At 30.6% G+C, this 70,209-nt stretch overlaps 10 protein-coding genes across 10 annotated transcripts in view; 6 read left to right on the top strand and 4 right to left on the bottom strand.

Annotated features, from left to right (window-relative positions):
• Positions 1-4,594, bottom strand: part of LOC148194556 (uncharacterized) — a 4,844-nt gene extending 250 nt beyond the window's left edge. The window contains exons 1-3 of the mRNA XM_088097555.1: positions 2,187-4,594; positions 603-889; positions 1-516 (exon numbers count right to left, since the gene is read on the bottom strand). The exon at positions 1-516 is cut by the window's left edge and continues 250 nt beyond it. Coding sequence (XP_087953681.1) covers positions 253-516; positions 603-889; positions 2,187-3,678 — 2,043 coding nt within the window. The 5' untranslated portion in view covers positions 3,679-4,594 and the 3' untranslated portion in view covers positions 1-252. The remainder of the gene's footprint in view (positions 517-602; positions 890-2,186) is intronic.
• Positions 4,595-13,972: 9,378 nt separating this feature from the next.
• Positions 13,973-20,607, top strand: LOC124826941 (sodium/hydrogen exchanger 2-like). The gene is made up of 16 exons (XM_047299914.2): positions 13,973-14,312; positions 14,391-14,540; positions 14,902-15,230; positions 15,840-15,958; positions 16,730-16,827; positions 16,936-16,995; positions 17,073-17,119; positions 17,200-17,394; positions 17,535-17,581; positions 18,482-18,548; positions 18,637-18,737; positions 18,825-18,926; positions 19,183-19,321; positions 19,408-19,470; positions 19,632-19,715; positions 20,024-20,607. The coding sequence occupies exons 3-16, from the start codon at positions 15,057-15,059 to the stop codon at positions 20,354-20,356; spliced, it is 1,629 nt and encodes a 542-aa protein (XP_047155870.1). The 5' UTR covers positions 13,973-14,312; positions 14,391-14,540; positions 14,902-15,056; the 3' UTR covers positions 20,357-20,607.
• Positions 20,608-21,985: 1,378 nt separating this feature from the next.
• On the top strand, positions 21,986-24,282 carry LOC124826942 (protein CANDIDATE G PROTEIN-COUPLED RECEPTOR 2-like). Its single transcript, XM_047299915.2, has 6 exons — positions 21,986-22,462; positions 23,052-23,243; positions 23,335-23,497; positions 23,577-23,679; positions 23,785-23,866; positions 24,007-24,282. The coding sequence occupies exons 1-6, from the start codon at positions 22,196-22,198 to the stop codon at positions 24,082-24,084; spliced, it is 885 nt and encodes a 294-aa protein (XP_047155871.1). The 5' UTR covers positions 21,986-22,195; the 3' UTR covers positions 24,085-24,282.
• Positions 24,283-26,811: 2,529 nt separating this feature from the next.
• On the bottom strand, positions 26,812-29,792 carry LOC124826943 (acyl carrier protein 1, chloroplastic-like). Its single transcript, XM_047299916.2, has 4 exons — positions 29,497-29,792; positions 28,632-28,742; positions 27,364-27,486; positions 26,812-27,200 (listed from the first exon to the last, which is right to left on the bottom strand). The coding sequence occupies exons 1-4, from the start codon at positions 29,566-29,568 to the stop codon at positions 27,072-27,074; spliced, it is 435 nt and encodes a 144-aa protein (XP_047155872.1). The 5' UTR covers positions 29,569-29,792; the 3' UTR covers positions 26,812-27,071.
• Positions 29,793-38,166: 8,374 nt separating this feature from the next.
• VAP27-2 (vamp/synaptobrevin-associated protein 27-2) lies at positions 38,167-42,403 on the top strand. The gene is made up of 8 exons (XM_047299918.2): positions 38,167-38,760; positions 38,841-38,911; positions 39,002-39,083; positions 39,465-39,580; positions 39,668-39,838; positions 40,214-40,954; positions 41,624-41,701; positions 42,003-42,403. The coding sequence occupies exons 1-8, from the start codon at positions 38,709-38,711 to the stop codon at positions 42,111-42,113; spliced, it is 1,422 nt and encodes a 473-aa protein (XP_047155874.1). The 5' UTR covers positions 38,167-38,708; the 3' UTR covers positions 42,114-42,403.
• A 992-nt stretch (positions 42,404-43,395) lies between these two features.
• On the top strand, positions 43,396-47,383 carry LOC148194555 (bifunctional 3-dehydroquinate dehydratase/shikimate dehydrogenase, chloroplastic-like). Its single transcript, XM_088097323.1, has 10 exons — positions 43,396-43,668; positions 43,752-43,857; positions 45,005-45,223; positions 45,404-45,750; positions 46,001-46,064; positions 46,153-46,261; positions 46,360-46,500; positions 46,592-46,740; positions 46,894-47,056; positions 47,145-47,383. The coding sequence occupies exons 1-10, from the start codon at positions 43,526-43,528 to the stop codon at positions 47,186-47,188; spliced, it is 1,485 nt and encodes a 494-aa protein (XP_087953449.1). The 5' UTR covers positions 43,396-43,525; the 3' UTR covers positions 47,189-47,383.
• Positions 47,384-48,940: 1,557 nt separating this feature from the next.
• Positions 48,941-50,463, top strand: LOC148194554 (uncharacterized). The gene is made up of 2 exons (XM_088097729.1): positions 48,941-49,042; positions 49,183-50,463. Exon 2 carries the CDS (start codon positions 49,323-49,325, stop codon positions 50,250-50,252), a length of 930 nt encoding a protein of 309 aa, XP_087953855.1. The 5' UTR covers positions 48,941-49,042; positions 49,183-49,322; the 3' UTR covers positions 50,253-50,463.
• A 2,198-nt stretch (positions 50,464-52,661) lies between these two features.
• LOC124826947 (uncharacterized) lies at positions 52,662-55,298 on the top strand. The gene is made up of 2 exons (XM_047299920.2): positions 52,662-52,815; positions 53,009-55,298. Exon 2 carries the CDS (start codon positions 53,094-53,096, stop codon positions 55,164-55,166), a length of 2,073 nt encoding a protein of 690 aa, XP_047155876.1. The 5' UTR covers positions 52,662-52,815; positions 53,009-53,093; the 3' UTR covers positions 55,167-55,298.
• A 3,037-nt stretch (positions 55,299-58,335) lies between these two features.
• On the bottom strand, positions 58,336-59,721 carry LOC124826948 (cyclin-L1-1-like). Its single transcript, XM_088095599.1, has 4 exons — positions 59,570-59,721; positions 59,414-59,495; positions 59,190-59,330; positions 58,336-59,001 (listed from the first exon to the last, which is right to left on the bottom strand). Exons 1-4 carry the CDS (start codon positions 59,719-59,721, stop codon positions 58,336-58,338), a joined length of 1,041 nt encoding a protein of 346 aa, XP_087951725.1.
• A 4,714-nt stretch (positions 59,722-64,435) lies between these two features.
• LOC148194553 (cyclin-L1-1-like) lies at positions 64,436-67,354 on the bottom strand. Its single transcript, XM_088096972.1, has 8 exons — positions 67,188-67,354; positions 67,032-67,113; positions 66,807-66,947; positions 66,394-66,563; positions 65,562-65,832; positions 65,009-65,408; positions 64,890-64,925; positions 64,436-64,811 (listed from the first exon to the last, which is right to left on the bottom strand). The coding sequence occupies exons 1-8, from the start codon at positions 67,337-67,339 to the stop codon at positions 64,750-64,752; spliced, it is 1,314 nt and encodes a 437-aa protein (XP_087953098.1). The 5' UTR covers positions 67,340-67,354; the 3' UTR covers positions 64,436-64,749.
• Positions 67,355-70,209: the final 2,855 nt, after the last annotated feature.

Here is a 70,209-nt window from a genome sequence, read left to right as displayed (position 1 = left end):
ACGTACCCGTCAATGTATGGCACAAGGTATACGTCTCTTTTGGACTCATCCATCCATGTTTGCAAATAATGTTGTCTGTTTTGAAGTGTGTTACCAGACGGTTGAATGGTCTGAGGTTCAACAAATCCGTACATGGAAGACCGACCTTGGTCTACAACGATTGTGTCCATGTACCTAAAACAACAAAGTTAAGTCGTTAGAAACTATATAAGAATGTAAATAAAAGTAATATCAAAGACCAAATTGACTAACTTACATGCACCACAGCTGAATGATGGAAATATTCAACATCCTGTCTCCCTCAATCACCTCCAATGCATCAGAAAATGTGACATAAACTGGCACATGTGAGGGAAGACCAAATACCCTCAAATCCCAGTATAGTTCTAATGATGCTTTCTTCAATCTCGGTAATTTTGTCACTAACTTTGATATAGGATCATCCTCTGCTTCATGAATGTCATCATCTTCATGTATGACTGTATCATGAATTGGCTGCTTCTGAGGACGTGTGAACTGAAGATAAGAATTTACGTCAAAGCTTTATAAACAATTATATGAAGACAATTAACATATAAATACTAAGGAAAAAGACATTATACCTGTGGAGTCGCGATGTGGGACATGATCAATGCTCTAGGCCAGGCAATAAATGTTCCTATGGCCTCCCCCACAAAGTTAATTTCTGGAGTGGGTACAGGCACCTGAGCCTGGGGATCCCGAACCTCGTCAATGGTCACACGCACGTGCTGGGGTAATATGGCAACACCATGAATGGTCTCCCCTCCCTCAAGCACTCGTCCGACAGCCACAATGCGTGGGGGATCCCCATCAACCAACAGCTCATATTGACCGCTATACTGAGTGGGGTCTACAGCAGAGCATGATCCTTTAGTGCTGACACGAGGTGGTGTGGGAGTTTCATCGACCCCCATGTCGCCTTGCGTCATGGAATGCAGCTTTTCTTCAAGCGCTCTTTGTATTTGTTTTTGTTCTTGTAGCTGCTCCATGAATCGTTGCTCCATTGATCTCATGCTTTGGTTGAGTCTTTCCTCCCACTGAAGATCCAGCTGCCTCAGTGTCTCCTGACTCATTGATTGGGGGGTTTTCTGTGTAGGGCCAAAATAGTCACGAAGACCAATCGCCCCTGGAACTCCACGTACACGTCCTGGGTGCTCGGGCCTTCCAATGGCCGTTGTCAGAATGTCGTCCCTACCTTGGCCAGCAAATGTGCCCTGAGTCTGCTGCTCAACCAACTCATCCTGCACATAAAAAAACCAAGTTACTTAGAAGACATGCTGTGATAGATACACAATCAAATAACTGCTTAAAATTTGAACTTACAATTCTCTGTGATTGTGCTTAAAATTTGAACTCACAAGATGGCATATAACTTGAACAAAATTCAATGGCTTCTTCTGCAACGTATCGCTCTATGATTGAAGCTTCTGGTCTATACTGATTCTTGACATATCCCTTTAAGATCTTCATGTATCTTTCAACTGGGTACATCCACCTTAAGAAGGCCGGCCCACATATTCGAATTTCTCTGACTAGATGAACAATCAAATGTACCATGATGTCAAAAAAGGAAGGTGGAAAATACATCTCCAATTGACATAGTAGTCTTATTCCCTCATTTTCCAATTCATCTAAACCTCGAGGGTCAACAACTTTCTTGCAAATGGCATTAAAGAAAAAACTCAGACGTGTCAGAATACCCCTAACAGAAGGAGGTAATATGCCTCGAATAAGAACCGGTAACAATTGTTGCATCAATACATGACAATCGTGAGACTTTAAACCAACTAGCTTTAAGTCTTGCATAGACACAAGGTTACTAATATTTGAAGAATAACCTTGCGGAACCTTCACACTTCTTAAACAGTTACAAAAACTTTGTTTTTCTTTTTTGGAAAGTGTGTGACAGGCTGGGGGCAGATAGGTGCGTCTTCCTATTATCTGTGGATGTAACTCAGATCGGATTCCCATGTCAGCCAAATCTTGTCTTGCCTTTATTCCGTCTTTGCTCTTCCCTTTGACGTTTAATAAAGTTCCGATGACACTGTCACAAACATTTTTTTCAACGTGCATCACATCAATACAATGTCTAACATCAAGTTCACACCAATATGGAAGCTTAAAAAATATCGATCGTTTCTTCCAAATGTTCTTTGCGGAGGTACTTTTATGATGTTTTCCAAACACAATGTCAATGTTTTTGACTTCGTTGTACACCTCTTGACCATTCCGGGGTCTGCACACAACCTCATCCTCAGCACTTCCATTAAATGCTTTTTTCAATCTACGATAAGGATGATTACGAGGAAGAAATTTTCGATGTCTTGTATATACTGTCTTCTGACCATGCTTCAACTGAAGGTAACTAGTGTTTTCTTCACATATGGGACATGCAAAATGACCTTTAACACTATAACCGCTCAAGTTTCCATATGCTGGGAAATCATTTATAGTGCAAAACAACATTGCACGCAAACGGAACTGTTCCTGAACATGTGAATCAAACACGTCGATGCCTTCTTCCCACAACAATTTCAAATCATCAATTAAAGGTGCTAAGTAAACATCAATGTCATTTCCAGGTTGTCTAGGACCCGATATCATCATGGTCAACATCACATATTTTCTCTTCATGCACAACGAAGGAGAAAGATTGTAAATCATCAACATAACTGGCCACGAACTGTGTTTGCTACTTAAGTTTCCATAAGGATTCATACCATCAGTTGCAAGTGCAAGCCTTAAGTTTCTTGGATCTGCACCAAATTCAGGGAATTTGTCATCAATATTTTTCCATTGTGGAGAATCAGCAGGGTGTCGAAGAAGATTATCGCACTTTCTTTCGTCAGAGTGCCATTTAAGGTTCTTTGCATCTTCTTTAACAGAGAACATACGTTTGAACCTAGGTATTATAGGCAAATACCACATCACCTTAGCAGGTGCACCATCATTACCTTCATTACCAGTGACTCTGTCAGATTTCTTTTTAAAACGGGATAAACCACATGTTGGACAATAGTTTAACGAAGCAAACTCCTTTGTGTACAAAACACAATCATTAGGACAAGCATGTATCTTTTGATATTCAAGACCCATTGGACATAAAATTTTTTTGGCCTCGTAATTACGAATAGGTAGAGTATTATTTTCTGGAAGCATCTCCTTCAACAACTCCAACAACTCGGTGAAACTTTTATCGGTCCATCCATTCCTTGCTTTTAAACTAAACAACTTTAAAGTTGAAGACAAGCGTGTAAAGTTTGAGCATCCTGGGAACAACGGTTGCTCTGAATCATTAATAAGAGTATCATACAAATTAGCCCTTCCAAAATTATCTTCACCGACATCACGTATCATGTCCTCTAAATGGTCACTCATCCATTCTTCCACATAATTTGTTCCTCGTGACGTGGTAGGCTGCTCAAGTACTTCTCCATGCCAAGTCCAAACGGTATAAGTCCTCATTATGCCGTACATGAATAGATGGTCACGCACATTGCCTAAGTCTTGGCGTATTTGATTAAGACAACGCACACAAGGACAAAAATATGTCCCGTTGACAGACTTAGCATTTTGTTCAACGTATTGCAAGAACTGCGAAACACCCTTGTCATATTCTTCACTCATGCGACGTTCGTTCATCCATCTTCGATCCATACTATGTTCGTAAAATCATCAGTTCAAGTGTTTTAACTCTCACAAGGTTAGGCCCTACCCATTCAAAAAAATTAATTTTCATAATTTGCTCAGCCACGTGCATTGAAGTCTACGTCATAAAATTGATACAATTTCGGCAGCATTTCGCATTGGTCTCCAAAATACACGAAATGAGAGTAGTCAACGATGACCACAATCAAATATGCATCCGGAGAACAACACAAGTACTGAACCGAAATTTCATCAATCTTATCCTTAAACTCCAATTGACATGGTATTGCAAATTATGAAAATTAATTTTCTCAAACTGTCCAATCGGACAATTCAAAATTTAACACAAACGATTAAAACATTAATCGTTTGTCTTAAATTTCAAACGGGAACTAAGTGGCACTCAATGTATGACAATAACTAATACACATTTTACACAATAACACATACATGCATACACAAAATTTAACAGTAAAAAACGTCCATACACTAATACACATTTCTTAATCGTTTAACACAATAACATAACTAATACACATTTTACAGTCAAAAACGTCCATACCACATACATGCATACACAAAATTTTCAACCAACAAGCTAACCTGAAAAGTAGATTCCAAATGAGAAGGAGGGAAGTGGAGGAGTATACGGCCCAACACGCAGTCCAAAAAGACTCAAGGAAGCCGCCCAAGAACACGCAAGAGTCTGCAAAAAAACGGACCCAAAACCATTTTTAATCGGTTCAAATCAAAGACATGTCATCACAGAGCAATGTAATCGGATTAAATGTAATTTTAAACGGTCCAAAAGTGAGAAAACCAACCTGGAAATGTCAACGGCGCAGCAGCAGCAACTCGCGTTCGCGGGGAAGAAGACGAACAGTGAATGGTCACGGTTCGCGCTTTCCATTTTAATGAACATAGACGTCCGGGCCACGTGGGAACGGACGTCTATAATATTATAGACGTCCGTCCCGCCACTAATAGGACGTTGTAATGAATTTAAAATTGAATTTCGCGGGGCTTTAAACGTCCGTTAACATGGCTCGGACGTCTATAATGTTATCAACGTCCGTCCCAAGACGGACGTCTAAAATTCTGATGAAAACCTAAACGATTCAATTACCCATGTCAGTGCACTGAACGTCCGTCCTGAGGGGCACGAACGTCTATAATATTATAGACGTCCGCGCCCCAGAGGACGGACGTTCAGAGGAGATAAAGTAATTATTACCCCACCCACTCGTCAGTGCACTGAACGTCCGTCCTGAGGGGGCACGGACGTCTATAATATTATAGACGTCCGTGCCCCTCAGGACGGACGTTCAGTGCACTGACGAGTGGGTGGGGTAATAATTACTTTATCTCCTCTGAACGTCCGTCCTCTGGGGCGCGGACGTCTATAATATTATAGACGTCCGTGCCCCTCAGGACGGACGTTCAGTGCACTTAAATCAATTAGTACCCCAGCAGCTCTGTCAGTCCTCTGAACGTCCGTTCTGAGGACGGACGTTCGGGCTCTCCCAGGACGGACGTTCCAGGACTGAAGCCAATATTATAAACGTCCAGCTCGACCCAGGACGGACGTTCAGAGGATGACCCTGTCAGTCCTCTGAACGTCCGTTCTGAGGACGGACGTTCGGGCTCTCCCAGGACGGACGTTCGAGGTTAATGAACGTATTCACCACGCGCACGGACGTCCGCTCACCTCAGGACGGACGTTCCAGGACTGAAGCCAATATTATAAACGTCCAGCTCGACCCAGGACGGACGTTCAGAGGATGACCCTGTCAGGACGGACGTCCGCTCACCTCAGGACGGACGTTCAGAGATTGAAAACGTTAGCCTATAAAACGTCCGTGCCCCTGGGACGGACGTCTATAATACTATAAACGTCCAGCGCGACCCACGACGGACGTTCAAGGATTGACAAGGCAGCCTTTAAAACGTCCGTCCGCTTGTGACCGACGTCTATAATGTTATAAACGTCCGGTTCGACCACGGACGGACGTCTAGAGGTCCACTTATTTACTATAATGCCACCGGTCACATATATACGTTGGGGATTCGTGGGACGGACGTTTATTGGGTGACGTGAAAAGCCGTTTCTGCACTAGTGTATGGTAGGAGTTTTGTTTATTAATAAAAGAAATATGAATAAAATAACTTTATAAATGTCGGTCATTAATTTCACAAATTTAAATCTTATAAAGTATTGCCAAAACAAAATTTAAAAACAATAATGGATGGGAATTGAAAGAGAAACATCCACGTGGGGCTGGGAATGCAGAACTTGTAATATTTTGATAATTTGTGCTTTGTTTTCAATGCCATAATGATGAATAAAATAGATAGAGGAGACCAATTGTATTACGCAATTAGTCGAATGATACATAGCCCCACTTATATAAGTTGATTGAGGTGTTCCATTTTGATGAATAAATTAATTTGAGGTGTCGTATTTAAAATGAAAACAAACACTGGGGCGTGAATAATTTATCGTAACCACATTTATTTAGTCATATTTTTTAAAAATTAATATATATTAAAATAAAACTTTTAAAACAATGAAACAAAATAAAATTGTATATTTTAGTTCTAAATTTAACAAATGTGTTTTCATAAAATTATTCATAAAATAAAATTTAATAATAATTGTAACGTACCGGCAATTGTATTACTCCAGGTTAAGCACGCTTAACCATGTAGTTTTTATGAGTCAGGCTACTGAAAAACAAATGCATGTGGTGATATAAGTAGTCAAATCAATTCCTTTAAGATATCCTTCAACTGTATAGTCCCATACCTATACAGTTTTCAGATTCCTCTCATTCCGGTGTATGTTCGATTCATCCATGTATCCCTTCCACTGGAAGCCTTGTCAGGAGTCGCTTCTTGTCAGTGCCCCTTGCACCATGCCTCTTGCACCGGCGTTACTCCCCGCCCTCTTATCAGTGCCCGGGTGTCATAATAATTATACTTATCTTTTCAAAACTTTTTACTTTTTATTATTTTTATAACATTCCATTTAAATAATTGTAATGTTATAAATAAAATATTAACAAAACATTAAGTACATAAAATTTTTATTATAATTATCAAAAACATAATTATAAGTAATGTTTTATATATAAGTTATAACAAAAAATAGTAATCATACATGTTTTTTCACTTGCGAAACTGAAGTAAGTTTCACTCCTTTTATTTACATTTATCATTATTTTAAAACATACATCAACATAATCAAACACAAGAAGGATAAGTTAATCTTATAAAAAAATCTATTCATGCAATTATAAAATATCATACAATATAATTCATTTCCAAATCAAATCAAATCTCAATATATATATGATTTCTAGACTCGACCAATCTGGGGATATATGTATTGATATCAAACTATAACAAGTTTTTGCATTTATAGTGGTGGAACAACTAGCCCACCCAAGCTACCACACAAGGCTAGTTTGTCTATCACCTATGGAAAAAAAACATCATAACATATACTAAGACCTCCTGTTACTCCTCAACACATAATCTCCTTCTCTATTTGAGATGGAGTGGTTATTGGAGCGTCACGATAACTCTCAAGGTTAAGTTCTTACATCAATACATCTAAACACCACATGAGGAATTTGCCCTTGAAACTTCCCTATCGTAACGCACATCATATTAGTACAAACTTTATATATCTAAAAATATAACAAGATCATTTGTATTAATATTTAAGTACCAACCAACCTTAAAAAAATCCACATAAACGGAAGAAATTCATAGCAAAAAGAGTATGGAAAAGCTCCTGACGCCGAGCGACACATCCTTCCCGCTGAACTTCATTCTTTGCTCAAAAGTAATGCTTAAGCGCTAGAGCTCTTGGCTTTTTAGCGCTCAGGCATCGCTGGTTGTCACTGAACGCCACACCAAAAGTGTAAATCCTCTAGATTTAGCTTTGGTTGCCCCTAATACCTTTCTAAATGATCAAAATGGCATCCTAGACATTGAAATAATTCAAAAACATGTTTATAACTTCAATTAGATAACAATTTGGTGATTTGGTCAGGAATCAAGGTTCAATCAATCAATCTATACCACATAACTCATGAATCAAAATTCTAATGCTTTAAACTAGATTTTTCAATGCACTAACTAGCCAACTAGATTCTAAGTGACCTCAAGGTAACTACCAAACAACAATTTTACTAATAAAACCATTTCCCCAAGATTTTATCTGTTAAAACCCCTGAAATTTACTCAGAAATAACCTAAACTCATCTATTAATTACCGGTCAACTCAACATCATATTTATAGTTATTTGAAGTTCTAGACAAGTTTAAAATGATCTAAAAACATATTCCCAACATTAATCTTAGTTCCAAAATCACTTTTTAAGAAATTCACTTGCCAAAACCTCAACTCAAATAAAAAACCCACCCAACAACATTTTCATTTCATTCCGACTATATAACATATTTATACCACACATATCCATAAAACAACATCACATGTTCAAACAAACATCATATCACAATCATATACCACAATATTCATCAATGGACAAATATTCACTCAAATTGTAATAATTTCAAACAAGTATGCATCTTAGAATCTATCATACTTATTAACATAAAAAATTAAAGCAACTATTAACTTCTCTTACCTGGTTGGAAACCTATAATGGCTCAACGAAGCACACATTGTCTTAGCTCACATAACTCTAAGCCCTTGTTCACTTGAATGGATTTGAAGGAAAGTGATTGAATGAATTTGAAAGGATTTGAAGGTAAATTTTTTGTTGTTTATTTGAGTAGATTTTGGAGGTAAGTGAGAGTGAATTTGGAAGTAAAATTTGTAAGAATTAGTGTAGAATTTGATTGATGTGACACATTAAAAAAAATTACTTCCAAATCTACTCTCACTTACCTCCAAAATCCACTCAAATAAACAACAAAAAATTTACCTTCAAATCCATTCAATCACTCTTCCCAAATCCATTCAAGTGAACAAGGGCTAAATGTATCTACATACTATAATCATGATCAATATAGGTCTTTAGAACCACTAATCGACAAAGAACTAGCAAGAGAGATTGAATGACACATGCATGAAATTCTCTTTGCACGTGTAAAGAAATGAAAAACTGATCGGATGAAAGTGAATAACTCACTGCCATGAACTCCTAGGCACCTCGTGGTCATCAAATAAATATATCAAGAGTTAGAATTCTTAGAAAGAAGAAAAAAAGAACTTAGAATGAGTTTTATAGAGATAATATAAGTATTTATAAAATTATATTTATATTATTAAATTATTTCAACATAAAATATTCGGTCTCATTATTTTAAAATACTTATTAACTCTAATATTTATTTACTAGGTTCTAACATATTTTATATAATAAGTTTAGTCTAAATTAAATTTATTGAGGTGTAATATAAATAGATACAAATTTTAAAATTTAAATTCAAATTTGCTAATATTTTATTTGTGTGAATACATTTTATTAAAAATAACTGATTTTATTCATTTTCTATGAAAAATATGATTGAACCCGAACGGTGATTCTGGAAACACCCATTGAGGTCTAACTTGTTGGACAGTGGATGAAATGTAAAATTTGATTTTTTTATGGATTTATTTTTTGTCTTTAAAATATATTAATTGATATGTTAATATTTTAAATATATTAAAATAGTTATAATTTATTAATATTAATATATTTTAAATATCTAAGAGAGGACAACATCAATATATTCATTTATATTCATTTGAAAACGTGGACTAAAGATGTGCGGAGTCAATGAACTTGTAAGTTCTGAAAACGTGGTCAGTTTTTTTTAATAATATACATTTAATGATTTGACTTTGGGATCTAGATTTCATTTCAGGACATTATTTTGTTCATTTTTATATATTTAAACTTTATGTTTCTTAAATATATTATAAAAAATACCCTATAAACATTCACACCATTCAAATACAAGACCTTGTTCGAGGATTCTGTTAGTATTTTTCATGATATGATGATTAGGAAACTATTGTAGTTAGCTAGGGAATGATATGGCGCAGAAATTTTAAATAAAATAATACAAAAAGTATGGAATAGAAACCTTTAGATCGTGAGGATATCACTCTAAATTTTACAAGGCTAAACTTTTTTTTTTCAAATTACATTATTCTATTTGTTTTCATTATTAAATTATTAATAATATTGATCGATTAAGAATTTAACTTATAATACTATAATAGCTTGCATGTCTAATTAGTATTTTAAAATATAAGATTATATATATTTTTAATATTTTTTTACTCTCATATTTTTAAATACGAGAATTAAATATATTAAAAATATTTAATTTAGAGAGTGGAATTTAAAATTAAGGATTATAATAATAATATCAGAGAAAGAAACTTTACTCATAGTTTACAATTTAACCAATAAAATTATATTTTTGAGAGAACTTCACTCCTTGTACCCCACAACAATGAGTGCGGAGTAAATGACTCTTGAATAAAGGGGTTGTACCATAAGAAATTCAATTATTTTGAATGTTGTACTAACTCCATTCCTTTTAATAATATTTAGGTTTAATTAATTTCTTTATTTTTATTTTTAGCACTGTCCAAGTTATCTAATCATTTAAAAAGTTTTAATTTGGTTAATATATAGTAAAATTTGGTTTAATCAAGCTCTTTTTGTTAAATATGAACAAACGGAAGAGTTTATCTGTAAATGTCCTAATTAGGATTGAGATTTCTTAATTGTAAACCTTAATTTTATGTTATTCTCTAATTGTCTTATACATTATAATTAATATTTCAAGATCTTAATTGTAAGTTATCTTCTAATTAATTACAATCAATATTCCAAGACAATGTCATGTTAGTATATCTTTTTCACATCACGAAATCATTATATTTGTGCATATTTAACAGGAGAGACTTGATTTAGACAAATTTTATCGTATACAGACAAAATTGAATTTTTTTAAAAGGTTTGACCAACTTGACATAATATACTAAAGTATAGACAAAGAAAACAATTAAACTAATATTTAAGTATCTTTTTATATATTCATATGATAAAACTTTTATGGTCTCCATGTTACTTGAAGAGATAGATTTGAAAATAAAAATTAGAGAAAATTTGAAAGTAATTTAAATGATTTTTTAAGAGATTTGAAAATGATTAAAAACAAATTTAGAGATAACAGATGTGTAAAATATGTGAAAATATGTTCATTATGTTTTTTAGATATATAATTTTTTTTTTAAATTTAAAAAGAGATAAAATTGTTTAATTTTTAAAAATTAAAACTAAATTATGACAAAATAAAAATATAAGAAATAAATTAAAACTAGTGTGACATAACAGTAACATAACTATTATCTGTTGCATCACATTAGATTGACACATAACTTTTTTTTTAAATTTAAGATAAAAATAAAAAGTAAAATAATTTAAAAAATATTTAAAAAATCACAAACTAACACAGTGACATATTTTTATCTAAAATTTAATTACTTCAATCTTTTATAACTAAAACTCAATTGAAATAAAAAATGAAAAATCTATTTAAAAAGGTCACATAAAATAAAGAATTGTATGATTAAACCTAAAATAAATATTAATATGATATCAGTGAAGTTATATATCTTGAGTATGCGTGTTCTTTTTTTAATCTTTATTTAGATTAATTCACTTATTAAAAGAACAAAAGTTAATTTGACACGGATAACACACTCGAGATTACTTTTAATAATATAATAATATATATTATGATTTTAAATTAAAAAATAATATAATTATAATTAAAATATTATTATTTAATTTTGTCAAATGAACATAATTTGTCGTTTTGTTGTATCCGCATCACAGTTATTCTTAAAAAGGAAAATGATACTTTGACAATATTTTAATATTATCTATGTGTTATTCTGTGATTGGTCCATGTTGATGTTTATGATTATTATTATTGATTATAGAATAATTTTAGACTAATTATAGAATAATTCTATTAAAAATGTGCACAGATTTAGAGTTGGGGGAGACTAATAATTTAATGCCCAGCTCAGGTAGGACATATGTACGCGAAAATCCCTATAAGTTAAATTTAATTTAAATATAATTTTTAAAGATTTAAAAACTTATATGATTTTCTTATATACTACTTTATGGGATAACTTTTGATTCAATTTATACAAAAACTATTATCTTATTTTTTATAGAAAACCTCATAACTAATTCTAGAGATTGAAATTTTGTATCTTATCTCTCTTCATGTCCTTTTCTTATTTTTATATTAAATATCATGTCTGTTCGAATAAGAGATTAAATTTTTTTACATCAACCATCATTACAACTATGAGATAGAGAAATAATAACATATAATAAAATAAATAAAAATGATAAAATACTATATAAGACAATAAACTAAAAATATTGAAAAGGTCTTTTCATTGAATTATGTTAGTTTTACTTACAGTCACATCTAGTTGGCTGAAAAGGGGCGTTTAAGTTATATATTTGACAAATTATGGAAATTATAAATATAATTTTAACTCAACTACGTAATATTATATTTTTATTTATAAAACTAATTTTCATATTATCAAAAACATATACAAAGATTTTGAAATTATAACTTCTATTTTATAAAATTTAACAATAGTTATCTAATTTTAATAAATAATACAATTTAAATTTACGTGTGTCAATAATTAATAATATAAACATAATATATCAAACAAAATATATTTAAAAATTATACAAAATATGAATGTGTATAAATGTGTTAAAAATATTTGAATTAGATTTATTAATATTTGAATATAAAAATATTTCTATTATTGTATAAATGTGTTTTTGAATATAAGCTCATAAAAACGTGAAAATAAACTGAGTAAATCTTCACGACTCTTAAATATAAAGTCAATAATAAAAAATAATCAAAACCACCAAAATTTAATAAAAAACATTACATGATAAAAGATAAGAAAAACATTAGAAAGTAAAAAAATATAGTCAAATTGAATTTGACTAAAGTAGCAAGAGAAACGAATAACAAAAATTAAATCTTACACTTTTCTCTATCTTTTTTCATTAAAAGACTTTGATAATTTAATATTATTTATGATAGAAAATAATTTGAAAAAATATACTTTTAGATATTTTATTTGATATTTTTAAGTAATTATATTATTTCGTAGTATAAAAAAAATGATAATTGCCAATTTTTTTGAAATATTATAAGATATTTTTAAATCTTTATAGTAACCAAGTATAAAAGATATTAAATTTATTTAAAAGATAATCGGTAAAGATTACATTATAAAAAAATAAAATAAAATTACAGTAAAAAGATAAATAAAAATTAATCCTAATTTATATGTAAAGAGACTCAAGAAAACAATGATTTATGAATCCTTTGAGGAGTTTAATCTTGACTTCTCCATCATCTTTTATGTGATTTTTCCTCTTTTCTTATATTTTGTGTTATTTTTACCCTTCTTATCTTTTGCCATTTTCTTTATTTTTTCTTTATTATTGTGATATTTAATATCTTTTTTTAAATATTTTATCTTTTTTATTAATCTTTTTTATACTTTTTAAAACTTATTTATTAAAATTAATTCCATTTTAATTAAGAGACTGGATTTGAATTATTTTTACTCAAACTAATTTATGTTTGTTGTTATTTTCTTAATGATACTGAGATTTTTATAAATACTATTAATTTAATCACTTCAAGAATTATTAATAGATAACTATAAATTTAAAATATAATTATATATTTTGAAAATACTTTGAAATTTTAAAATAATATACTTTCAAATATTTTAAAATATCTGTCCATTATAAATGTGAGCTATATAAAATGATATATATTTACACAAATAAAAAACGAGTTTCATAATTAAAAAGATACAATCATACATATTTCTAAGTTAAAAAATTTACACTATCAATTAATAAAAATATTTTTAAATATATTTTGTAATATTATCATCACCCGAGTTTAGTTTTCTTTCAAGTTTGTTAGAATCAACAAATTATTGACATGTTTTATATTGAATATAAGTTATTTAAAAAAAGTGGAAAATTTGAATTATTGTATTGCAAGAAGGTATTTCAGAGAAATTATCTCAAGAAGCCGTATTTAAATAAATATTTTATATATACTAAATGATTATAAGTTTTTAGATATTATATGATAATCTTATCAAAATTATGATAAAAGGGGGAATAGAGTGCATCAGGGATTGAGTTTATAGTATTAATTAATGCTCCTGGAAGAAAGTTTGACACACCAGAATACAAGAACATCGTCACATGATTATAAATCCCAAATCTGATTGATACTCGTAGCGTCAACTGCTACAGCTCCGACGGAGCAATCTCCTACTTGCCATCCACACGTTAACAAATTATAGATCAATCTCATATTCTTTCTCTCTTCTCTTCTTTTTTTCTTTCTTTCTTGTCCCTGTCTCCTTGTCTGTCCACACGCTTTCCTCTTTCTCTGTCTAATTTCTAGAGCCTTCGTAATTCCACTTTTCGCACGCTTTGGTTTCAATACCAGAAGAAAAAAATTTCCTTTTTGATTCTCCCAGGCGACTTCGCTTACAATCTCCTACTTCTTCTGTACGTATATTCCTTATTCTTTGTTCTTTTTTTCAATTTTTAGTTTTCCTTCTTTTCTAACTTGATCCCCTATCTCAGCGCCGAAACGTGTCTCAGTTACGCCAGAATTCGAACACGAGATTAGTTTGTGGCTTTCTCTGTTCGAGTTCTTTGGAAGTTGAATTAGCCGGGTTTCCGCAACACTAACCAAATCGTGCCCTCTCCGCAATGCTGCGATCGTGAGTTCTGGTCAGCAATTGCTCTTGTTTACTTCGCTGACACGTGAAATTGTTTTTTTCTTGTTTGTCATGGCTGGGTTTCATCTTCGTTGAAGACCGCTGAAGGAAAAACGGGACAATGATTACTGCATGTTTTAGATTCTTTTCTGAATTGTGTACTTTAATTCAGTCTTGCAAATCTTTTTTATCTGTCTCTCTTGGGATTGATAATTAGTTTCGTTACATGAATTTTTGCCCAATATTTTTGTTTTCCTTTTGCTTTTTTAGTGTTTGCTTCTGGAATAGAATCATGTTAGGTGATGTTTTATTTTATTTTTCTTCTTTTCATTGTCTTGGAAAATCTTAAAAGCGTGTTTGTTGCTGTATTGCAGTGATTTTTTCCATGGCGAGATCGTGAAGATCTTAAAATGGGAACCTCGGAGAAATAGATTTGCATTGTAAATTGGGCTTGAACTTGGCGAATCAGCAGGAATCTGAATTCTGTAAAATCTGCTTGTGCAATTATTTATCGTGGAGGGTGGACAAAATGGTCTTTGAAATCAGTTCTGTTGTTTCAAAGTTGCAAATGGTATCCACTTCGGACCATTCCTCCGTTGTCTCCATGAACTTATTTGTGGCTCTTCTTTGTGCTTGTATTGTCATTGGTCATCTTCTTGAGGAGAATCGGTGGATGAATGAGTCTATCACTGCCCTTTTGATTGTAAGTATGCACCGTCCTTGAGCTTATTTGCCCCACGATATTTAAAAGTATGGGTTAAATTTTTTAGTCTTACTGCTAAAATTGATTTTTCTCTTAGTCCGTTTGTGGAAAATTCTATATTTCGGCCTCTACGTTTAAACATGTTTACAAATTGGTCTTTGTTGTTTGAGAATGTTACAAGAAAAATAGATTTACTCGCTGTATATTTTTGCTTTTGTCTGCTTATGAAAAATATTTACAATTTGATTCGGTTCCAAAGTGAGAATGGTTCATACATCTAAGTTTTTTTCTCTTTGGTTCCTGTAGGGAAAATATTTTAACACCTTTATATTGTTAACAAATGCTAGGGAATAATTTGCAAAAGAAATTCTTTTAGGGATCAATATGTAGGATTCTTTTATGCGGAAACTTAACTGGAAAATAGTGTCAAAGTGTAAGGATCACTTTTTTTAATTTAACCTTAATAGTCCAACTCCTCCAAATATTTTTCCATCCTTTAGGAGGCAATGGTATGCGTGTTTTGAGGCTTAGTTTGAACAATGGTTCGTGCAGCTTTTCTTTTTCTTGTTTTTATTGGACAATGATTAAATTTCATATTATTTTTCTCAGGGTATTTCCACTGGCGTAGTCATTTTGCTGTTTAGTGGTGGTAAAAGCTCACATATTCTTGTTTTCAGTGAAGATCTTTTCTTCATATACCTTCTGCCGCCTATAATATTCAATGCTGGGTAATTTTTCGTCTTCAGCACCTTTATCTTATCTAGCTAGTAATTGATGCATGACTCATTTATCATTCTGTTATTAAAGAAAAAGGGAAGTTGCTTTATTTTGCCCCTTTACAAGTTAAAATTTCCTTGCAGACATCCAAACTTCCCAATGTGATAATCTGGAAGTAATTTGTTTGATTTTCACAGATACACGGTATACTTGTTGATGATTAATGCACGTTTGGTGTTTGTTGGGGAGGGGAGAGGGATATAAAATTTTTCTGCAGAATTAAAAGCTAGTCACAAGTAGAGTTATATGATGGTGGATAACTTTAGGAGCTCATTCAATGTCTAGAGTCTGGCTGTTTGAAATATACCGGATACTAGCACTCAGTTGACTTGCTTGCGCACTTGTACTTACACGAGTGACATAGAACTCGAGTCCCAAGTTTAAGTTCCCTATTTCATTCATTACTTCAATTATTTGAAAATTATATGACTTGAACAAGTTCTACTTTTCTTGACCTTTTCTTGTAGATACTATTGGTGGTTTTGTATGTGATGATTGCTTTCACGACTATGTAGTTAAAAGGATCAGTTTATGTATCCATGATACGATCATAAAATGTATTAATGCCATATTAAAAACTCCTGAATCATATTATTTTCCCCTCCTAAAACCCCTGTCCTTAGTCCTGAAATCCATGTTTTATTCTTAACTTTTGACTTCACGTGTATGATACATTGCAGTTATTTTTTTCTTATGATTTGGTTCTGTGTAATTCATTTCAGGTTTCAGGTGAAAAAGAAGCAGTTTTTTGTTAACTTCATGACCATCATATTATTTGGTGCTATTGGTACATTAATATCTTGTGCAGTCATAACTTTGGGTATGCATTATCGCTTTACTTGTACTTGTTAGGTTGTTATTTAAGATTTGATGCAGTTAGAAAATAAATTTGCCTAGTTATTTGACTAAATTTGAGGGATTATTTCAGGTGCGTCACAAATTTTTGAGAAGTTGGATATTGGTCCACTGGAATTAGGGGATTACCTAGGTATTTTACTTGTCAATATCATCTACTTGGCAATCTCTCATTTGGTTTTTGACGTACTAATTTATGATAATTTTCAGCAATTGGTGCAATATTTGCTGCGACGGATTCTGTTTGCACATTGCAGGTTTGAAGCAATATATTCTTTACATTTTACTTACAACTATGGTATCATTATAGTTACTGAACTTATGAATGATTATGCAGGTGCTAAATCAGGACGAGACACCTTTGCTGTACAGTCTTGTATTTGGGGAGGGTGTTGTGAATGATGCTACATCAGTGGTGCTTTTCAATGCAATCCAAAGCTTTGACCTCAACCACATAGACCCTTCAATAGCTTTGCACTTTTTGGGCAATTTCTTGTATTTATTTGTCGCAAGCACAATGCTTGGAGTGTTGGTAAATGTTTTTCTCCCTCTAATTCTCTCATGCATGCATCATATTGAATCATAGACAAAATGTATGTCAAAATCGAGCATGCACATAAATATTTATATGGAGTTGTCGCTATGGTCTAATGTCTGTTCATCACCTTGTAGACAGGTCTACTCAGTGCTTATATTATCAAAAAGCTGTACATTGGAAGGTATTTTCTTGACATTTTCCCATTTCCATTGTCTGTTCACGAGTAACTGTTTTGGTATTACATTGTTTATTGTATATGCAGTTAACTATTGGTGAAATAAAGATACAATTCTATGATAATTAATAAATTTCTCACTTCATCCAATCTAAATCTTTTGTATTGTTTGTCAACCATGTACGTTAACAGGTTCATTTGAGTTTTTTTATTCTAAATGTTGTGTTGTTCACCATAAGTTATTTCATACCATTGAAATAAAATGGATTAAATATGTTTCTACTTCCTAAACTTTAACGTGAAATTTGAATTTGTTTCCGTGTGAAAACTTTGATGTATTTTGGTCCTAAAACTTTAAAAATGAATATATATATAGTCCTTTTAACCTAATTATATTAAATTTTTTTACTTGTCAATCGCATTTCCCAGTTGACATTAAAGTGAGAATGTGTCAATCGATATAAACAACTCAAATACTTGCATGACATGTCAAAAAAATTTAACCTAATTGGGTAAGGTTTGGAGACCAAAATACATCAAAGTTTCAAAAATGGGTGAATTCCAATTTCTTATCAAACTTCAAAGACTAAAAACATATTTAACCTAAATAAAATAAAAATCAATAAAAATGTGAGACTTGTTAGACATTGGTTTCTACAATGAGTTATAAAACTTAGTGCATCCCTGAATTTTAAATTGTCTTTTTTTTTTTTAGGAAAAAAAGTCACATTAGTTCAGTTGACTTTTAGTAACTTGGTATCCTCAGTCTTTGTGCATCTGTTAGCTTGTTCTTTCTATCTTGAGTACTAAGGTTTTAGACCCTTTATTTGGTAACTATGATACATGGCACAGGATGGTTTGAAACAATTCTTTATTGATGTTGAACACATTTCTCCTTAATTTCAGGCACTCTACAGATCGTGAGGTTGCTCTTATGATGTTAATGGCGTACCTATCCTACATGCTAGCTGAAGTAAGTTTTAAAGAATTTTAGTAACATTTTGTGGATACGGTCAACATTTGTCATTAATATGATGCTGATGTATCTACATCTTCTGCAGTTATGCTATCTAAGTGGCATCCTCACTGTATTCTTTTGTGGGATTGTTATGTCTCATTATACCTGGCATAATGTGACCGAGAGTTCAAGAATCACTACCAAGTATGTCTTCTAAACATATTTCTTCATGTTATATACACTGTTCAAGTTTACGCATTCCTAAACATATTTTTCATGTAACCCTTGCAGGCATTCTTTTGCAACCTTGTCATTTGTTGCTGAGATCTTTATCTTCCTTTATGTGGGTATGGATGCCTTGGACATTGAAAAATGGAAATTCGTCAGTGATAGGTATTCTTTAGACCCATTAATAATAATCTATTCACCAATTTGCGCTCATGAAAAATTGCTGAATGGCATTCTTTCATGTACACAAATGGTCTGCTTCTCTACTGAAACGGTCCTTGTATTACTTGATGCTTCTGTTGTGCTTTTAGCTTTTATTTTTCTTTAGTGAATTTTTATTCTGCATTCATCAATCTTCTCAATACTTCCTTGTATTATATTAGAAAAACAATTAATTTGCTATACTTGGTTCTTTCTGCAGTCCTGGAACATCTATTGCAGCTAGTTCAGTATTGTTGGGCCTAGTTCTTGTTGGAAGAGCAGCCTTTGTTTTCCCCTTATCCTTTCTATCCAACTTGGCTAAAAAATCACCGAATGAGAAAATTAGCTTCAGACAGCAAGTATGGCTAAATTTCTGTCAATGAGTGCTCTTTCCCAGATTTATTGTGCTACTAAGTTTTGTTGACAAGTTTCTCCTTGTTTTTAGGTGATTATTTGGTGGGCTGGTCTTATGAGGGGAGCTGTTTCAATGGCACTTGCATATAATCAGGTAGGAGCAACAATGCTTATTAGTGGTTTTGTTTTGTCTTTTGGAAAAATGAATTATTGACCACTGATTCTGCCAATGGAAAGTGAGGAAAGAACAGTGGTCACAGAAGATAGGATCTTATAAACTGATGCTTTAAAATCTGATGCTCTTTACAAATGCAGTTCACCATGTCGGGGCATACTTCACTGCGAAGCAATGCAGTCATGATCACTAGCACCATCACTGTTGTACTTTTCAGCACGGTGGTAAGATAAATGTTTTGTAGTTGCTGACATGCAGAGGCAGTGTCATTGGTTTATTTTTATTACAGAGGCTTTTTTGTCTTTCCTATATCACTTCTATGTCACTTCTATTCATTCCATTAGATTAGCCATTTGACTTGCTGTCTATGATAATAAAAGAATGATTCTTCCACTTGCCCTGCTTTACCAGTTTGCATTACTAACTGTACCTTCACCTTGTGATGCTCAAATTAATCAAATTTGACATGGTTAAATATTATATAAGTTTTTTTTTTAAGATGGTGCTGACACTTCGTAATTACCATTCTCAGGTGTTTGGTTTGATGACTAAGCCACTCATAAGGCTTTTACTACCTCATACTCCAAATCACAAAGAAATAAACATCGTGATAGCAACAGATGCATCTACTCCAAAATCAGCCACTGTCCCACTTCTTGGGAGTGCCCAAGACTCTGAAGTCGATATTGATCCAATCCATCGTCCAAGCAGCATCCGCGCATTGCTTAGAACTCCAACACACACTGTTCATCGTTTGTGGCGTAAGTTCGATGATGCATTCATGCGTCCTGTTTTCGGTGGAAGGGGTTTTGTTCCTGTAGAACCTGGCTCTCCATCTGAACGTAATGGTCATCAATGGCGTTGAGGAAAAAGGCCAAGAAATATGTAATTTGTATTGTAAAACAGTAAATTTTTGTGGAGGTCAAGCAATGCTTGTATAAGAATCCCGTACTGAGATTTTGTCAGCTTTTTGGGTAGTGAGAAGTGAGAGCATATGTCATCTCAACTCATCTCAACGTCCTTCGTAAAGTGTAATATTTTATTATTAGATTTCTTTGACAATTATCATTGTATTTAAAATTTGAATAGCTAAAGCTAAATATTTTTCAAGTTTTATTTATTGGTTTTTTGTTTTTTCTTGTTGGCAGCTTCTGCCTTAGAAAGATTAATTTTTAGTGCACCTGATTACCAACAAACCTTTCACATAATTTGACATGAAGGATTGCTCACATTATTATAGCAAAATAAGGTTTAGATTTTTCCAAAAAGTATTTTTTTTATAAATTAAAATTAACTTATGGACAACAAATTAAGAGATAGAAATTTGACATTATTTTGTTATAATTTAATTTTAATTTATAAAGAAATTTATTTATTTTTATTCTAATATATCTGTAAGAATCCTGAACAGGATAATGGAGGTGTGACAGGCAAAATCTTTCAAGTGGCAATTGCATTACTTGTTCTTTAGCCGAGTGTTTTTCTTGAAACTTTAGAGTTACAGAAATCTATGTAGGTACAATACTCATTAGACAACGTTTTTACTATAACTCCAGTGTGTTTTGTTCTTTTCTGCTGGGATTACTCTCCTTTCTTTTCACCCGAATAAGTTGCAAACCTTTTGATGATGTACACGAGATTGCTACAGCTATGGTTAGAAAACCGGTTTAGGTAACGGTTAAAATGTTTTTCATATAAAATCAAAATTACCTACAATCACATATTAATCATTCCTCAATTCATGTTGAAAATAAAATAAGAAAGCCTACGTGGATTTGTTATTGACAATAATGAAAGTGATAAAATTACTCATGAGTTTGTCATCTTCTAAATAGAGTATCTTAGATTTTGTTTTTATTTCTCTTTTGATACGATGAAAAGAAAAAGATCGAGATTTGTATTGTATTTCTATAAACGAGAACCATAACACTATTATAAATTACTTTGAAAATAGTAGTATTTTTTCATCAAAATATTTTAAAAAAATCATGACATTTATGTTCTTATTTATAATTTTATATTAACTTTTGATATTTTTGAATAATAAAATAATGATCCTAACACAAAATAAATAAATATATATATATATATATATATATATATATATATATATATAGCAATTATATGACTTATAATTGTTTTATCTGTGTTATATATTTAATTTTATAAATTTGTTAAATAATTATTTTTGATATATTAGTTTCTTTTTGTGTATTTCTTTTATTCATTATAATCATTTTAATTATGCATGAAAATATTTCAATTGATCTAGTATAGGATGAGAGTGATATTTAAGTTTAGAGTTAGATGATTAAATTTCTTATCTTATTAATATTCTTACTTTAATAATTAAAAATCATTCTATGCTTTAATGAATTTTTGGTATAGTAAAAAACAAACACTGTTTACACTAGTAATAATAATATTAACACTAATGGAAGTAAATAATTTGTAGTTTGATAGGGTAAATAAATAAATAGGGGATAAAATCCAGAGATGAAGCAAAGCGGGGATAGACAATAGCAGAAAATGGATCATCTGTAGGTATTGTTTGTATCAGTCGGAATCACAATTCTTGCCATACTGTTACTGTTTCTCAAATCGCCTCCCACTCTTCTATTCCAAAATCCTCTCTTTCCTTTCAATTCTCAAAATTAGGTTTAGGGTTTTTCTTTGTTCAGAAACAAAGGGAGTTTTGGGAGATATGGTAGACCAATCGTTGCTGACACTCCAAAAACAAGGGCCAAATTCAGTGGTAATTGAAGGAATCCACAATTGGGTGTTTGAGTGCCATGGGTTTTTGCACAATGCGGTTTTGATCATCGCTTCCTTTCTCTTCGTCTTGTACTTAGCACTGCAAGCTAGACAAAGCTTCCTCAAACTCTCAAATGGTCGTTCTTACATCATTATATCCTATTACGCTTCTCTCTGGCTTGTCAGTATCCTCAATCTCGTGTGGTGCTTTTCCCAGGTCAACTTATGTTTTCCCGCAATTTCTTTAATCCAGCAAAAAATAAATAAATAAAGTAAATTTACAGTTTATTTTCCAAATGTTTCAACTTGTGTAGTTTTTTACCTCGAATTGCTTACAGCTTGTGAATTTGGTGTGCATGTTTGGACTTTTGTTGGATGGTTTAGAGTATTCAAAGCTAGTTTAAAATAATAGTTAGTTAGATTTTAAATGAATGTTCGCGTGTTTGGTTTCAGCTTCAGCTTGAAGAATGAATCGATTCTTGGCACAAAATTGATTTCGAGATTAAGCAATTTTAAATAGTTTTTTGCATTACTTTTATATCATATCGCTTAAAAATAAAAACATCTAAACATAAATCATATCACTTAACATCAGTTTGAACCAAAATCAGTTTTACAAAATCAATTTGCAAATGTCTACTCAATCACAGACTTAGTAGGATAAACATGTTAGTAACTCTAAAGATGTTAATTATTGGAATTGAATATTGCTATTATTATTATTAACTAAACCTTATTTGTTGTAAATGGTGTTAGTTTTGTGATCTGCTGGCGATGGTGAATGTTTAATTCTTTGATTGATGCAGACATGGGAGTGCTCTCCTGGGAAAGAGTTTGCGTGGAACTTGTTGTCCCTCTTTACTACTTCTGGAATGTTGTTTCTTGAAGTGAGTTTGCTTGCGTTTTTGTTTCAAGGAAATAGTACCAGTGGCTTAGAAGCGTTAACTCGAACTTTTGGTATATCTGGGATTATTGTTGGTTTTGATATCTTGTTGAAGGTAATTCTGTGTTTTTTTCTGCAATCTTGCTGCTAGTCCTTATATGGGTTTTACTGTATTAACTGTTACAGTTTCACCTTTTCCTTTTTAGGCTATATATCTGTTTGCATTCGGGATTCCAATTTTCATCAACAGTGGTTACCCTACTCCTCACTTGAAGTGGAACTTGTGGGTCATTCACAAGCTGTTGCTTACCCTTGTTTACGGTTTCATATTGTTTGTTTATCATTCTAGGTGGAGAGAAAGGTTACCTGGTAAGTTAGTTGTCTGGATTGTTATATTATGCCTTTAATTAGTTTTATGATAGCATAATTTATATTCGTCATTTTGCAGCGAGGCCTGCATACTACAAGTATGTTATTATCATGTTCATCTTGAATGCAATTGCACTATTTGCTTGTGGCATTACTGGAAACGGTGCTTCTTTTGGTTTCTGGTTAGATTCTAGTATTATTCTGTAGCTTACTAGAAAGAGATTCTTTTGAATTTTTTTTCTTTTGGCTTCTTTCTCTAAAGATTTGTTTTTTACTTTTTCTCTCAGGTTATATCATTTCACGATTGTGTGTTACCATGCCGCTTATCTTCCCCTTCTGTATATAACCTTCCTGGCTGACTTTTTTCAGGTCATAGTGTCCTTAACTTAATGCCTGGAGTTCAATTTTTACAGTTCAAACATTGGTATTGTTTGCAGTTAGGAGTTAGGAGTTAGGAATCTTCCTTCTTTTATTTATCAAACTGTTTGTTGTTATTGTGATTGTTACAGGAGGACGATTTGCGTTTGGAAAACGTGTACTACTCTGAAATGAAAGATGCTGGTTTCTTCGAATCAGATTGGAACTGATGTGGTAGTTGCTATATGTTTAGATTAATAAGGCCTCGATGTAATAATTACCAGGGCATCCGTTCACGAAATTTGTAAATGAAGTAAATATTTCAGTAAATCGCTTTAGTAGATAATTTTTTAAAAGAAGTGTTAGTAACCTCAGGTTAATGATATATCAGAATGTTCTATTCGTGATTTAATATTGAATTTATGTTATCTGTTTGTTCAATTAATTAATTTCGGAAAAAATAATAATGAACAATCATTACGCTTCAAGCCTTTACACAATGCGAAAAATAGTCATTTATTGCATTCTTGTTACATAAATAAATTGTTTGGTTTAAATATTGGGAAAGGAGGTAAGAAGTTTGAAGATTGCCCCATCCTGATTATTAATGGTTAATCGACGGGCATGATCCCAAACGAAAGCTTATCACACGAGAGACTTGAGTTGGCTGTTATGAGAAATCTAATATCGAGGTTTGATTTTATAAGATGACCATATTAAAATTGGAATTTTACGTACATTTAGTCAAATTTCTATTAATCTGATTTTAACCGCATGTATAGTTAGAAAATTTCTTAAGCAAAATTATGGGTATTTTGAGAAGATTATTGGAAAGATATAACATTAATGAAATCTTTAACATTAATGAGATTTAAATAGAACTTTGAGAATGATAGGACTTTTGATTAAAAACTTAAGAAAATGTATTTATATATCTTTTACTTTATAATGGATTCACTTAATATCTAACTTAAACTCACATTTAGATTTTTAATAATATCTTAAGGATAAGTTATTTTCATATTTATACATTTTCTTTCAAGTAGAAGCATTAATTATGAGTACTTCAATCACCTATATTATATTTGTTTGATGTATAAACTTTGATACAATTTACTCAAAATTATATTAATAAAATTTTAACTAGTTGTGTAGTAAAAAAATTTCATAATTTTAAGCAAACTTAATCATAGATCTTTTGAGGAGATCAAAGGATAAACACAACACCAATAAAATTTCAATACATTCGAGTCAAACTTATATAAGAGATTACTTTCAACCTAAAACCTTAAACAATGAGTGTATGAACTTTTATCTTATAATGTATATTTAACTTTCTGTAATCAATATGAAACTTTGACTCACTTAGATTCCGAACAATATTCTCTTCAAGTGTGAGTTCTTTCTACATTGTTACACTCCTTCAAACGACACTTGTGTAGTAAGAGAATTTCATAATTTTAAACAAACTTAATCATGAATCTTTTGACAAAATTAGTAGAAAAACACAACACCAACGAGATCTCACTACTAATGAAATTCGAGTCACTTACAATTCAAAACCTTAAGGCAATGAATTTATAATCTTCTTCCTTATAAGGTGCTTAACTTTCTCTTCTCTATTCAATTACAACTTAAACTCACACTTGTACTCTCAATACTTAAATACATTTTAAATTAACTATATATAATTTTGTAAATGTTTGATTATAAATAGAACAATTTAAATTGCTTAAATTTTAATTTTATTATCTCAATAGAATATATTAAATTATTACCTAATATAAAAATAATTTTAGTATTAATTAATATTTAAATAACTTAAAATTATAATCGGTGAAAATTTTTAGTTTATATTGATGGAGGGTATTTCAGTTTATCTAGAAAAGGTTATAACTTTTTGTAAAATGATTTAATTGATATGAACAAGGTTATTGTTGTTTGGGTGGTAGTCAATCTTATTTTAATAACTTTTTTTTACTTTTTTTAGCGTTATAATAAATTTTGGATGATATTAGTCAAAATAATCTCAGTTAAGAATATCCAAAACGCTTCCCTTTTAAAGTAATATGTAACATACATTATTTAAATATTTGATATGAATATTTTTTAAACTCCCCACGAAATAGACTATAAAATATGAGTTGTATCAGATAATTATTGCTAACATGTACTAACGAAAAAAAATAAAATAAATCAAGGGAATACAATTGAAATAGTAAAATGAAATTATTATTTTCATTTAAATTAATATCCATTTATAAACTTCAACCTTTTCAAAATAAAAAATAGATATGTAAAAAAATAAAAATAAAAAATGAAATTCAATGTAAAGTTCTATAATAGAATAGAAATAAGTTCTAAACAAAAATAAAAAATAAAACTTCTGTAATTTTCTTGATTTAATAAAACGAAAAAAGATAAAAAAAGAATACAAATACAATAAAAAATATCGTGAGCCATAAACATTTTTTTCTTTTTTTCTCCTATCAAACACAAAATTAATATCTCCTTTACACCCTGCTGAGCACACTATTAACTGCTCCATGAATTCAAACTATAACAAAAATTAACATTTCTTACTTAAAAAAAGGGAAAAAGTTATTTGACATCACATTATTATCTTTTAACAATTTTTACAAAGATAAAATGATCTTTAACAAAAATTAATTTTTGTATATTTTTAAAAGAAAGAGAGAATGAATAACAGCGAGGAATAGTATCAAATAATAGTAAAAAAATTTGGTGTAGAATAAAATTTGTATGCAGCTGGCATGTATCGTGGGTGAAAGTTTCCCTTTTCTAATTCGAATTCCAATACCAAGGTCACAAATTTTTAAAAGGAGCAAAATCTATGGTTACGGTAAAATATAGATGGATTCTACTTGTACCTCTTCTCCAGCTTCTTTCGCAAACCTTAAAGTAGCTATTAAAAATTATTTACGAAGGATACAACGTATAAAAAATCAAAGATAAAATTTTAAGCAAAACTACGACAGCTATATCGTAATTATTACAAAGGCATACCGCCCACCGGAATCGTGAAATGTAAAAACCACAACCTTCACACAATTTCCCCCCGCAATTTTTATTTTTTTCAAACCTAAACAAGGCAACAGTAGAATATGCAGATAAAATACTTAATCAACTACCCCATACTACATGGAAAATTATGAATGCCTACCAGAGATGTTTTTCATCTGGTACATGTTTACTCTTAAGGATTCTGTTTACTGATTATCTCCTCGATAAGATCTGCAGCATCCTGAACTGTTGAGATGCTCTGTGCACTATCTTCTTCTACACTGATACCAAATTCCTCCTCAAGCCCCATCACGATCTCAACCTAAGGAGCATGTCACGGATAAGTAAATCACAACAATCTAAGGTTAATGGGTCTTTCATCTTTATATACTATACAAATGTGGGTGGGACTTGGACTCTCCAAATTTGCTAAAATAAATCCAAGGAGCATTGAATGGAAGCAGTTATGGCAAGATGTTACTTACAGTGTCAAGTGAATCAGCTCCAAGAGCCGCGAATGTTGACTCTCCAGTGACTGTAGAGTCATCTGGTAGAGCCAGCTGGTTCTTTACTATTTTGCACACCTTTTGTACTGTCTCCTGTTTAGCCTGCGTATTGAATTCAACATATAAGCATGAAAGCATTGAATACTCCCTCCCCGCTCCCCAAGCACACACATGAAAATTTATTTAGCATATGGAAGAGACAAAAAAGTATTATTATTCAGTAAAAAAGGAATTCTGGAATTTTCTTATATTTCAAGATATTCAGTCATTTCTATCTACACAACCCACGTTATTGAAGCGTGCATTGAATAATTAAACAGTTATGCATAGTCATACTCCCGCCCATGTGAAATACTGAACCATCTAGATATAGTTAGACTAGTGCCAAATTGTCAGCATAGAAATGCCTCTAAGCTTCTTGAAATTCTATAAAACACAACATTGAAGAATTAGAATATTGTTAAATAGAAAGGCCAAAACAAATTTCACAGATAAATTTGTACAAAATCAGCAATATGCAAAGGTTGTGCGCACTTTAGTTTCGCTAGATAAATTCATTTATAAAATTATAATCATACAAAACAATGTAGTTTAATCTTAAACTAAAATCAAAAGCTATAACTTACAAGTTATAACTGTGCTTTATCCTTCATTTTCTAGAACAGCTAAAAAAATTGAACATAGCGAAACTAATACCGAACTAAACTACATTATTAAACAAAACTCTTGAAAGAAAAAAAAATGAACAATTGTCCCCAAACCCAACTGTGTAAAGTGAATTGTAGCTTATGAGATTGAAATGTATATTTTAAAATAAGATGTTCCGAGAGAATAGTTCAAATAGTTTGAACAGTTAAAAAGCAGTTTAGAACAATTCAGAGCTGTTCAACTCATCCAAACTGTTCTGCAGTTAAGTTTGTTTCAACAATTATGCGCTTAAATTCAGTTGATCAAACCACTTTTAGAGTTTACTTCGATTGTCTACTCCCTCTCTTTTACGTGAGAAAAATCCTAAAATGTGTATCATTTCAGCTTTATGTTTATTTTTTAATTTTCCATAGATATAACATTTCATATTTTCCAGCACAAATTCTCTGAATTCAAACCGTATGACTTATGAGGTGAAATCCATTTAAATTACTACTAACTACGGTTTGAAGCAGCTCGAGATCTACTGATTTAATGTCCATGCAAGCAAAGTAAAATTTCTCAAAGAGGGCTGAAGCACTTCACTAGTAGTAACATACAGCACAGGAAACTCTGAGGCAAACTGAGCGCGGCTGCGAGCTAAAAGAAACATTCCTCCTCCCGTAGATTGAAATTGAGCCAAACCTTGGGCTAGGAACTGAATTAAATGCCTGTTCAATAAGCATTCAAAGAAACTTCATTAAAGAACGAATACAAAAGAACGAGACAAGAACAAGACACCACTCTGCTTTTATAAACAATGGAGAAATTATATGAACTATTACAGAAAATCGTTGAAGTTGTTCAGACGTGCAATGCAGGAAAATAATATGTAAAGCATTTTATATATTCTGATCTAAGATTTCCAGCTTCAGTTTAAATCTTCACTAACAAAACTGGAGAAGGAGATATGATACAGCTTTGCAGGTAGAGTTAAGATGACCATAGAATACAACGTTACAATCCATGCTCTTAAAACATAACAAATGCTATCAAGTTTTATCGTTCAATAGATGATAATTTCATGTGTAACAGTTTTCCACACGACAAACAACACAAAAGATCAATTATGAAATCAACCAGAATTTACACAAACAAATATCTGCGCAAATACGTACTCGCTTAGTAGTTATTATCGCCGTATCATCAAATGCAAAATATTTGACAAAATAAAGACAAATAATAAAAAAATATCAATCAACGAAAGATCATCAAGGAAAGTCTGCAGCAGAAGTGGAATACACAATTCAAAAAAAAATTTCCACGTAACAGTAACGAAAAAGAAACAAATAAACAGAGAATCCGAGGATCTCACAGTGCGAACAATCATTAGAAAAAAGAAGAGTAAAGCAAAACGCAGAATAACCGTTATAATGAAAAGCTTCAAAGCGCGTGGGAAGATCAAACGAAAATCGAAAACGATACCAAATTCTGATTGAACTGAAGACAGAGAGAGCGTGCGGAGAGTGATCCTCCATTGAACGTGTTGGTCGCCATGGAGCTTGGTGCGAATAGGCAAAAAGAATCGAAAGACTGTTGAGAAGGTGGCGAAGAGTGTGAATAGTGAAGTAAAGAGAGTGTCAAGGAAGTAATAAATAGCCTCTCCTTGCGCTGCCTTCGGTTCTGTTTTCGATTCTTGACTCTCTCTCTCTCTCTCTCCCACCTTCCAAATCGGACTGAGCTTAAGACTGAAATAGTCGTCGTCTCTTATTTGAGGAGTGTTTCATCCTACACCTCCAACATCTCATCCTGCACCTCCAAAAATTCCATTTTTAACCTTCTGACATATGCACCTCCAACTTTTCAAAAAATTTTATTTTTTAATAAATATATTTTTATTTTCTTCTCTCTCTTATTAAAGACACTTTAATAAATACATTTTTATTTTTTTCTCTTTCTTATTAAAGTTCCTCTGCACCATTTTAATAATAATCTAATTTAATTTAAAATTTAAATATTATTTAATATAATTTTATATTTTAATAATTATTAAAATATGATTTATATCATAATAATAGTTATATTAAATATATAAAAATCAAATAACAAAATAAAAGTAATAATGATAAAAATAAAAAATAAAATAACAATAACAATAATATAATATTTGCTTTAATATATTCAAATATATTAAATTATATTAAAATATTACAATAAATTAAAGAGTTATTAAATTTTAAATAAAACAAAATTTTTAAAAACTTATTTATTGGATAGTTTTTTATTTAAAATATAATATATATTTTTATAATAGTTTTATTAAAATTACTAAAAATAATAATAATAAAAATAATAATAATATTTAAAATCACATTTAATATATTTAAATATGTTAAATTATATTAAATTATTAAATTAAATTAAATAATTATTAAAATTAAATAAAAAACAAAATTTTGAAAACTTCTCGGATACCCATATCCGATTCATACGTTCTCTATATCCGATTAAGAAATTTTAAATTTATTTTCTATTTAAATTTTAATAATTATTTAATTAAATTAACATTTTAATATAATATAATATATTTAAGTATCTTTTATGTGATTTTCAATACTATTTTTATTTTTATTATTATTAACTTTATTTTAGTTATTTTATTTTACTTTTTTAATAAAATTATTATAAAATATAAATAATATTTTAATAATATTAAATTAGAAAGATATAATAAATAATATTATTATTTTTAATTAAATTAAATATTTAATAAATTTAAAAACAAAACTATTAACATATTTTACGGTATCCAATAAATAAGTTTTTAAAAATTTTGTTTTTATTCAAAATTTAATAACTGTTTAATTTATTGTAATATTTTAATATAATTTAATATATTTAATATATTAAAGCAAATTTTATATTATTGTTATTATTATTTTATTTTTTTATTTTTATCATTATTACTTTTATTTTAGTTATTTGATTTTTATATATTTAATATAACTATTATATAAATCATATTTTAATAATTATTAAATATAAAATTATATTAAATAATATTTAAATTTTAAATTAAATTAGATTATTATTAAAATGGTGCAGAGGAACTTTAATAAGAAAGAGAAAAAAATAAAAATGTATTTATTAAAGTGTCTTTAATAAGAGAGAGAAGAAAATAAAAATATATTTATTAAAAAATAAAATTTTTTGAAAAGTTGGAGGTGCATATGTCAGAAGGTTAAAAATGGAATTTTCGGAGGTGCAGGATGAGATGTTGGAGGTGTAGGATGAAACACTCTTATTTGAGTCATACTTGAGCCCAAACTAGTTGGACCAGATTAAATATCGGGGCCCAAATTACGGGTGTTGCTCCCTCCACCCCCACACATCTCTTCCTCCACCTCCCCTTTACTATTTTGCCCCTTCCTCCACCTTTCCTTTACTATTTTGCCCCTCAGTAAAATTTTATTTTTAAAATTGTTGTTTTTTAATTTTATTCATTTATAACATATTTCACTGATAACCTACGTAGTTCCTTGTATGAGTAAAATATTTTTCTACAAAGCTTGGTGATCGTGAAAAGAATTATCAAACAATCTTCTTCTTGTTCTCGGTGCAGTACGTGGTGCAGTGCGTTTATGGTGTAGTGTCCTTGTCGTGGTTACTCTCCAGGTACGTAGTCATAATCCTTCCAATAATCCTAAACCCTAAATCCTTCCCATACTTCCAATAATCCTTTTAATATCCAAGCCTATAATCCTTGCATGAGCCGCAAAACGTAGTAAAATAAAAACGAAACGTAAAAGGAACACTGCCTCTGGACGGATGACATCCTTCAACGGATGTCAACATCCGTTGAAGGCAAAACGGATGTCGACATCCGTGTTTTTATTTTATTTGTTTATTTTATTTACAGTAATTTATATTTAAATTTATAATTTTAAATGTTATATATGGTTAGTTTTTAAACGTAATAATTTTGTTAAAATATGAATTTGTTAAAATATGAATTTGTTATAGGTGGAGAAGAAGCTTAATGGAAGAGAGAAAGGTAAACGAAAATGGAAGAGAGGAAGAGGTGCAGAGGGAAGTAAATCAGAAGTTTTAAATAAATTAAAATATTAAAATAATAAAAATAAAAAATTTTAACTTTTGAGGATATAATTGTCATTTTAGAAGGATATAATTGACATTTTAGAAAATTGGGGAGGTGGAGGAAGAGACGTGTGGGGGTGGAGGGAGTAACACCCCCAAATTACCGGACCGGGAATTAGCTCAAATGAAGCCCATCAAATGCAACCCCATAAGATCTTTAAGGGTATTTATCTCTGCACCTCCAACCATTTCTCTTTGCACCTTCGAATTTCTTTAAAACCCTAAAACTATTATTTGAAAAAAAATAAATCAACTTAAAATAACCTTTCTTAATTTTTTTTCTCTTTCTTTAATTCAAATAACCTTACACTAATAAATTTTAAAATTCGTTTTTTTTGAAGTTTTTAACAAATTTTGAGATACTTAAAAGATTTTTCGGAGGTTTTAACCGATTTCGAAGTTTATTAAAAGATTTTTTTTCAATACATTTCAAAATTTGTTGAAATTTTTTTCAAATACTTCCATAAATTTTAAAATCTATTAATTTTTCAACGAATTTAAAAAATTGAAGATGCAAATTTAGAGATAGAGACAGAAACACCCAATTTATAATAATTGACTAACTTCAGAGTCTGCACGAGTCCAAATCCCACATCTGCATGGCATTATTATTAAATCATTTTCGTAAACTGAACCAAACACTCCTGCTTCTAGAGCACATTTTAATAATTCAATATGTTTTTTAATTGTGGCGTCTTATTTTTCATTATATGAATAGATATGAATGTGATGATTATTGATGAACTTGGTTACGGGGAGCCTGAAGCACGGCAAATTTATAAATGTGAAAGGAAGAGAAGAGATGCTTGTTTGTGAGATCGGTGTGTGTTCTTTATCATAATTTAATGTGACCGATAAATGTGTGGCTAGTTGCCTTGTCAAGTATTTATGTAGTTCGAACTTCGATGTCGTTTGTGTATTTAGTGTACCTTTTTCTTTGGTGGGAGGTAGGTAGGTTTCGGAAAATATGGTGGGAGCTTTAAAAAAATAAGAGGTGAAAAGTGGTTTTCATTTTAGTCCATTCATTTTTTGCCATCTCAAGTCATTTTCAGGCTCAGGTTTTTCAGGTAATCATTCCTCTGCCTTCATTCTTCCCATTTTGAAATTAATGTCAAAAACAGGTGCACTGATTGCATCTAAGATGTTAGTTCTCTCACAGTCCCAGATTGAGGCAGATTTGGATTGGGGTAGGAGCTACAATACAATCATTCAATATTGATGATAAAGACTTCTTATTTGCATGCAATATTAGTTTGGTCTGATGTTGATTTCAAACATCCTGTGATTAATACTGTGACTATAGTTACAACCCGATTTTGTTTTCTCTATAAATTAAAAGAGGAAGATCAAAACTTTAGTACTTACACTCCAACAATATTTGGAACAAAGTTATAGGGTAATAGTTTAGTTTAACTGAGAATGGAAAAAATTATGAATCATATCATTAACTTCAATTTATGATGAGATCTTAATTGACCGGTCAACTTCGTAATCAATGGAAAAGTTAAATTTTGAATTTGATTTTTCAGAAAATGTATGTGAACTATTGAGGTAGGCATAATAATTAAATTTGAAGAGTGAAAGGGGAAAAGTGGAATGATTGTTGCCAGATTAATCTTGGTTGCATAAAGCTTGTCATGGTTAATATGATCTCTTCGTTGACCACGTACAATAAAGTCTTTTAACTATGATAACTATTTTAAACTATGTTAATAGATAAATATAATTTATCGTATGTTTCTATAAAGATCATTCAAAAGCTTATTATTAGTCATTTCCAGCTAATCAATTAAATATATATAGACTTTATATAATTATATGAAATTAAAAAATCTTAAGTTATTCATCTTTATAAATATAAATAACAATATATAAAAATGCTCAAATAACTATTTAGAAGATTTAGAAATAACAAAGCAGGGAAGATTTGAAATTTGAAAACATTATACGAAACTTACAAAAAGAAAAAAAAAAGTTAACAAAGTACTTTCTAATAAAACGTTTCAAAGAAAATTGATTTAAGACAATGTATTTATTAAATAATGTTTAAAGATCTTTAGTTTTATTAAAGAATAAAAAGGAGAGATATAAAGACGCTTCATAAAGTATAAAATTGGAAAAATTTATATTCAATAAAACTTGAAAAAAAAAATTCAAAGTTGTAAGAATATTTGATAATTTAAAGAATGACTTTCAAATGAAAGCAAAAATAATATAGTTATTTAGATATTCATTACTCTTGAAGACTTATCTTGTAAACAAACTAGATGAGAAACAAAAAAAAAACATATTTTTTACTGAAGAATTTTATATTATAAAGTATTATATTAAATTTTATAGTGGAATTAATTTACAAAAAAATTATTTTAGACATGTTTGAATTTGAATAAAAAAATATATTTTAGATTATGTTTCATTGGACAATATTTTAGATTTCTATGTATATTTTGAGATTTTAAAGAAATACTAAAACTTATCGTGTTTTAAATATATAATAATATAATAAATTAATAAAATAAAATAAATAGTGGGATGTGAGGTGATAAAACATGCAAGAATAAAAACACTATTTACAATAAGTTATTACATTACAACTTCATAGCTCTTTGGAAGAAGTTGAACTAAGTCCTAATTGTGTGTATATGCAGAGTAATTTGTTAGGACGATAAGTTTTCTTATTCTTTTTCTTATAAGTATACAAATATTATTTTTCATTTCTGAATTTTATCTTTATTTTATCCTTCATATGACTTATTCCACTCTCTATAACCCTTTGCTCTTTCTAAGATCATACTAGACTTATAATTTCTTTTTTTCTACAATTTCATATTCTCTTTATAACCTGTTTTACTTTTTTTATTTAAGATATTTTCATATTATTCACAATAAAACTTCTTTCTATAATTTCATAATCTCTTTGGCTCATTTTGTTAATTTATTTAAGTTATTTTCATAACATTCATATTAAAATTATGTCACAAGTATATAGTATAATATAATATTAAATTAAACATAAAATATCATGTTCAAGTAATGATATACTTTAAATTATAAAATTTATTTTGAAGTTATAATTTATTTTATTTTCAAGTTATAATTTCTTCTATCGCATTATTTTTTTGGTCACCATTTAATTAAAAACTTTTAAAATATTTTAGATCAGTGTGTCCGCGATATAAAAAAATATTTCATAAGATTAATAAAAGTTTATATTTTCAAACTGAAAACAATTTTCGAATCATATTATTTTAGTTTATTATATTTATAGTAGTTCTATAATGAACTTCTACTCAATCTATATTGAGGGTCACTTCGAAAAAAAAAATGGATAAATCCAAATTGTAAGTTGATTCGGTCAGCATCATGAACAAAATTCTTAAAATACTACCACAAAAAAAAATATTTTGACAGATAATGAAGACAATTTTTATGTATTAAAAATGTTAAATACCATCATTATCATGTGAAGAATTAATGTAATTCATTTTAAATGTAGTTTATTTATTTTTTAAATAAACTCGTAATAGGTATCATTATGAATTTTAATGTCCAGGTTACGTAAATTTTAAAGTACATTAATAATTTATCAACACATAAAAATTTATTAAAATAAACTAAAATAATACAAAATATTAGTTCACATCAAATCCTATAATAAAAATTACATTTTATAAAACATTAAAAACTATATTTATTATAAAAAATATAAATAAATACGTAAAACATTAAATTAATATATTGTTTTTTTTAATTAAAGCTAAATTAGTTAATCTATTAACGCAATAATTTTTCTTATGAAAAACATGAAATTTTTTTAATTGTATATGTTTAAAAATATGCAAACATTAATGTTATTTCTCTCTAATAAATTAGCTTATCCAAAAAGTTAAGATAGATCAAAGAAAAATCACACTCCAACCAAATTTCTAAAAGTCCTTCCTTCAAACATGTTTTAAAGCATAAATGACCCACATAAACTCTTAATAAATTGAAGCTTCCATTCTTGAGAAAGTTGAAAAACTACACACATATTTACTTTAACTTTCTTTAAAAATATTAGCACATAAAGTTAAACCATGAAAACTTCTACTTACACTATCAATATTCACCTTGAACCAATTAACATATATAATTTGTCATATTACGTCCATAAATGAAATGACCTTACTCTCCCTAATTTGATTATTAAAAAATTTAAGCATAAAAAATAAGAGACAATATTTCTCGTATGTTGATTAGATTTATTTCCTATTATACACACTAATTCCTTAATCTGAAAAATATCATAAGAAAAAATAATTGAATTTTGAAATTTATTATGATTTATCGTCTTTAAAATCATTTAGATAATTATAGTAATCACTTTAAACAACTTACTACAAGAAAACTTCATAAAACTTGATTGAATCATTCTCACAATAGTATAATAATAAAACAATGAAGAAACAAATAAGAGAAAATTCAAAATTATTTCCACAACAACGAAAAAATACATACATATAAAACCAATCATTTTCTTTGCCTTCAAATCAATAGGTAAACAACCATAAAATAACTTTCAAAAAACTAAAGTTTTAGACAATGATAATTCATTTAACCAAATCAAATTTTCCATAATTTTTGTTTACAACTTTTTAAGAAAACACAATCTTATCGTCCAAAATTTAATTAATCTTACTTTGTCAAAATAAAAAATTATATAACCAATTTAAATATACAAAAATCATAACACTAATAACCATTTCAAAAATTAATAAAATAGAATGTCTAAAAAGTGTTTTCAATAAAATAATATACACATCTTAATATCGCGTCAAATTGACGATAATTTAAATAATATATATTATCCAAACAGAAAATAAATGACACACAAAACAAAATATTTTAAATAAACTTTCGACAATATACCCAAAAGTGACATTTTTCACTTGTTTAAATGAATGTGATTCTCATTCCATTATTACTTTAAGATACGAATCCTGCCTTTTTATTTTATTTATGAAAAATCTGAAAGTACCATTTTTTCCTGTATGAAAATGCCTTGGAGCGCTGGTCCACAGTTCCGCATGGAGAGAAGTTTATGGAATTAAAAGAGAGAAAAAAGTAAAAAAATATGTTGATGTGTTAATTTGGAAAAGGAAAAGGTATGCAGGTAAGTGGAAGATAAATCATAAAGTGATCATAAAGTGGTGTTACTAATGTCAAATCTTTTTTTTCTCTCTATCCACATAATTTTTTAATTCTAATTTTGATATTTAAATTTTTAGTTAAAAAAGAAAGAAGATAGATGTTACTGTATCAATTCAACAAAGCGAAATTTGGATGTTCATGGCCACAAAGGACACCAAAACCATTCTATAATAATAAACTAATAGATTTGAATTACATAATATAATAAACCAAAGCATAGAAGGGATAGCTTTTCTGGAAGTTCCAACAGGACTATATGAACCTTGACAACGGCACCACTTAAGCACCGTCCCAGACGTTGATTGACAAAGAATAAAGGAAACGAAAACGTGCGTTCCATTCCATGCATCACCATTCTTTCAATTGTGTATTATTGAATCTATTTTCGTGGAATAGAGCCATGCTAGAGGACCAGACAAACTAGCTTAGCTCAAGGAATGGACAACAATGTTTACTAACCAGTCAACCAAGCCGATAATTCTATGAAGAAATTTGAATTGTTAGCACAGCAAAATTATTATTATATCATTTAAATAATTTTTATTTTTATTTTCACACGTTAAAGAAAATAAGAGTTTTAATTTTTTAAGATTAAGGAAAAAAAGATGTCAGTATGAGCCGGTGCGCCGAGCCACGAGATAAATAAAAAGCAGCTCCGTGTCGGTAAAAGGTCACTACCATCAACGTCTTCATAGAAGTCACATTCTCTTGGGACGCTACGTGCTCCTTACTGGAAAATAGGCATAATTAATTTTTAAAAATAAAAATAATTTATATTTATAATATCTCAACAAAATGCCCTTTTGTTCTCCACTTCCCCACCCCACCCAACTCCACCTTTTCTTTCTCTCTTCTCTTCTGCAACTTAACAATAGATGCATTAATCGCTCTATCTGTCTACTCTGCTCTCCGTTTAGAAGAAGATCACGATTCACACGCTTATCCCCATTCAATGCATCCACTTCTGTTACCTCAACACAACCTTGCATGAAACAAAAAGAAAAAGAGAAATTCCCACTACCATATTCGGCTAATTCCGTTTTAACACATCTTTTGCCTCTCTCTTTTCCCATTGTTTATACGCTGCCTTTTCTTCCGGTTTCCCAGTTTTGAAAAGCGACATACACTTGTTCTCGCTGAATTTTTTGACTTCGTGTTTGTGCCCTGACCACAGTTTAATGTTTTTTCCGTTTTCCGTAACGAGTTCAGTTGAGTTGACTCGTTGATCTGCCACGACTTGACTCGTTCCCCTCTTTTTCACTGTCTTCTGTGTCGAATCGAACGGTTTAACTGAAACGCTGTCGTTCTAGGTGTCGATCTCGACTTCGGTTACCCCCTCGGGGACAATCATGAGTAAAGCTTCGATTCTCGAAATCGAACCCAAGGAACTCAAATTTATATGTGAGTGCATTTTCATATTCCTCTATTAGTTTTCGTGGCCATGCATGCTGAAGCTGTTGAATCCATTATTACTTGTGTAGTTGAATTGAAGAAGCAAAGTTCTTGCTCGGTTCGGTTAACTAACAACACCTTTGACTATGTGGCGTTCAAGGTCTGAACACCTTTCTTGTGTTTGTTGCTTGGGGCTAGGCTCAGGGCTGGGCGGGGAGATTGATCATTTTGGTATTATTGATGTTCGCAGGTCAAAACGACGTCGCCTAAGAAATATTCGGTGCGTCCAAATGTTGGAGTGCTCGTGCCGAAAGCCACTTCTGAATTCATCGGTATAGCTTCGTCATATGTGTGTTTTTGTTTGGTATTTTTCCCTTTTGAGATACTTGACTTGTCATTATATACATTTGTTAATCTCTATCGAGAATAAGTTTAGTCATTGTGGTGGATTATTTTGGGATGGAGGCCTAATTGCCTGAATTTGGCACGACATAGTTTTCTTTGACTACTTATGTCGCTTTTCAATTTTAAATTGCTGTAATTGCAACCGACAGTTTTTTAGTGAAATTTGTTTATCCAAAAGAATACAAGTTTTCCCAAAACAACAGCTGAAGATGAATCCTCAAATATGGAAATTAATTTTAGCATCGTAGTTTCTGTCCTTTTCTCCCTCCCAAATTCAATTTTTATTCCTTGCATTTGTCATCAAACAGTTACAATGCAAGCCCAAAGGGAAGTACCTGAAGATATGGTGTGCAAGGACAAGTTCTTAATCCAGAGCACAGTGGTTCCTGCCGAAACAACCAGTGACGAAGTTACGTCTAGCCTGGTATAGATATTTAATAGTTTGTGGTTTGGTACTATGGTAGATTTTTTATTGATTTCTATATTTTGACTTATTGTTTGGTAATGGCAGTTTATTAAAGATGGAAGTAAGTATATAGAAGAGAATAAGCTGAAGGTGACCCTGATCAGCCCACCCAATTCACCTGATCTCTCTCCTATTAATGGTGACTTCAAGAATGGTCTTGATCATGGAAAAGTTCAGATATATAGTAAAGATGAAACCCAATCGCCAGAGCCTAAGGTCAGAATAAACTTCACCAATACTCGGCCAAATTGTTGTCTTTTCTCTATTTCGTTTTCGAGATACTTGAAATCCCTAAGACAAGATAATTGGATTTCTTAGCTACATATTTTAAGGGTTTTGTTGGTTTTTATCTATGGATTGTTATTTTCATAATTTAAAAGGTGCTTTTTTAGAGTTGCAAATTTTTATGTTTTGTTGAGTCACTTTGGAAGCATTCATTAAGCGTGTTATAAAATTTCTTATTTTCTGGGAGCTGTTATCTCTGCTGTTTTTGATAGTCTTTGCATGTAAGGATGATCAATTTTAAGATTTTAATTCATAAGTGTTGTGCAAATCATTCAAATGTTTTGTCCTGCTCATTGTGTATGTCAGGTTCTCAAAAATCCAGACAGGGTTCATGAGGTATTAAAGCTAGAAGAGGATATGGATTTGAGGGCAGATTATTATGTGGGGTTGGACACTATGAAGGACGTAGAGGAGCCAAATGAAGAAGCACAGTTAAAAGTGTCTAAAGATAAGGAGTCGAACATGGTAAAGGATGAAGATGAACTGAAGCCACAAAAAAAGTTAGGGGTAGAAGTGTCAAAAGATACGGATTTGACCAAAGTAAAGAATGCAGAGGAACTGAAACCATATAAATCAACACAGTTGAAAGTGTCTAATGTTATGGATTTTAACAAAGCAAGCAATGCAGAGGAGCTGAAACCTGAGAAAGCAACAGAGTTGAAAGTGTCTAAAGTTCGGGATTTGAACAAAGTAAAGAATGCAGAGGAGTTTAAACCAGAGAATGCAGCTGGGTTGAAAGTGTCAGAAGTTCAGAATTTAGACCCAGAAAATTCTGTAAAGGAACTGAATCCAGAAACAGAGTTAAAAATGTCAAAAGATGTGGAGTTCAAAACAAAAAAGAATATTGAGGAACTGAAGCCAGAAATCGTTGAAGAGTTAAAAATGTCAAAAGATATGGAGTTGAAAGCATTAAAAAATGTTGAGGAACTGAAGCTAGAAAAAGAAGCTGAGTTAAGAGTTTCAAACAGTATAGAGGAGGTCAAATTATTGAAAGCTATTGAAGAGATGAAGTTAAAGCTTGATGGACTTGAGTCAAAACTAAATGAGGTTTGGCATGTCACCATTCTTTATTGTTGAATATTTTTATCTGCTTGCGTATTTGACATGCTTCCTAGTAACTTGCAAATTGAAGCAAATTTGGTTTATAAATTTTCTATGATTAGATCAGGAGTTTGATTATTTTTATCCCCTCTCATGGAACATTTTGGGCTAGTTTTCGTTCGAGAGGTTTGAAAAATGAAGTATTCTTTAGATCCTTTTCAGTATACTGAAATATTTATTAGCATACTTGTTTTAAATTATATGGCTTCAAAGGTTTTTGTGGGATTGCATGCTTGATTGTTATTTACATTACTTTTTCCCTTCCTTTCATTTGAGATCCACTACATTGTGTTTAACAAAATATAAGTTGGAATTAGAAAAACCAAAGGATGCAGCCAGGCTGCTCTTTTAACGTCTTTTTTAATATACAAGGGTGCAATTTGTGTCATGATTAGGGGTCACAAAATGGTATAACTGTATTAGCAGACTTTTTACATTCTTTCTAGGCTTGATTAGTTTGACAATTTTATATACTTGATTTTATGAAAATGTCTTTTTTTTTTTGTTGCAAATAGCAATGGATCCTATGGGTTTCGTCATTAAAACGAGGCGGAAGTAATAGTGGGTCTTTAGAGGATATTGTTTCTTATTGCTTGTTTCTTATTTACTCTGCAGTCTGGAGTAACAATATCAAAGTTAACAGAGGAGAGGAGGCTCAGCAATCATGAGACAAAAATCTTGCAGGAAAAACTAGTAAGCCCGGGAGTCATTACTGTGTAGTTTTATTAGTAGTATTTATTGTGACCTTTATTAATTGGTTCTTGCCGTAATACCTGAGATGAATATAAGTCGTCTGCCATTCTGGAGTTTGAATTACTGTCAACACACCAATGCTGCTTTGTCTTGAGAAAGTAATAATGAGTATTATATATTAGATATCTGTTGCTTTAGGATTATTCGCCGTGTAGGGCATAAACTTTTGCAATTTTATTCCGTTTCTTCTTTTAGGGTCAGTAGATTTCATTTCTTAATGGTGGTTTTATTCTTTTTGTAGGCAGATCTTATTAATAAAGGTCCAAGAAAAGTTCAAGTCGGATTCCCACTTTTATATGTCTGTATGGTGGCGCTTATCTGTGTCTTCTTGGGATACCGTTTGCACTCGTAATACCGTCTGCAGGAAGCTACTAACATTTTGAATTTCCCTGAATTTTTTAATAGCAGAAGTTTAGGCATAAATCCACCTTATAAATGTAATAGTGGGGGGATCTGTATACTTGACTGTCAGTGATATTCGATCTGATCTCTGTAGTCTTTAGTCTATAATCATGAACGTCTCCCCATTTGTATATGCAAAGCTACCCAGTTGTACAAGTATAAATAATTAGATATGGCTGTCTGGTAGATAATCACTTATATGGATAGTATAAAACCGAGTGTTGTTTACGCTCCTTTGGATTTTCATCTCTTTCTACGTTGATCTATGTTTCTCGGCGGCTGAGGCAATTGGCCTTAGTGAATACCAGCCGTGATAGAACATCCAGTTTATAATCTTATTTAAAGTGGAATACTTTTAGTCCAAACAATATTGTTTATCCTCCCAATATCATGATGGAGTTCGTGGAACTGAAATCTCTTAAGTCATACTTATTTAAACCTTCGAATAACTAGAAGAAAATAAAAAGGTTATAATCCCAATTATGCACCTTCATTTTACCGTAAGTAAATCGGATTGTCTACGGCCAGCGCAGACATTTTGGTTATTTTTCTGAAATAACCGTAATTTTGTGAAGAAACAAACAATTGCTTTATGTCAATTTTTCCATGATTTTACAGTGAAAGCAGATTCTTACTGCCCATCAAAACACATTAGGTTTAAGTGATTTTCCCCCGTTTCGCTTTCATTCTTCATTCCTGCAATGAATTACGCAGTACGAGCATATGGTTTTATGTTTAACACGCCATACATTATTTATTTTTAGTGTTTTGACATACACTGCTTTAACTGCAAGCGTAATGAAATAAAGAAAGGAAAAAGTAGTACTTAATTTGAATAGCAATTTTCCCTATGCATGCCATGTTAAACACTCATCCTCTATAAATTCTTCGCCTGAAGGAAGGAATAGTAGAAAGACTAAACGTGGAACATTTGTCATTTTCCTAAATAAGCACGTTTTCTTTCTTTCTTTTCCTCTGCAGCTACAGCACACTCGTTTAACCTCACTTCCTCGCCAAATGACTATCAGCAGCAGGAACAGCGCCCCGGTAATGATTTTCGTTTGTTTTCTTTCTTTAAACAAAAATGAAGCAGTGTTAGACGAAACTGCTCTGTACACATTATCTGAAAGAAAATGAAATCAGTTTTTTTATGAAGGTACTTGGAATAAGATTTATCCTTTATCTTAAAATTTGAAGATTGTATATATGCTTATCATTATCTGTTGAAGATGTATCTCATTGAATATAAAATAATAACACGGTGGCCAAATCCAGTTCCAGTGCGAGGCAGGAATTCGAAATGAAGGCAGGAGAAACTCAACACTGATTTGTGGATCAACGACGGCAGAGACGGTGGAGGAAATGGTGTTTGAGATGGTGAAGGCAAAAGAATTGGGTGCTGACTTAGTAGAGGCTCGGTTGGATTTATTGAAGGACTTCCACCTTACTCAACATCTTCCGTTTCTAATAAAAAACCGTCCTTTGCCCATTTTAATCAGCTATAGGTTTATATGAATAAATATGCGCAGCATTTTCATTTCGTTAGGTTTCAATTCTGAGTTGTAACTCATGCATGGTTTCGTTTCAGACCAATATGGGAAGGAGGAAAGTACGAGGGCGATGAAACCAAGCGACAAGAAGCTCTACGTCTAGCCATTGATTTGGAGTGTGAGTTTGTTGAAGTTGAGTTAAAGGTAATTTAATTAGTTGCTATAGTCTTTACCTACGCTGCGAAACATAATAAATTCAACGGTACAGTGAAAAATGTGCTGCTGTTACGGATACTACCTAAAATCAATTGTTCATTTAAGTTTCATTTATTTTACATCAGACAATATTTTTTTTATAAGTTATTATATCATAGATACGCATTTCATTATTAAATATTAAGTACTGCTGATAACATAATTTGAAGGAATTACATTTCTCTCTTTCTTGGTAAATATCACAGCAGATTCTTGGACCTTCAAATTTGTCAAGTACATCATAGGTGCATGCAAGTAACTCTAATATTGTTTTCATGTATGTAATTTCTTTTTTAATAATAAAAATGCACTACATATATGTATATATAAAGAATTACACTATTGCTACCAACCAATTAGAATAATCCTAAGCGTAACTTAAAATATTTATTACAAAGATTTACAATTTCATCACATGTAATAATCTATAATTGACAAGCTTTGTTTGCATTAAAGTAAGTTCAAAGGAACGTTGCATCAAACTACCGCTCATGGATTGGATAATTCAATTCAATGTAAAGCTAAATAATTGGATCGAAATTAAATTTAAATTTATATTTTACTTTAAAATTAGCTTGGGTTTTTATATATTTAAATTTAAATAATTACATTAGATTTTAAAATCAAACTCATATTTTTAAAAAGAAAATATTTTGATATTTGTAAATTGATTTGATACCAATTTTTATTTCAAAATCAATTAAGTTCAAAAAAATGAAAATTGTTATATATATCTTCTAAATTTAATTTTAGAATAAAATTTTGTTGAAATCATTCGTATCTCATAAAATCTATAGTTAATTAATAATTTATAGAAACGAATTAATTTGTTCATAGTTAATATAGAGTCAGGTATATAATGTTTAATGTGTCATTAAATTTAAGTACACATCACCTACTAATGAGATTAAATGATGTAGAGTTTCTAATAAGATCGAATGTAGAGTTTAGTGGTAAAACCTGAGCAAGACATGAATTAAATCTTTTAAAAATCTAATTCAAATATATTTTAATAAAGATAATTGAATTGAAAAAAAAAATCTAAATAATCGGAGTATATTTTAAATCCAAAGTAATGTGTGTTTGTCTATTGAAGGTGGCCCATGAGTTTTACAATGGCATTGGATGGAAGAAGGCAGAGAGTGTGAAGATGGTTGTGTCTTCACACAACTTGAAAAATACTCCGTCTGTGGAGGAAATCGGTAACCTTGCTGCTACAATTCAAGCTTCAGGGGCAGATATAGTGAAGATTACTACAACTGCCTTAGACATCACAGATTCTGCACGTCTTCTCCAAGTCCTACTACACTCTCAAGTAACTTCTCTTCTATATTCATTTATGTTTATCGTAAATTAAATGTTAATTGCTGCACTTAGATAAAAACATTAATTACTGAAAAGTGATTTTATCCTTTCTTTATAGTACAGATATGGTTTCAAAACTTCAGGTGGAATGTAAATCACGTGCTGAGTTTGATTAATTGAATAACTGCAGGTTCCAATGATAGGAATTGCAGTTGGTGAGAAGGGGATTTTGTCAAGGGTACTCTGCGCAAAATTTGGAGCATTTCTCACGTTTGGTTCAATTGAGGATGGTGCTGTATCAGCTCCTGGGCAACCAACTATCGAAGACTTGTTGGATTTGTACAATTTTAGACACATTGGGGTTGACACTAAAGTACACGGTGTTATAGGAAATCCTATCAGTCATAGCAAAAGTCCTCATCTTTATAATGCAGCTTTCAAGTCTATGGGATTTGATGGAGTTTACTTGCCTTTCTTGGTCGATAATGTCTCAGATTTTCTCAGCACTTACTCATCTCTTGATTTTGTTGGATACAGGTATGATGGTATCCTACAAGATTCTTCTAATTAACACATGGTTGAATAAAGCCATTCCCGTTTTTCTATACTTTCCCTTGGTGTTATTCACCTGTAACTTTATTCTTAATATACTTTAGAACATAAGTAAATGATCTATATAAAGCTTATTTAATAGAGTCCTGGTCACAAAAATTTAGCAAGATCATGTAATGATTACGTCAAAATTATGGTTTCAATCTCACGATTGCTAGTTCTTTAACGAAAACAGTTACACGATTCCTCACAAGGTGGATGGACTTAGATGTTGTGATGAAGTCGATCCTATTGCTAAGGTATTTACTATTTGACCTTAAGAAACCTCTGTCCATTTTTTCTATCATTTGAACTTAATTTACCATCCTATTCAAATCATTTTATCAGGCAATAGGAGCTATTAGCTGCATGATTAGGAGGCCGAGTAATGGAAAACTGATAGGTTATAATATGGATTATCTTGGGGCCATTGCAGCTATTGAGGAACGACTACAGGGTTTATACATAAGTTTCTGTATTTTGTTTGCAGATATTGAGGAAGGACTATGCAGGGTTTTGTTTTACTTATAGGCTTTTTGTTACAATTGTTTGCAGATTCAAACGGACGATCCATGTCTGGTTCACCTTTATATGGTAAACTGTTTGTGGTCATAGGAGCTGGTGGGGCAGGAAAGGCACTAGCTTTCGGTGGAAAACAAAAGGGTGCAAGAATAGTTGTTGCTAATCGTACATATTGTGAGAAAGTGTTGTTGGCTTAGTTTAATAATTCATTCATTGTCATGAATGAAGATGAGGAGCATAATCTGTTTATTTTGTTTGTTATCAGCCAAAGCCCAAGAACTAGCCAACAGAGTGGGAGGAAAGGCTATTACTTTATCTGAATTAGAGAACTTCCACCCAGAACAAGGCATGATTCTCGCAAATGCTACTTCTGTTGGAATGGAACCATATATTCACGAGTCACTCGTACCAAAGGTTTGCTGTTAGTGTTGCATATTCTGATATTACCAGAAGAAGTTACTCTAAAATGTAACACTAACGATAGTTTCTGAGAAGTTGGTTCTAAAAGGATCTATAATTTTAAATTATAAACGTCATGCAACATATGTTGTTTCAATGTTTTAACAGGAAGCCTTGAAACACTATTCCTTGGTATTTGATGCCATTTATACACCAAAATTGACAAGACTCCTTCGAGAAGCACGAGAAGTTGGTGCTGCCATCGTCTATGGTACAGAAATGTTCATCAATCAAGCATTCGTGCAGTTTGAAAGGTTCACAAGGTTGCCAGGTTAGACAAGAACGAAAGAATAGCACAGTAATAACAAATAATTCGCTTTTATCAAATTTCTTACATGAATTCGCTCTATCCGTTACAGCTCCAAAGCAACTCATGAGGGATGTTCTGGCAAGAAATACCTGAGAATAAGATATATCAAGATAAGGTATATGGAAAGGACTTGTGATCTGTTTTTAACCTTCACTCCCTCAAATGCATTAATTTAGATTCTTTTATGAGTATTAGTGCATTTAAAGTATTGTCTCTTTTAGATATTGTAACTTTTTCATGATTTTGTCTTTTAAGAATGTATCAAATAAAGGTGATGATATATTTCAATTGCCTCACTTCTCCATTTCACCAATTACGAGATAAGGAATTGAGAATTTGTGTTTGGAATTTCGTTGTTTTTCTCATAAATAATAGCAATGTTTTAGCTTTAAATTTATTAGGATAATATCATCCATAGAGTTAAGATATTGTCTATATAGAAACGGGAATCTCTATTATAATTTTGTCAAGAAACGTGAAAGAGAGATAGTCTATTTAAATTTCTCTTAACTATAATTTTTAAATGGATGAAAGATTATTGGACACTATCGAAATATATTATATATAATGTAAATAATAAAAAAACACTAATCCATTATTATTTTTTTCTAATCTTGAATATAATTGTCATATTTTAAAATTCGTAACTTTATATGAAATGAGTTTGTAACCATAGCTAATCTCTACTCATTTTTTTAAGTTAACTATAATTTCATCATTCCTATCAACTTATCATTATAAAAGATGTAGAAGATATAGTTATCCATTAATGCTATAACTGTACTTTAAGATAAAATTACCCATCAATATTTGCTATCAATTTCACTGAATGTAAATAGCATCTTATTTAAAACATAATTTTTATGTTTTGTTTCCTTCTCTTATTACACTTTTTATACTTTATGTAACTCACTTTTATTTATAAAGGTAACTAATTGTGGATCTTTTCTTTTATAAAAATGTTTATATATCAATTTTTATTGGTGGTAAGACAGAGAAGTGAAATAGGTACTGTTAAACTAACTACAATTATATCACTTTCTTATTATTTACGAAAAAATAATAATATTTTGGCAGTTTGACATGCAACTGCCCAGAAATAAAATTTCTGCCCAAAATTCTAGGTTAGAACCGCGATTATATTTAAATATTTTTCCTAGTTTTGCATTTTGCATGATGGACATAATAACATCAATGCAGAAATTGAACTTCATGATCACATGGTTGCAAATAATACATGTTTTTTAAAAGAAGAAAAAACGAGGACGACTTAAATTTACAGTATAATTACGAGGACTTCAAAAGGTCTTTAATTGAAAAATGAAAATTATAGTATTGCATAATGTCAAGAAAACCTAAATGGGAAGTTACAAGGTAGGCTTGAAAGTAGGGATGACAAACTGGTGAGGTGAGACATGAATAATGTTTATCCAAAATTTAATCTGTAAAATTTAATCTGTAACTTAGCTTGTTATTTGCACGGATATCTATTTTAAAAAAATTCAAAGTATATTTTAAATCTCAAATATATCTACTAATATTAAAAATATATATTTTATATATTTTTAAAATAAAATTACAAAAAATATATAAAATATATTTTCTAAAAACGCAGACCACTTAAATTGATAGTATAATTACGAAGACTTCAAAAGGTCTTTAATTAAAGCATTACTCTTCTCATTTTCCCTCTCAGTTTTGATTTCCACTCCCGCCAGAAAGTGTCCCTCTCCTCTAGAGTGTCCATCTCCTTTATATGTTTTCTTGATTAGCTAGGTTTCACATTTTCTTTTTCCTTCAACATCTCAACGCCACTGAGGCCATCTCTGTTTTTTCTTACTTCTTTACAGATTCAACAAAGTCCAGAACGAAGCCTTGTTTTCTTCCGTATGTGAAAATCAGTCCCTCGCTTCTCAATTTTGATCCATATTTAGGATTCCAAACCAGGTACCATTTTTATTTGACCCTTATCTGCCCTGTTTTCTGCTTAACAATAGACGTATTTCGTACATGATTCACACATTTACCATGTTTAGTTTAAGCACTGCATGAATTTTCGGTTGATAGGTTTAATTTTGTCGTGTTAGGGTTGTTTGTGTCAAGCAGGTGAAAATCACGGTGCTTCTCGTGGACTGTGAATAGGTCAAATTGCACAAATTTTACTTTCTAGGTTTTACAGTGAGGTTAACAGAAATTTGGGCGTTTGGATTTTGATTTGAATTCTGTCATGGAGTGCAACAAGGATGAGGCTTTGAGGGCCAGAAAAATTGCTGAAGCTAGAATGCAAAGTGGTGAATTTCAAGAGGCTCTCAAGTTTGCTACCAAGGCCAAAAACCTTTATGCGGATGTGGGAAACATCAGCCATGTTCTTACGATTTGTGAGGTTCATAATGCTGCACAGAGAAAACTCTCTCCCTCTGAAATGGATTGGTATGCGATTCTTCAGATTGAAAGACTGGCGGATGAAACAGCCATAAAGAAACAGTACAAGAGGCTTGCACTCCTACTTCATCCTGATAAAAATAAGTTTGGTGGTGCAGAAACTGCTTTCAAATTGGTTGGGCAAGCCAATGGGGTTTTGAGTGACCAAGCAAAACGTTCTTTGTATGACAAGCAGTTTGCTGTCTCTGTGAAAAGCCGACCTGTGCCGAAATCCGCGGATTCCAAGAAGAAAGCTGACCAGAATACATTCTGGACATGTTGCCAACATTGTAAAACTAACTACCAGTTGTTCATGCCGTTTGTGAATTCAACCATAAGCTGCAAACAGTGTTTGAAGTTCTTTAAAGCTTGTGCTATTCCTTTGGTAAATATCCAGAAGAAGTCTCCAATGCATGGTCCCCGAAAACCAGCCTCTGAAAGTACCGGTGGAAAAACCCCTGGTGGAGGAGAACATGCTAGTGCGTTTGTAAGGCCAAATCCTATGTCTATGAAAAAATGTTCTTCTGGCGTTGGTGGTCCTCCATGCACAGGCGCGGAATCACAAACTTCTAAAAATGTTGGAAGTAAAAGAGTTAGGCAGTCAGCACCAGACTCAGGAAAAAGTTTCAAAGCTGGTAATATTTATGAGATGAAAGATGCTTATGTTCGAGAAAACGATATTGATCCTTCAGGACTTGATGCAGGGAGATCTTGTAGACAAAAGCAACATGTTTGATGCGTGGAAACTTCTGAAAGTGACGATTTTGAGGTCCCTTCCAAGGGTAAAAGCTTTTTATAAGCATCTACAGTTTTATTGTAGTGAATTTGATGCATCATGTTGGTATGACAATGCACTGACCAAGGAAAATAATTTGAGCATGCTTGTATGTACTGTCAAACTTCTCAAATTGCTACTTAAAAGTGCTATGATAACTTAAATTGAAATATATTTGAGAACTACTTAAAAGCGTCTAAAAAAGCGCCATGTAAGTATCCAAGAACTACTTCAAAAATGTTTAACCATAACACATAAGCTCAAATAAATAATCTAAGAACTATTTTAAAAAGTATTTAATCATAACACATGAGTTCACATAGAAACACATCCAAAGACTACTTGGTTCACCTACTTTCAAACTTTCAAGGTTTATGTAATACCCTCTAATATATGATGAAACATCTCCTAACATATTATCTTCAATATATTATGAGATATTATGAAATATCTCTAAGATGTTTAAAGAATAAATTATTATTATATTCTATTATATCTCCAAGATATTTACAAGTAATATTTTATGATATAATAATTAATCATCTAATATCTTTAATTTATAAATAATATTTTGATATAATAATTGATTATCTTTATAAAGATCTAAAGAAATAAAGTTTCTTTAGTATATCTATATCTCTTTATAAATGGGATTAAGAAACTTATACATATAGCATTCTATCATACACCCAACATTAACACTCAATATCTCTCATTCACTGTTTTACACTATACATAAATCTTTTAAACTCTTAATGACTCCAATTTCAAAAAATCTTTTGCAAATGAAGGTCACTTTAATTTTTCATGGAATTTCGAAACTTTCACATCAAAAGAAGTATTATATCTCAAGTCACAAAAATTTGTTTAATATATCTACATTTCTTTATCCATGGGATTAAGAAGCCTATAAATATAATACACCACCGTAGGGAGTGCTTACTCAATTCTCACACTCAATATCTCTCATTTACTATTTTATACTTTATACAAATCATTTAAACTCTTAATGATTATGTCTTTTGCAATTGAATCTAATTTTGAGTTTTCTTATAAATACAAAGCTCTCTTATCAAGAAACAACTAACTCAACTCTTAAAATCCTAGTAATCCATCTCAATGACATTCACCAAATTCAATAAGAACAAATTTTAAAATAGACATGTAATAGTGCTTGGTTATAGTCTAGAATTTTGAAAAAAATATAACACAATACAATTAAAATAAATATTTATTTTTCTAATATACTGTGTATATCTCGAATTAATTACTCATTTATCAAATTCATTTAGCGAAATCACACAAGTTCACACTAATTAAAAGTATTAGTTAATTTGAAAAATATATTTATAAAATAAATAAATGTACTACATTTTTAAATTATCTTCAATCACTTTTATGAGAAATTATATTTGAGTTTAGACAAAAATATTTTTGAAAAAATATCATTAGATAGAGTTTTGAAAGTTGAAATTTGCTTATATTTACATTTTAGTTCATTGACATTTTTTCTATATTTGAGTTAAAGGAAATATCAGTGAAGGATTTTCTTTAAGAATAAAAAATTAAAGCAATAGTTGTATAATATAACTATTAATTTATTTTTTAAATATTGCCATTATTATTATATTTTTAATTTTTTTAATTAAATGAACTGATGCTCTCAGTTCTCAATAAAAGCTTCTTTTCTTATATCTAAATTAATTAATATTTTTTTGATAAAAATAATTTCTCTCTCTCTATATGTATTGTTTTAGTGATGTTAATTATAATAACACTACAATTTTATTTAAATTTAAATGTAAACTTAACTAATTTACAAATATTATTAAGAACAGTACTTTCAATCATATTGATTGAGATGATGTTCATATTTAAACATAATGGTATATAGTTTTAAAGAAAAACTAATAGGGTTCAATTAATTACATTAAAGTACATACATAATAGAATAAAGCTAGTAAAATAGATTAGGGTAAAAAGTAACTAATGTTATTAACTGTCATATTCTATATTCTGTATTCTACAGAAAAATCTTATCTTTTCTTAAAATGAAAAACAAAAAAGAAAAAGAAAGTAAAGAAAAAGTATTTGTTTATTTTAAGAAAACACTGCATAAAGTCAAAATAAAATTTATAATCTCAAAAATAATAAATAATTTAAGTATTCGTACGAAATTATCCTTATATTTATTGTGAAAATAATAATTGATGTAATCATGAATAAACACACGAAAATCCCATGTTCCCTCCCACTCATTTAGCATTTTTGTCTTTCCCTCCTTTGCCTTTTAAATTTTTTTTTATTTGGAGCTTGGCTCCCGCTTTCAGGCGCTCTTAGGCTTTCTTTGTTATAATGTCTCTCTCTCTCTCTGCTTTCTCAGTGCTTCTCCTCATTCGAGTGGGACCTCTTCATTTTAGGGTTTTGGTTTCTCTCCCAACCAATAACTTCCACAATCAAGTTTTGTTATGTTCAGTGTTTCTTCGCATTTGATTCGTGTTTCTTTACTGTTCTAAAAAACCAGGTTGGTACCTTTTGTCTTAACTTTTAATTGTCGAATGCCTAATTTAAATGCTTTGTGAGCACGTGCGTTGATTCGTGCACGTACTATGTTTTGCTTAAGCACTGAATAAGATCCTGTTAGGTTTTATTTCATCGCGTTAGGTTTATTTTGTGTATCATGTGAGAATATTGTGCTACTTGTGTATTGGGAATAGGTATAATTACAGAAATTGCCCTTTCTACAATTTAAAGCGAGGTTTAGAGAAATAAGGGTGGTTGGATTTTGATTTGAATTCCTCCATGGAGTGCAACAAAGATGAGGCTGTGAGGACTAGGAAAATGGCCGAAGCTAGAATGCAAAGTGGTGATTTTGTGGATGCACTCAGATTGGCTACCAAGGCTAAAAAGCTGTACGCTGATGTTGAAAACATTACTCAGATTCTTACCATCTGTGAGGTTCACAATGCTGCCAATAAAAAGGTCTCTGCCACTGACATGGACTGGTATGCGATACTTCAGATCGAAAGATTTGCTGATGAAGCAATCATAAAGAAACAGTACAGGAGGCTCGCACTGCTACTTCATCCTGACAAGAACAAGTACGCTGGTGCAGAAGCTGCTTTCAAGTTGATTGGGCAAGCCAATGGGGTCTTGAGTGACCAAGAAAAACGTTCTTTGTATGACAGCCGGCTCGGAATCTCTGTAAGAGGTGCTGCGAAGAAATCCACTGCAAAACGTGGTGTAGAAAAATGTCAGAGAAGTTCTGAATCACAACGTAGTTCACATGAGAATGTGTTCACTGCAAAGCGTGATGAGCATGCAACAAATTATCAGAAGAATTCTTACCCTAACTCCGCTGATTCCAACAACCAAGCTGGGCCGACATTCTGGACAACTTGCCCACATTGTAGTGTTAAGTTCGAGTACTCCATACGATATGTGAATGTGAACTTATTGTGTATGCAGTGCATGAAATCATTTAAAGCTCAAGTTTTTAATTTTGGTGCTCCACCGCCACAGCCAAAGTTTACTTCAGTAAATATCCAGAAAGAGGCTCCAATTCCTGGTCCCCCAAAACCAGATTCAGAAAGCACTGTTCAGAAACCCCTTGTTAGAGAACGTACTGCCAGGTTTGTGCGGTCAGATACTACATCTATGAAAAAATGTGCTGCTGGAGTTGGTGCTCATTGTGAAAAGAGTAAAGATGGCTCTGTTCCTGCATCCAAAGTCATGGAGCCACAATGCTCTAAAAATGTTGGAAGTAAGAGAGTAAGACAGTCAGCACCAGATGCAGGAAAAAGCTTCAAAGATAGAAACAGTGGTGAGATGAGAGATGCTAATGTTCAAGAAAATGATCTTGATCATTCAAGAGCTGGTGCAAGGAGATCTTCAAGGAAAAAACAGCGTGTTTCATATACCGAAACCTCTGAAGATGAAGATCTTGAATTTCCTTCCAAATCGCCACGACAAAATGAACCGCCTAAAACCGATGACGTTGAGAATAAGACTGTTCCGGCAACAAATGGAGCGTCCAACAGCAACAATCCAGCTACTTCAACTGCTGGTGTGGCTGATCAGAACACGGAGAATGTATCCGAGTCAAAAGAGCATAACTGCCCTTCACCGGATTCAAATATTCCTTCTAGTCCAAACATCCTTTCTTGTTTTGACGCAGAATTCAATGATTTCGAAATGGACAAGGAGGCGGATCGCTTTGGTGTTAATCAAATATGGGCAGCGTATGATAGCGGTGATGCGATGCCAAGATTTTATGCTATAGTCAAGAAAGTGCTTTCCCCTTTCATGTTGAAGATTACTTGGTTGGAGGCTGATCCAGATGACGATGAAGAGCTTGATTGGCAGGATGCAGATTTGCCTATTGCCTGCGGTAAGTTCAGACTTGGTAGTTCTCAGAAAACTACAGATCGTACTATGTTCTCTCATCAGGTGCGGTGTGTAAAAGAAACTGGCAGAGGTTCTTATATGGTATATCCCCGTAAAGGAGAAACATGGGCAATTTTCAGAGATTGGGATATCAACTGGAGTTCTGATCCAAATAAACATTTAGCGTATGACTATGACTATGTGGAGATCTTATCAGACTTTTCTGAAAACGTGGTCATCGCTGTTGCCTATCTGGGCAAAGTGAAAGGATTTGTTAGCCTCTTTCAGCAAACTTCAGAGAATGGAGCGGTCAATTTTTATGTCCGGCCTCATGAGCTTTATAGGTTCTCGCATCAAATTCCTTCTTATAAGATGTCTGGTAATGAGAGGGAGGGTGTTCCAAGAGGATCTTTTGAATTTGATCCTGCTGCCTTGCCTTCTAATCTCTTTGAAGTTGGTGATTCGGGTAATTTGAAGATGAATAGCTGAAACAACAGAGTAGAGGCTGATGAAAGTAATTTTGCTTGAACTGGTTCCCTTATCCTTGTACGTTCGTCAAGGGGACAATAGAAGGACGGTTAATAGTCAAGAAGCGTAAAATGGTACCTGCTCCATGCTAGGCTAACGAAGGGAGTGAAGTGTCATGAAGAAATTGAAGACAGATGATTTCTTCGTTTTGTATTTTGATTTAACCCATAAATGATTTTCCCTCTGTAGCTTTTTGTTAGTCCGTCCTTTCTGATTTTTCCATGGCATGGCAGTTTCTTGATTTGCCTTGTTAGCATGGGTGACCACCTAGGATCCACTTTCATGTTTGTCTATCTTTGGAATCAAATCAACTTTTAGATATATTATTTGATGGTGGTTCTTATAATTATAACCCATTCTCAATCCAAGCTAAAATATTCATGTTTGCAGCCCAAATGTCCTTGTTTCCAGTCTTTAAAAAATAATTTTAAACATTTTATTGAATAGATTAGATACCTAAAGTAATAAATCATCAGTTCACTTCAGTTCACAATTTACTGAAATTGAGACGTATGTTATGCAAATTCTGTTTGAATAAAACTGAAAGATATAATAATTCATACTCAGTGGGCATACAAAAAAAAACTTAATCTAGGAGTTGATTGAAAAAAAAGTGGAAGAAAGGCTCTAATTTAAATTTGAATAATTTAGTTTGGAGACCGAACTAATATTACACTTAATGCATCTAATGTAGTTCGATCTATGTAGTTAACTAGTTGCGCATATATCATATATTTGTTTAATCTGATCATTGGTGATTTTGGTTCCTTTAATTTTAATTGTTCTGATTAAATTTTAATAATTTTCAGACTAATGAAATTCAATTCAAATATTAATATTGTCTAGCTTTTAACATTTGAGCGTGAATTAGATTGACAGGACAATGAATTCAAATAACATGCCATTTCACGACATGAATTGTCACGTTATAGAGGCTAGTAACATTGAAGATCTCATTGTTATTAGATTTTTCCTTTTTGACAATATCATTCTTATTAGCTAACTATATCCATAAGTAGAAAAAAAAAGTACTAATGGTGAAGTCAAATTTATAGTTTTAACGAATCGTAATGTGGTGTGATGAAACGACATTACAATACTAAAAGTATAACTATAAAGTATTTAACCAAATTTCATTAATTAAAAAACTACAGAAACTAAATTTAAGAAATGCAGATTTTAATGACTAAAATTACAGTTTTTTCCATCTGAAATAATGAAAAAAAGTACAATTAAGTCTTTATCTCATGTATTCTAGAATAATTGTATCAAAGACAGTATTTGAACTAAGACAATCTTTTATTCGATTGTTTCTTAATAAAAGAAAAGACATTTAAATTTTCATAAATCCCATTAATAAAAATTGAAAAACATTTATTCTTGTATTATAAGTTAGAACACAGAAATTAAAAAAATAAATAAAGCTTAGTCTCTCGACTGTATTAGTTAGGTTTTCTAATATTTTCTTAATAAATTTCAATGTGTATTTTCCACATTATTTATGTGGATAATTTTTTCCTCGATCATTTCAGATTATCTCCTTTCTATTTGTTATTATTATTTTTTTTATCTCCAACCCTAAATTAAATTATATTACCTTTTCTAAATTATCTTCATTTCAAATTATTCATTAAACATAAATATGATTTAAAGAATCAAAGATACCTTCCTAGAACTTTTTCTACTATCTTAAGAAGGCATTAGATAGATGTAAATAGTTTAATATTTTGAAAATAATAAAAACAACCAATAATTCTTATATTTAAACTGTATTCCGCAATTATATTTTAATTAAAATGTAGTTTGAAATAATATATGTTTTATTCTTAAATATAGTTTGAAATAACACAGCCAATAAACCTTAAAATATTTATATTTGTAAACATTCTTTATCTGAATATTTAGAAGGTAGTGATAATTGATTATAAAATCAAACAATGGTTAGTTCAAGTAGATATATCTTTTAAATATATTTTTTCCTTTACAAGACGAATTATAGTAATTCCAATAATTTGAAATAATATATTTTGATTTTTCAATATTTTAGATCGATATTTAAAATAGAAATGTGTTCAACAATATAAATAACTTAAACATTGCTTGAAATGTCATTCAATACATCATAATTGAATTAAGAAAACTATATTTATACCAGATTATATCCACATTTGAGAAAATTTCAATTTTGCATCCAAATTTAAAATGAAAAAAAAACCACTATAACAATTCTATGTTATCATTGTAAATATATGAAATTATTAGACTTAAACGTGATTGTGACTACATCACATAAAAATAATATCATTAAATCTTCATTTAAATTTATCTTATGAAAGAATATGTATACAAACAGTACAAAATATTATGTAAATAATTTATAAAATTATAATCATGATTATATCATAAGAACACGGAATACACGATTGAAGAGCGCACTACCCTTCAAGACAAAATTGAGGAGTTAATATGAACAGGTCACCTTAAGAAGTATACTAAAACCAAACGAGAGGAGAGGAGCCCGCCTTATAGGCGAAATTTCGAGAGATGTTCTCGTCATACTTCAAGAACTGAGCACCATAGAGAGTCCTCTAGACACATAGCAGAAGCAGGAGAAGAAGTAAAGACCGCCCACTTCGAGGTCACATTAACACAATCTGAGATAGTGCCTTCTCTAGGTACCTTTCTAGTAGGACCAATTTGATACAAAACCAGGACTTCTGGACATCATTCAAACTTTCACAACATATCATAGCTTATACATTTGATCTCAATCTCATACTCGAAACACTTTCCAACAACTTCTTCTATTATCTTAAAAAAATGTAAATAGTCTAATATTTTTAAAATAATAAAAGCAACCAACCATTATTATATTTAATAAAACATAATAATTATATTTTAACAACATAATAAGAAATAGTACATTTTTTATCTCTAAATATAGTTTGAAATAAAACGATAAATAAATAAGTCTTAAAATGTTTATATTCGTAAACATATTTTATTTAAAGTACTCAAAAGGTAATGATCATTGAATACAATATTAAAGGATGTGATTCAAGTATAGGTAAATTTTTAAAGATATTGTAAATGTATTTTTTCCTTGACAAATAAGACGAACCATGGTAATTCAAAAATGTTTATATCCTCTTCTATCGCTATCTCTTGATTTTGTTCTGTACATGTCTCTATCTCTATCTCTTTTCCTGTTCCTATCTCGATTCCTATCCTTATCCTTACATGTCTCGCCAATGACCTCACTTCTACAGTCAGACTTGGACTTCAGTACGTGTTCCTCTTTTGTCATGTCTTTCGATTCATCATCAGACATTCTAGAATCTTTGCAGACTGGTATATATTGTGTCTTTGGAAGGCTATAAAGATGAGCCAAAACCCTGCAGACTTCATCAATCTCAGATTTCTCCCCGTCAAATGCTTTCCACCATGGCGGGTTCTCAGGAAGGGGTACATGGAACCTACGAGCAGCAGCATATACAACTCCACAAGCCACCACCTCACTCTTAAATCGAACACACAATGTAGTTCTCAAACTGCATGAAAAAAGTGTCAACGAAGCACACAAACGCACTAGCAGAAAAATAAAACTAATATCTGCAATTATGTACCTATCATTAGCCAGATTCCAAGCTTCTTGCCTCAATTCTGGAGGTGTTTCAAGGATAGCAAGGTAGGTTGGTATAAATTTATGAGGAGGTTCAACATGACAAATGAATCCCGTTTCTTTCAAAATATGTCTTTCTGTTACCCTCAATTCCATTTTTAAATCAACATATTTCTGTTCATCAAGAAAACCGAAAACATTCAAAATATGAAATAATTAAATTGTTCAAATGAATAAGGGTGTCGTGAAATAAGTGTGTTTTTGAAGTTCAAATGACATCAAATTATCACAAAAAAAATGGAATTCCAATAGTAGTTATGTGTATTATATGCTAAGAAAAGTAAAAATTAGAAGCTTCTGACCTTGGAACACAAGTATAAATGCTCCATGGGAAAGTTCTCCTTCCTGCACTCCATCCTGTGAAAAACAATAATTACTTGTCTGGCTTTTCTAGGATTTTCCTCTAGTTTTGAAGCCAACCATACACAGCTTGCAGCAACTTTCTGCAAAGAGACGCTATGAGCGTAATAATTCACAAAATATGAAAGAAGACAAAGAAGATAATATATGACAAGATGATAATGACCTTGACATCGAACCGTGCAAACGACTTCTTGCAATAGAAACGATGAAATAGAATCTGCCCAGTAGCCATGACTGCTTGTGGCCTGTCTAAGAATTAAGGTAACAATTTGGAACAAGCATTGATGCAAAATGAAAATGAACACAATCAAAAGGATACAATCTAAGCAAAATGCCACTCTCTTGGACAAGATCACAGCCATAGATTCTAAGGGTGGTCTCGGTGGCTTCATCTATGCCATCTTTTCTAGAAGGTGAGTTTGCTAGCTGCTCGTCCGTGAGATAGAAGGTGTCAATTGCTGTGTATATCATCCCTCTTTCTTTATCCTGAGATAAGAACAGGAACAGTTTTGTCCATGAAATTTTAAAACTCTGCCAAAACTTTAGAGTGAATCAAGAAGATAAGAAGATAGGAGCATTACACTATTAAATTCTTCTATTGGATAGGTAGTTGGAAAAGAAATTAATAAATTTGTTGTTTTTGTGACGAGTTAAAATCTATGATCAAGACACTGAACCGTTCCAACAATGTAAGTATCCGTATAAGAATCATCAAAATTAAAATTAATGAAAAGATTAGTTCAGGGTAAATTAATTAAAAACTTTCTATTAAAAAACATTTCAAAATATAGTATAGTTTAAAGATAACTAAATTTTCTTTAGATCTAATAAACTTATCATTTTTGAAACTTATATTATATCTAAAAATTATTATATAATAAACATTTCATTCCTAATATGTGTATTTGATTCAAAATATTAAAAAGAAATGCATTTGTTCTTACTGAATTTGAACTTGTAGTATCCAAGTAGGGTATGAGACTCTTCCGGTGGAGCTTTTGCCCAGTAAAGAGAAAAAATGTATGATATGAGAATAATATTGAATGAGAATTGAATAAGAATTCTATTGTACGTGAGAATTTAGTGTTTATTCTATGATATAGATACTCTATTTATAAACTTCTTATGTCATACTTAAATATAATCAAATATTATATTTATAAAAATATTATATAATTAATTATTATATTATATATATTATATGTATTAAATAATCAATAATAATATCATAATATCACAAAAATATATTAGAATATAGAATAATATATTAATTATAAATATTTTGGATATATTTTATAATATCTTAAATATTTATTATTTTTAAAACTTTAAATAAAATAGTAGACATATTATGAATATAAAAATATAATTTTATTTCAATAAAAATAATTAAAAATAATAATTTATATAAATAACCATAGTTTCCTTCTGTAAATTGTTAATGATACACTGTCAAAAGATCGTTTATTAGAAAACAGTTCAAAATGTAGTATAATGTAAAAATTAACTAGTTTTTTTAGAACTAAACTTATCCTTATCTCAACTTATATAAAAAAATTATCAACATTTTATCAAGTATGAGATTTTCATGGAATGAGCTTTTGTCTTTTTTGAGAAAGCTTTGAGTTTTTGAGAAAAACAAATATATAATATATAAGAGTATTATTAAATATGAATCCTATAAGAATTCTAGGTGAGAATGTGTTTATCTTTATAGGAAGATATTACATTTATATTTTATTTATAAATGAACACATAGAGGTTAGAAGATAATAAAATATAATATTTTAAAGATATTATATAATATTACTATATCATAATATTTTATATTTAGATAATCAATTATTATATTATAATATGTTACATTTAGATATTATATCATAATATCTTATATTTATTAGATAATCTATTATTATATCAAAATATATTTCAACTATAATAAAATTTATTAATAATTATTATATCATAAGATATTAATTATACATATTTTGAAAAAAATTTCATAATATCTTAAAAATATATACAGTATTACTTTTAATTATTAAAATTATAAATTATGTTAGGAAGATGAATTAAGTTTGATGAATGTATTTAAATTTCTAATTTCCCAATAATTTATGAGTGAGATTGTTTATAGTATAGAGTGCATATGAAAGGGTGAAGTACTAAAAGGCATTAATTTAATTAAAAATGATTAGTGGAGTGGGAGAAATCAAAGGCAAGAAGAATTGATTGTTTTAACTAATCCTATTGTGATTCCATGAAATAACTATAAAGTATTTAACCGAATTACATTAATTAAAAAACTACAGAAACTAAATTTAAGCAATGCAGATTTGAATGATCAAAGTATTAAGTCTTTATCTCATGTATTCTGTAATAATGGTATCAAAGACACTATTATGACCTAAGACAATTTTTTATTCAGTTGTTTATTAATAAAAGAAAAGACATTTAAATTTTCACAAACACCATTAACCAAAATTGAAAACTATTTATTCTTATATTATAAACTATTAGACAGAAATTTAAAAAATAAAATAAAACTTAGTCTCTCGATTATATTAGTTAGGTTTTATAATATTTTCTTATTAAATTTTAATGCGTATTTTACACACTATTTATGTTGATAATTTTTCTCGCAATCATTTCAAATTATATTCCTTTCTATTTCTTATTATCTTTTATCTCCAACCCTAAATTAAATTATATTAACTCTTCTAAAATTGTCAAGAAGTGGAGAATATGTATATAACAATTTAAGTTATTCATTAGACATAAATAATAATTTAAAGAATAAAAAAGTATTAAAGACAAAGATAGCTTAAATGCTATGTGTTAAGACAAGATTGTCTAAACGTTACGGGTTAAGTAGGATCATTTAAACAAACATAGTTTTAAAGTTTAACAAAGTGTCTAAACGAAATAGTGTCTAATAACGTGAATCATCTAGGATATTAAATTTGAGCACTAAACATTTTATTTAAAATATCTTAAACGTTATAAGTTACTCAAACATACAACATCTAAACGATAATACATGTACAATGTCTACGACTAAGATCGCCTAATTCTTCGTTAAATGTTTGATATTGAATAAACATTGTGATACTATGCATATAAAGCTATGTTATATTCAATACTCTGATATATCCATATGATCTAATGCTATGTAAAGAAAGCTAGATAACTAGCCCTCCTCTCTGATATACATGAAAATTCTTTCAGAAAAAGATAGCTAAATGACTAGCATGATAGAATTGAATGAATTTATATATACTCTCAACAACGTCTAGCAAGATATCTGATACCAATTTTGTGTTAGCATAAATATTTGTTAAACATAAAAAAATGGAAAGATTGTTAAGACAAAGATCGTCTAAAAGCTACATATTAAGACCAGATCGTCTAAACGCTACAAGTTAAGATAGAATCGTCTAAGCAAACCTAATTTTGAAGTTTAACATAACATCTAATAATGTGAACCGTCTAGGATATTAAATGCAATCGCTAAATGTTATATTTAAAATATCTTAAACGTTATAAGTTACTTAAACAGATAACACTTAAACGATAATACACATATAATTCCTAAATGATTAGGATTGTCTAACACTTTATTACATGTACGTTGTAGTATTCTTTTGTAGGTTTGTTGTGCTCTCTTTTTCTATGCAGATCATATCAGTACACTTTATTCAAAATCGTGCATCGAAATCAGAAGAACGTTTAGAGAATGAAGATATTCAAGGAATGTTTTCTTCATTCTTTCTGCATGTCTCTCCCATTCATAGCACAATTACCTTTATAAGAAGCAACATAGCTTCTGATCTAGTACAAAAGGCTACATCTCTACGTAAAGTCAAAAGCTCTTAGTAACAAATATTTTTCAAAGAAGCCTATATAAAAAGGATTGTATGAAGAGAAGAAATCAAGAACTAAGAATCAAGAATTATTTGTGCATACTCTCATGCTACTATTATCTCTAAAGCTTACATCATTTAATATTTTTTGTTTGAAAAAAAAAAAATTCTTTACAAGTTTTCATAATTTCTTTGTATTGAATTTAAATTCTCTATATGAGAATTACATATTTTATTTTTGTAATATGTAAAACACTTTTGTTTTCTTTCAAAAGTGAAATAAAATACTTATAAGTTTAACTGAGTGGAATTAAACAGTCTAGTCGATTAGATTAATTCATACCAAGAATGGATGTTCATCCTAACTAGTTGGATCGGTTGTATACTAGGAATGGTTAAACTCGTTGTAATTCTTTCTGATTAGTGAAACCTCTTAAGAGTGTTTAAAGAAAATCTTAGTTTAGAGCAAACAAATATAAGAATAAGTGTCTTATTGCTTTAATTTTTCAAATGTTTTCTATAAAAACAATTTTAAATACATATGTGTTTAATAACTATTGCAAATCGTCTAATCTCAGATTAAACATGGTTTTGAAAAAAGATTTAAAATTTTATTCAAGTTTCTCCGACAATTTTTTCTATTTACATTAAATAGATGTAAATAGTCTAATATTTTGAAAATAATAAAAGCAACGAACAATTATTACATTTAATAAGACATAAAAGTTATAAATAAACCATATTCCGTAATGACATTTTAATTAAAATGTAGTTTAAAATAATATATTTTTTATTCCAAAATATAATTTGAAGTAAGATATAGTTTGAAATAAGATAGCAATCATTAATTATAGAATAAAATTACATGCTTAAGTAGGTAACTTTTCAAAGATATTTTAAATACATTTTCCCTTTAGTAAGACTAACTATAGTAATCCCAATCTGAAATGTAACTTGAAATAATATATTTTGGTTTTGCAAACTTTAAATATAATAATACATTTAGTTAAAAAATGTGTTAAATAATTCAAAATGGTATTTCAACATAAATGTATTTGAAAAAAATTCAATTTTACGTCCAAATTTAAAAGAAAAAAGTATATTCATTGCAAATATATAAAATTATCTTATTTGAAACCTCAATTAGACTTAAATGTGACTGTGACTACATCACATAAAAATAACATCATTAACTCTTCCTTTAATACAATTTATTTAAATTTATCTTATGAAAGAATATTTATATAAATAGTATAAAAATATTACGTAAATAACTTATAAAATTATAACCATTTATCTATTAATTTTAACTTATACCAATATATTCAGAACCACTTAAAGAATACATTCAGCTTATACAAATGATTTAACACTGTTGGACTAAAATCAATTATACATAAGTGTTTATACACGTACAAATGACTACAAATATTTAGACATAATGTTAATGTTTACGTAAATACATAGTATTGACAGAAAATGAGTCCCAAAATGTTTATATCCTCCTTGTACTTAAAAAACAGTAATCACTGGTTATAAGATGAAAGGACGTTATCCAAGCACATACATCTTCGAAGATGTTCTAAATAATGTCAAGGTAGGTCGATCTTTCCCTTAACAAGTAAGAAAAATAATGTCAATGATGTCGATGTCGATCTTTCTCCCTTAACGAGTAAGAAGAACCATGGTAATCCCGATCTGTAAAATTGAAATATGTTCAGAAGATTCAAGGCTAAAGGAAGACCAATGCAAAACACCATCAGTACAGAATTATACCGTGTGATGAATGGCGTTTTGACTTCTCTGAATGTCCTGCATCCAATACAAAAATAAAATATTTAACAGAAGACAAAAGAAAAAACAAAAACAGTAATACAAGAAATCTATAAAGAAACCTGAGTCCTTTGCTCTCTCCCTAGAACGGTGACCCTCTCGTTCTCGTTCTTTGTCTGAATCCCTTCCTCGATCCCTATCTCTGGATTTTGTTCTGTCCCTGTCCCTATCACGGTCCCTATCCCTGTCCCTATCTCGGTCCCTATCCCTGTCCCTGCGTGTCTCACCAATGACCTCAGTTTTACGGTCAGACTTGGACTTCAGCATGTGTTCCTCTTTTGCCTCTCCGTCCGTAGACATGCCTTTCGATTCATCATCAGACCTTTTAGAATCTTTCAGTTTATCAATGGCTACCTTAACCATAGCATCCTTGCCACCAATGGATTCAATGTTAGCTTCTCCTAGAGGACCCTTTGGCATGGAGGTGTCAGTATCAGCTGGTGGACTATGTTGTAGAACATCCTACAAATTGTCAGTGATATAAAATATGTTATTGCCACAACGCTAGAAAAGATTGTCAATAATGCAGGTTTGGAAATTTGTCTCAACAGGCAAGAGATGCTGATATAATGATATGGCAAGTTACAGAGTAAATGAGGATGAAGAGGGTATCACCTTTGGTGTTGATTGGGACTTTGATTCCACTGATTTGTTGGAGAATGTAAAGTCCCCGTCTTTGCAGACTGGTATATATTGTGCCTTTGGAAGGCTATAAAGATGAGCCAGAACCCTACAGACTTCATCAATCCCAGATTTCTCCCCATCAAATGCCTTCCACCATGGTGGGTTCTCAGGGAGGGGTACATGGAACCTACGAGCAGCAGCATATACAACTCCACAAGCCACCACCTCACTCTTAAATCGAACACACAATGTAGTTCTCAAACTGCATGAAAAAAGTGTCAACGAAGCAGAAAACACGAGACAGCAAACATAATGTTCGAGGAAAAGATTGCAAATAAAATCATCATCAAAAATAGTAGTGAAATGCAGTGAGGCAAGTGAGTATTAAAGAAACATTTTACTCCACTACAAATTATGCTTGGATTTTGGATCGAATGTTTACATGATAAGTTCCAACAGCCTAAATGGGTTTCATAGTTAAACAAGTATGAAAAATATTTATACCGAATTAGTGCCACACCTTAGGCATTCCTCTGTCTAGACTTTCTTAAAACATATGCTCATTTTTATAACCCACTACTATTTTAACTATACCCAGACACAATTAAATCCTTTAAACAGCACAAGTACAATCACCTTACTAAAAAGGTCCAAACTGGAATCACAGCAAAAAACTGTAGAAACAGACTTCCCAGCGTTGAACAGAACAAAAAATACAGTCTAATTCAGGAATCATGTGGAAGGGAATAAATGAAGGTAAATGTATGGACAAGCACAGAAACGCACAAGCAGAAAAATAAAAATAATATCTGCAATTATGTACCTATCATTAGCCAGATTCCAAGCTTCTTGCCTCAATTCTGGAGGTGTTTCAAGGGTAGCAAGATAATTTGATATAAACTTGTGAGGATGTTCAACATGACAGATGAACCCCATCTCTTTCAAAATATGTCTTTCTGTTCTGCTCAGTTCCATTTTCAAATCAACATATTTCTGTTCATGAAGAAAGAAAACAGAAAACATTCAAAATATGAAATAACTAGAATTGTTGAAATGAATTTCATAGAATGTGTTTGGATCCTCGGGAAATAAGTGTTTTTGATGCTCAAATCACATCAAATTATCACTAAAAAATGGAATTATACTTTTATGCAAGTTCGAGCTTTGAGGATTGGAACAAATATTACGTCTGTGTATTATATAGACTAAGAAAAGTGAACATTAAAAGCTTCTGACCTTAGAATACAAGTCTAAATGCTCCATGGGAAAGTTCTCCCTCCTGCACTCCATTCTGTGAAAAACAATAATTACTTGTCTGGCTTTTCTAGGATTTTCCTCCAGTTTTGAAGCCAACCATACACAGCTTGCAGCAACTTTCTGCAAAGAAACACTATGAGCATAATAATTCACAAAGTACAGAGAAAAGACAAGAAAGATAATATATCACGAGATAATAATGACCTTGACATTGAACCGTGCAAACGACTTCTTGCAATAGAAACGATGAAATAGAACCTGCCCAGTAGCCATGACTGCTTGTGGCCTTTCTAAGAATTAAGGTAACAATTTGGAACAAGAATGGAAGCAAAATGAAAATGAACACAATCAAAAGGATACAATCTGAGCAAAATGCCACTTTCTTGGACAAGATCACAGCCATAGATTCTAAGGGTTGTCTCGGTGGCTTCATCTATGCCATCTTTTCTAGAAGGTGAATTTGCTAACTGCTCGTCCGTGAGGTAGAACGTGTCAATGGCTGTGTATATCATTCCTCTTTCCTTATCCTGAGATAAGAACGTGATCAGTTTGGGATCAGTTTTGTTCATAAAATTTCAAAACTCTGCTGCCAAAACTTTAAATGAATCAAGAAGCTAACAAGAGGAGCATTACCCTATTACAGTGATGGTTTTTAAATTAGACTAGTCATTACATCATGGTCAATCAGTGATAGAACGAGTATTTAATTTTAGAGAAGTAACATGCAACAATGAGAAGATTATGAACACTCATAAAAACATGTCAATAACTAACACACAGCATAATGTTATGGCATAAAAAGTATATTCTAACTAACCTAAAAAAATATTATTTTGACTGTGTAGGGATTATAGTTTTTGTTTAGATGAAAGACAAGGGTTTATAAGTGAGAAAAGTGGGAAAGAAAAACCTAAAACTAAAATCTTTGAATATATATAAGGGTTTATTGGCAGCCATTTCTCAAGTAATAGAGTTAAGAAAGAAAAAGAAAAGCAAATATAAATATCCATTTTTTCTCTGGAAGGGCATCCATATGCCGAACCCTTAACACATCGTTGCAGGCAAATCAGATGTAAATATTCTAATAAATGAATAAGAATATGATAAAAAAAAAAACGATTTTTTTAATGGGTTAGAGAAGAAACCACCATAACACATAATTTCAAATGAATAATGGCTAATTGCAAATTCACACAGCACATGGTTCCAATAGGAAAGTTTCAAGGGAAGGACATCATGATTATTTTGATCCTATGCAGAGTAGATATATTATTTACACAATACTACTCCGTCATACCCCGAAACCCCACCCCATCATCCAAATTGAGTATGCTAGGTTAGCATTGCTCACAAACAAAAAGGGGAAAAAGATGAACAAGAAGAAAATTTAGGTGGATTTTAACAGGTTTTATGAAAGAATGCGAAATGAAAGTAGAAGTAAATACCTTTGCATTCAAACAACAATAACAGAACACGCAGTACAGAAAACAGCGGCAAACCCAAACACAGCACACCAAAGGGAACGAGGATCCGTAGTCGAACATAGGAGACTCACGAAAACGAAACAATTTCTGATTTTATGCTGTTTTATAAGAAGAGGCCCAATCTTTATTTTCTGGGCAAGCCCAAACTTTTTTTTTTTTGGTCTATTTTAGTGTGTCTTATTAAGTCGACTTCTAATTGTCAATTTTATATTTATTTCTATATAATAATATAAAACAACAATTAATATTATTTAAAAAAGAGTAAAAAATAATATAATTTATAATTTAATTTAAATAATATAATAATAATTTAAAATAAATACATTTCAAACTAAATTTAAAAGTCAAAGATGATAATCTGTCATAATAGCAAAATTATATTAATTCAACTAACTTCTTAATATATCTGCATTTTTTAGGTTTGATTATTATATGTTTGAATATTTAATATTTTTAAAATTTTAAACAAAAAATAAAGTAGACTTACTATGAATATGATTTTTTTAATTTTATTTCAATAAAAATAATAAATCATATAAATAAACATTGATTTTCTTCTAAAGTAGTTGAAACCAAAACAAAGAAAGATAAAAAATTTATCCACTTTGTGACGAGTTAAAACCTATGATCAAAAACTATCCATCCAACTATATAGTTATCGGTTTATAACACAAGGGAATGGGTAAAGGTTGATAAATCAATGAAAATTTAGTATAAATTTTTTCAGATAGATGTTTCTTATCTCATATTTGAAAATAGTCAAATATTATATCATAAAAATATTATATAATTAATTATTGTTTCATAATATATTACATATATCTAAATATCAATTATAATACCATAATATCTTCTTAAAAATACTGTAATAGAATATGAGAATAAGATATTAATTATAAATATCTTGGATATATTTTATAATATCTTGAATATTTATTATTTTTAAAATTTTAAATAAAATAATAGATTTACTATGAATATGAAAATTTAATTTTATTTAAATAAAAATAGTTATAAATAATAATAAAATATATAAATAAACGTATGTTTCTTTCTATTACAGAGATAAATTAAAATATATGATCAGATTAACTAAAAACGTTATGTTGAAAAACAGTTTAAATATAATGTAAAAAAAATAACTAAATTTTTTTCTGCTAAACTCATCATTATCGAAACTTATATCGAAAAGATATTATATTATAAACATTTTATCGCTACAATGTGTATTTGATTTAGATATTTTAATTTTTTTTCTTACAGGATTTAGACAATAATTTTGGGAGTAAAGTTGGGATTAAAGTATGAGACTTTCAAAAAATGAGTTTTTTTTCAGAGAAGTTTCGAGTTCCGAAAGACAACAAATATATAATTATTCTTAGGCTTAATTACCTACTTAGTCCCGAGGTAATTTTCTGTTTAGTACCCGGTTTTAAAAATGTAGGCATTTGGTACCTATGTTTTGAAATTTGTATCAATTCAATCCTATCCAGTTAACGGCGTTATAATTGATGCGAGAAATTAAGGACGTTAATAATAGCCTGGGTGGAATAGCTATCAAATGTTTGAATGCATTTTCTTAACGTCCTTAATTTCTCGCATCAATTATAACGCCGTTAACTGGATAGGATTGAATTGATACAAATTTCAAAACATAGGTACCAAATGCCTACATTTTTAAAACCGGGTACTAAACAGAAAATTACCTCCTAACATGGGGACTAAGTAGGTAATTAAACCTTATTCTTATATTAAAAACACATTAAATTTATAGTTGAATAAGATTATTCAAGACTATTACGAAACAATCAAACATATTTACGTCACATCTATATATTATACTAAATTTATATATTATACTAAATTTCAGTAGTTTATATGTTAGTTATTATGTATTC

The sequence above is a fragment of the Vigna umbellata genome, chromosome 8 (assembly GCF_029865625.1).
Source record: "Vigna umbellata cultivar VRB3 chromosome 8, Vumbellata_1.0, whole genome shotgun sequence".
Classification (NCBI taxonomy): domain Eukaryota; kingdom Viridiplantae; phylum Streptophyta; class Magnoliopsida; order Fabales; family Fabaceae; genus Vigna; species Vigna umbellata.
Note: the sequence above shows the minus strand (reverse complement) of the source record. Positions and strands in the feature narration are given on the sequence as shown.

What these genes read in the sequence shown, in the direction of transcription:
- LOC124826941 (XM_047299914.2), top strand. Translation starts at nt 15,057, where the DNA reads ATGGTCTTTGAAATCAGTTCTGTTGTTTCAAAGTTGCAAATGGTATCC. An exon ending in TGGAAATTCGTCAGTGATAG is followed by an intron (nt 18,927 to 19,182) that starts GTATTCTTTAGA and finishes TTCTTTCTGCAG; the next exon opens with TCCTGGAACATCTATTGCAG. An exon ending in AAATTAGCTTCAGACAGCAA is followed by an intron (nt 19,322 to 19,407) that starts GTATGGCTAAAT and finishes CCTTGTTTTTAG; the next exon opens with GTGATTATTTGGTGGGCTGG.
- LOC124826942 (XM_047299915.2), top strand. Translation starts at nt 22,196, where the DNA reads ATGGTAGACCAATCGTTGCTGACACTCCAAAAACAAGGGCCAAATTCA. An exon ending in GTTTTGATATCTTGTTGAAG is followed by an intron (nt 23,244 to 23,334) that starts GTAATTCTGTGT and finishes TTTCCTTTTTAG; the next exon opens with GCTATATATCTGTTTGCATT. An exon ending in GGTGCTTCTTTTGGTTTCTG is followed by an intron (nt 23,680 to 23,784) that starts GTTAGATTCTAG and finishes TTTTTCTCTCAG; the next exon opens with GTTATATCATTTCACGATTG.
- LOC124826943 (XM_047299916.2), bottom strand. Translation starts at nt 29,568, where the DNA reads ATGGCGACCAACACGTTCAATGGAGGATCACTCTCCGCACGCTCTCTC. An exon ending in TTCAGTTCAATCAGAATTTG is followed by an intron (nt 28,743 to 29,496) that starts GTATCGTTTTCG and finishes CTTATTGAACAG; the next exon opens with GCATTTAATTCAGTTCCTAG. An exon ending in GAGCTGATTCACTTGACACT is followed by an intron (nt 27,201 to 27,363) that starts GTAAGTAACATC and finishes CATGCTCCTTAG; the next exon opens with GTTGAGATCGTGATGGGGCT.
- VAP27-2 (XM_047299918.2), top strand. Translation starts at nt 38,709, where the DNA reads ATGAGTAAAGCTTCGATTCTCGAAATCGAACCCAAGGAACTCAAATTT. An exon ending in CAAGGAACTCAAATTTATAT is followed by an intron (nt 38,761 to 38,840) that starts GTGAGTGCATTT and finishes TTACTTGTGTAG; the next exon opens with TTGAATTGAAGAAGCAAAGT. An exon ending in AAATCTTGCAGGAAAAACTA is followed by an intron (nt 41,702 to 42,002) that starts GTAAGCCCGGGA and finishes TTCTTTTTGTAG; the next exon opens with GCAGATCTTATTAATAAAGG.
- LOC148194555 (XM_088097323.1), top strand. Translation starts at nt 43,526, where the DNA reads ATGGTGTTTGAGATGGTGAAGGCAAAAGAATTGGGTGCTGACTTAGTA. An exon ending in TTGTTGAAGTTGAGTTAAAG is followed by an intron (nt 43,858 to 45,004) that starts GTAATTTAATTA and finishes TGTCTATTGAAG; the next exon opens with GTGGCCCATGAGTTTTACAA. An exon ending in CTTGATTTTGTTGGATACAG is followed by an intron (nt 45,751 to 46,000) that starts GTATGATGGTAT and finishes TAACGAAAACAG; the next exon opens with TTACACGATTCCTCACAAGG.
- LOC148194554 (XM_088097729.1), top strand. Translation starts at nt 49,323, where the DNA reads ATGGAGTGCAACAAGGATGAGGCTTTGAGGGCCAGAAAAATTGCTGAA.
- LOC124826947 (XM_047299920.2), top strand. Translation starts at nt 53,094, where the DNA reads ATGGAGTGCAACAAAGATGAGGCTGTGAGGACTAGGAAAATGGCCGAA.
- LOC124826948 (XM_088095599.1), bottom strand. Translation starts at nt 59,721, where the DNA reads ATGATATACACAGCAATTGACACCTTCTATCTCACGGACGAGCAGCTA. An exon ending in AGTGGCATTTTGCTTAGATT is followed by an intron (nt 59,496 to 59,569) that starts GTATCCTTTTGA and finishes ATTCTTAGACAG; the next exon opens with GCCACAAGCAGTCATGGCTA. An exon ending in TTGCACGGTTCGATGTCAAG is followed by an intron (nt 59,331 to 59,413) that starts GTCATTATCATC and finishes GTCTCTTTGCAG; the next exon opens with AAAGTTGCTGCAAGCTGTGT.
- LOC148194553 (XM_088096972.1), bottom strand. Translation starts at nt 67,339, where the DNA reads ATGATATACACAGCCATTGACACGTTCTACCTCACGGACGAGCAGTTA. An exon ending in TTGCACGGTTCAATGTCAAG is followed by an intron (nt 66,948 to 67,031) that starts GTCATTATTATC and finishes GTTTCTTTGCAG; the next exon opens with AAAGTTGCTGCAAGCTGTGT. An exon ending in ATTTAGACTTGTATTCTAAG is followed by an intron (nt 66,564 to 66,806) that starts GTCAGAAGCTTT and finishes CTTCATGAACAG; the next exon opens with AAATATGTTGATTTGAAAAT.